This window comes from Lepisma saccharinum, chromosome 12, assembly GCF_977018435.1.
Source record: "Lepisma saccharinum chromosome 12, izLepSacc3.1, whole genome shotgun sequence".
Taxonomy (NCBI): Eukaryota; Metazoa; Arthropoda; class Insecta; order Zygentoma; family Lepismatidae; genus Lepisma; species Lepisma saccharinum.
The window spans coordinates 60281052-60353140 of NC_139240.1; the positions used below are offsets into that span (position 1 = coordinate 60281052).

Sequence of the window (72089 nt, forward strand, 5' to 3'; positions counted from 1 at the left end):
TATCTATGTGTTTAATCACGTCATACCCCTTTTATCAAGCTTAAATCACAGTATTTCACTGATCCTTAAGATGTCCGGTTTACTGTCTGAACCTAACTTTATGTACAAGAAGGATTAATCTTAAAACTTCATTGCCACAACAATTATCGATATTATTATCAAAATAGTGATCTTGTCGCACAATTGCCTTATATTTTTCCTGGTTACATTCCTGTTCCTATCGGACTGCTCTGGTGTAGACTGACAATGGAGGTTATCTAAGTGTCCCCCTCCGATTTCCATGAAACTTGGCGGCTGTATAGAGGGGCCCAAAGGAAGAAATATGTGTTTTTTGTTTCGGCTAAAAAAACTGTTTTAGTGGGCAAAACCCCCTCAAATGTCAAGATGAGGACAAATTGACGTCGGGATCTGACCCCTGTGTCCCTCCTCGATTTCCATGAAATTTGGCAGGTGTATAGAGGGGCCCTATGCCCCCTGTTTCTTCCTATGCCATATTTACGTGGTTTCGGGTCAGATACCCCCCTAAAACAGTTTTTTAGCTGAAACAAAAAAGTACGTATTTCTTCCTTTGGGCCCATTTATACACCCGCCAAGTTTAATGGAAATCGGAGGGGGACACTTAGATAACCTCCCTTGTGAGTGAATCCATTTGTCCGTTCACGTCAACAATCGAAGAATTCGATGTCTGTTGATTGCTTGAAAACGACTGCAGATACGAGATATAATTTCGCGAACTGAAATAATACTACGCGTTTCATCTCGACTCGAACTATCGTTCGTTCGTCCGTTTGTCAATGGGACTCAGAAATTAAAAGCAATCAGTATTATAACGACGTATATTTTATTGGTAAAATACCGATCAGATAAAAACAAAATATATAACACATTAATGATATCGATTTTGCTATTTCGTGAACTATAAATGTTATGGAGGTCATATTTTGTGTAATGATTTTTGATTCCAATGCTAATTAATTTTGATACGTGGGTCGTTCAATATGTAAGTTTCCGTATGCTGTAAAAAATTTTATTTTTAAGATACATTAGAAAACTATACATACATGTGTAGGAGGATCCTTCCTCACTTCTCCACAAATTTCCCATAGAGATTCAGGCATTTGTCCCACCGTTGCACCAATTTGTCCATACCCTTCGCAAGAAAATCAGGGCTCTGGCTATTGAGCACTATTCTCACATTCCGCTTCGCTTCTTCATCTGATTCGAAACGGTAACCTTGCAAGATGGAAATAACTCGGCCCCAAATCGGGCCTGTTTGGAGGGTGGGGCAGCCGTTCCCACCCCAATTCTTCAATTTTGTGTTGTGTTTGCACTGCTGAGTGGGGGCGAGCGTTATCGTCAAGAAGAATGACACCAGCTGACAGGAGATCTGGTTGTTCATGTCGAATTGCGTTTTTCAGTTTATCCAATGTTTAACAATAACGGTCAGCATTAATTGTTCTTCCTCGTTCCAAAAAGTCCATAAGCAGAACGCCCTTAGCATCCATGCTTCTGAACCCCTTATGGCGCGAGCCCGCGTTTTCCGAACAAGCATTTACTTTTCGCCCTTGAGCGCATGCGCCTTCACGTCTGAGAACGAATCGATTGTTGTTCCTTGTAGACGAAGGATGGCGCTTGTCAACCATGTGCTTCTTTTTAATGGTATTGGTTTATACAATATTTTATAGCACAGGGAAACTTATATATTGAACGTCCCTAGTATATATAGCTCATTAGTAGAGGCACATATTTTTGGTAAATAAAAAAGCAAAATTTCGGTACAAAAATGAGTCAATTTCGGGTTCAAAAGCGGTAAATAAAATGAAATATCGGTGTTATAGCGGTGAAAAATTGGATAAAAAGTGGTATATAAAAAGACATTTTGGTTTTAAAATTGTGAATATAATCTTAAATTTGATTTAAAAACTACCCTTATTCGACAGAATTAACATTTCACTTCTAATAGCACATTTATGTAGTTATAAGAGTATTAAGTTTATTTCTGTGTAAAGGAGTCAATTTTTGCTTCTCCAATATTAACAGCAGAATTAATCAATTTTCCGGGAATTGCATAACTCACAGGATACTTCAGACTTCAGAAAGTGTCGCGTCGGTATATAAATGGTAAATTTCGTGTTTAAGAGTTAATTTCGCTTTTTAAAGTTCATTTCGCATTATTTCGTGACAAAACAAGTTCACAAAATGCATCTCACACCTTTCAAAAACATGGAAAATTAACACTACAATGTGTTTTTTCAAATTTCGTTTTTTCGTCAAAAACGAAATATGCATGCCCCTACTCATTAGTAATTCGTTAGAAATTTAAAATCCCATAAATGGGGCTATTACACAAGAAAGGTCGAACCGTTATGCTCCAAATTTGGATGGAGTAAGGAACGCACTCCTCCCTCTCGAAAGACTTTTCTCTTACGGCAGTCGAAAATTATTCCAAAATTATTTTCCGCAAAGTGACTTTCTTGATATTGAATCAAAAATGTAGAATAAAAAAAAATAGCAAAGTCAATTTACCGAATTTTATCTTTGCTGTCAGCTGTAGCACGAATATACATTAGTTGTTTTTTTTTTTATTTTGGGAAGACGAGAGCTGTTGTTAAGTGGGCTTTCGCCCCAGTCGCAGTCAAAAGGGGCGCCGAGGATAAAAAGTTCGAAAAGAGCAAACGTCGTGGCTCCCCGTAAAAGTGTCGACTCCTTAGTAAATTATTAATATTGTCACTTTGTAAAGTATCAAATCTAAAAATGGACCAGGGAAGTAAAATTGGAGGGGCACTGCAGGGCTGCTGCCTTTTCCCTACATTAATCAATATCTATTTAGAAGAAATAGTCAAGAACTGTTTCCAGAGCAAGGGAGGGATAACAGTAGGAGGAAGGAACATATCTTGTGTGCGATTTGCAGATGACATAAGCCTGTTGGCAGAAAATGAAAGAACCATAAATGACATGCAAGCAGAAACGAATACCCACTGAAAAGTTCGAGATGAAAATAAATGTGAATAAGACATAAGCAATGGTGATCGGAAGAAAGCAGAGGAAGAGAATCGATCAAGTAGACAGCTTGAAATATCTTGGATGCATCATCAGCAGTGATATGACATGCTGTCAAGAAATAAAAGTAAGGATAGCAATGACGAAGGAAGCCTTCAATAGAAAGAGAAATATTTTCTGTGGATCTGTCAACAATGAACTGAGGGAAAGACTAATGCAATACTTTGTGTGGAGTGTAGTTCTGAATGGTACGGAAACATGGACACTGAGAGCAAGTGAGAAAAAGCGACTGGAGGCTCTGGAACTGTGGTTATGGAGATGAACGGAACGAGTGAAATGGACAGAAAAGAAATGAAACAGTGCTGGAAAGAGTTGGGGGAAAGAGATCAATGCTGGAGATACTCATGAAGAGAAAAAGAAAATGGTTGTGTCACTGGATGAGAAGAAACTGTATCCTAAGGGATCATAGGCGTAGCTACGGGGTGTGCCGGGTGTGCCTAGGCACACCCTAATGGACTGCTTTATCAAAGAGAATTAAAGACAGATATTTCAATAAGAGAGAAAATAAGCGGCAGTTTGTAAGAAGTTGAAAATTTCATTACTTGGTACAAACGTGTGCATTATCGCTGATGAAACTGGTGTCTATAGATTTTCGATTTTTTGATGTCATTGAAGAAAAAAGATATTTACTGCATTCTACTCTGTACTACAGCGCCTTTCTTCTATACCTGTCACAAGCTGCACGTGTGAGAGAGCTTTCTCCAAGATTACCCAAGTTAAAACTAAATTAAGAGCAGCTCAGAAGCAGGATAGATTGGAAGCCCTGCTCTTGCTATTTGTGGAACAGGAAAAGCTTAGTCTATTGATGTAAATGAAGTTATTGATGAGTTTAAGAACATTGTACATTTTGACAGACGCCTCTTGTTAATAGATGACGTGTATTTTGATGTATTTGTTTGCATTTATGAACATTTTGTGTGTGTGTAATTTCTATGCAATTTGATTTTTTCTACTACATATATTCAGAAATTTTCAACACTGTCATTTGGTGAATTTATATTCCTTTACAAACATCAGTGCAGTTAAAGAGCAAAGTGATTGTGTTGCAAATTATGCTATTAAAGAGCTACAAGACCTCATTTTTTCTTTGTGCACACCCAAATATAAAGTTCTAGCTACGCCTATGTAAGGGATGCTATTGGAAGGAATGGCCAAGGGAAAGAAAATTCGGGGAGGAAGAAGATTCCAAATGATTGACGACATCAAAGCGAAGGGCTGGAGATCGAACAGCATGGAGGTTGCAGGGAATGGCGTGCCCCTTGGCAGAAAACAATGAATGAATGAATGCACATGCTCATAGATGTTTGTCTGGTTCTCAGACTCTATTGTAAGACGATGGCCTAGTTCTCTGCAAGGTATAAGTCCTGATTCGAACGCCAGTTTTTTCTGAGAAGGGCTGTTGCCACTTTTACCTGCATCGTTCAAGACATCCAACACGCACTGCGACGACGTTACACTCGCAAGGTCTGCACATCGTATATATAAAAAAAATGGCGCAACACAATAACACAACCAAGCAAAGATAATCGCAATCTCACGTTTTAAAATGTCTAAGGAAACTGAGTTGGCAACATCTCATTTACTCCACGTGGACTTGACACGTACTGTCAGTTCATAAAACGGACGCTATAGGTGGGAAAAGTTTGAGGGGAGGATATGCTGGGGCTCCACATGTACTTGACACATGGTTGTCAAAGGGAAACTGATCTTTCGGAACTTTCTTTGAAGTAAAGAGGCGTTCGAATCAGGACTTGAACTTTACCATCCCCATTTAGCCGTGCCGTGCACAGGATTTTTGAAAGGGGGGGAATTACATGTACTTTTTTATAGTAGTCAGTCCTGATTTGTCATCCATTTCTGCAGTTGACGATTTTCTTTAGGAATAATTAAACAAAGGGGGGTTGTACCCCCACCTCCCCTCGGGCACGCCACTGGTAGAGACGACGCTAGAGGGGGAAAGGGGGCAGACACTCCCAGTCTTCCCATGCAAACAAGAAAATGTACATAAACCAATAGTCCAAAAATGCATTTTTATATGTTGTTGTAGGGGTGTATTAAATGTGACCGGACCCCTAGAAAATATTCACGATCCCCTTTTGTCTTTCTATTTATTTTCTTCTGCACCATAATAAACTTTCTAACTCGAGAGCTCGAAAACTTTGAATGTATTCCTCCCTGCTTAACGTGCCATTTGAGCCTTAAATTTATCTAATTCCTCGTTAGAAACGAGCTTGTGCTCTGCAGATATTTAGATTGAAAATTATAGTCATATCTAAAGGATTTATATCAAATAACATTTGGTACATGCCAAGTAAAATGAACTGAAAGTGGGAGCAGTTTTAGCGAGTAACACGTAGTTCGAAAATATCTCGTTGGGCGGCAATCGTCAGTGAGACCGTCCTGGCATCTGACGGCCGAATCAGGAACTATCAACCCTTTTCTTTACATTATAGGCAGATTCTTGGGAAACATCTCTCTACTGTAATACATGGAAATGGGATAAATATTATGCTTTTTAACGTTTGTAATAGTTATTACCTTCATAATTACGTCTAAGGAAAGGGGGGGGGGGCGAAGTAAGCCCGCCTCCGCCCGCATGCATCCGAGGGTATTCGCTTTTTATCCTGGTGCCTTTAAATAAACCAGGACATTACTTACAACGCCCAAAATTCAACGGAAAAGTCGGTCACATTGGTCTTTTATTACTATACTAATAGTGCAATACATTCAAGCTAAATATCAGTTTTTGGGGATTGAACTGGATCTTTAGATTGTCGGGGTTTGTCCCACATAACAAAAATATTCTACGAAGTGTAGTGGCTGGTCCCAGTCTTAAGAGATAGGCATAATGTAGATAAGCATCCCACTGCATTGTTCTCATCTTGATCCATACGAGGACAGGGCCGGATGCGTATTTCACATATGCACATTGAAATAGAGATTGGGGGCGTGGTTTGTGCATGAATGCACCCTATTGGCTAGCAGACTGTCTCAATCATAATCTATTATATGATAAGAAACTGGCATTTTTTCATTGACAAGGGCGAACACTTTTTGTAAACCACAGACTATACTATACCCCAGCACAAGCAGAACCATCTGGTCGGGGAAGACAACGTACTCGAATAGTAATCTATACTCGGAAAGCGAATAGACTTTCTTTTTGGAAATAATTTTAAAAATGTTGCGTTTGATGAAAATTCTTATACAATTACTAAATATATTGGGTCATTTTCCGGTTTTCGTCAGATGCAAGCAAGAAACATTATGAATTCTTACTTAAAAAATCTATCAAACCCTTGTTTAGCGCCAAAACCTTAATTTTGACTATATAACCGCGCGCCTATTTGTTTTAAAAAGAGTTGTTACAAACCAGATATACAACACAAAATGAAAAGAAAGGAGTTTCAATAAAGAAATGTAGATGGCAGCACAAGGTGATAGAATGTAAATAGATAGTTGGAGGATAAGTATCGATTTAGTGAAAGTCAAGCTGTAATAGAAACATGTAGAAAAGATGAAAGCAATATATTAAAAGTAGATGATAGATGGGAAAGGAAAATATAAGTGGTTTTCAGCTTTCAACAAGTTCAAGACTATAGTCAAATTGTAAGGCACGCCATAGAAATACTGAACAAAATATAAAAAAGTCACTCCAGCCAACCAGAAACTTCTCCATTACAAACCACGTCCCCAATCTCTATTTCAATGTGCACATGTGAAATACGCGGGCCGGATGCTTGAAATCTTCGGTGAACAATAATAGTAACTGTATAATAAGTAACGCTGTGTGTAGGCGTCCGAAATTGGGGCTCCAAATTTCATTCTAAGATTTATTTTCAGGTTAATATAGCAAGAAAAAACTGTTCAGATTTTGAAAAATTCTCGTCTTGTTTTCATCTGGGCCTATTTCAGGAACGGGCCTAATGCTGCAGCATCAATAGCAGCCACCTTAATCCGGCCAGCGAACTCTCTGCTAGGAATTTCCATTTCGAGTACTCTAGATCACAAAATCATAAAACACTGGGGAATAACTGGTTCGACAGAAATGTCGGCAAATTTTCAATGCGGAAAAAAACTAAACTTCACAAAGCTCCCCAAAATAATGCCGACATATACACTGTGCGACAGAAGAAGGGACATTGGCTAAAGGCGATGGGGCGATTTCCCCTGAGACTCACCTCCTAACGAGTTTTTGGGCCCCTCTGAATTTGCTTTTAGCAATTAAAAGAAAATAGAACTACCTTGTCACGCTTGAGCTAAAAATCGAAAATAATCTCTAACACGTAACCGGTATGGACTATGTGTTAAATTTGTCTGTTCTTATTTGAATATGAAAAGGCTTGGACCCCCATTGAAAATATTTGTTGGGAAGTTACATTTTAAATACACACATAAAACAAATTAAATACACACATATTAGTGGTAAAAGTTCATGAATTACCAAGTTTTATTGTTTGTATTGCAATAAAAACAGACTGGCCGGGCAACTGAATTTTCCTACTGGATTCATAACTGGATATCGTCTAACAGGCCAGTCAACAAGGGATGCTTTTGGGGTCCAATAAGTAAAAATATCAGGGAAAGCTGAAAAATATTTTATTATATTCATAAAAGGGTTCTTAACAACATACTAATTTTGCACCCCTCTACCACCTCGGATTTGGCCGCCATCTTGGAAAAATGGCGCCCAAAATCAGTTTTTTGCAAATATCTAGCTTGGAAAGCATTTTAGAGAAAAAGAGAGTATGACAAAAATTAATCTACATAAAATTCCCTACAAAAAATATTCTGTGCATTTTTCTTCTAGGAAGCACCATTATGGCGCTAGAGAATCGAGAATTTTCACCTTTTTTCTGGCTCCATTGTGAAAGGACGAAACTCAAGAAAACGCTTTTGCATGGTAGCTTAAGGCCTTATTTCTTATTAAAATGCCTATTATAAATGTTCTAAGGGCTTTTCTTGAAAATGTATTCTCAAGTGGTAATATACGTTAGTATATTAATTAAAATATAATTTTGTAATATTTAACATAAAACAACTTAATGGGTGTATTTCTGCAAGAATTCTTGTAAGCCAATGTGATAGATCATCAGAATTGACGATAGCTTGCAGATCGATCTTAAAGTAGAGGGGATCAATGCTTAGGCTATGTGAGAGCCTGGTGTTACAAGTACTGACTGCGAGAGGTGCATTTGTAAGTACAGCAACGTCAACACTCAAACAAGCAAAGGGGGCTTGCCACTGTGAAATAAGAGCACCACTAACCATTTGGTTTAAATACTTCCATTGACTGGACAGGCGGGGTGAGGAGATGACATAGGAATCTTCGTACCTGTAGAGCAGTTGAAATTCTCGTCTCCGCTGGTCCTCGCTTCGACGTGGTCCTACCCTGGCCCGGAATAAAACGTACGGAGAAGTGCAACTTCGGGCTCCTATACTCGCGTAGTTCGGTATGCTAAACTATACACACAGAGAACTAAATGCATCATATCGATTGATGCACCATAATGCATCGATTGATGCACTAAAGTGTGTTTTGTAGCTTGTTCGAAGAATCCGATTCGCATTTTGGTGCATTTTTGTATGTCGTGAAAGAAACACCAAAGTGCATTATTTGATTCAAGTGAGGATTTCTCTCAGTCGATATGCACTTTAATGCATCAGCTGATGCGTTTTGATGCACCTTGATACGTTTTGATGCACCAGCATGCATCATCTAAAAAGATGCAGGAAGGTGCATGAACTGATGCATTAAAGTGCATCTCGACTGAAATAAATCCTCACTTGAAATGCACGAAAATGCATCAAATGTGAATCTGATTCTTCGAACAAGCTACAAAACACACTTCAGTGCATCAATCGATATGATGCATTTAGTTCTCTGTGTGTACTTTCCGCTCGTTATTCTCTCCTTATCCTTCTCTAAGGACAAATGGAGCTCACTCGCAATAACTGAATCTCATGTAGAACTTAAAGGAACTAAGAAATATTTAACTGGAATTCGAAATTACGATCGTTAAAACCGTTGACGAGACCGCGTCTCTCGCCAACGGTGATTTTTGTGGATAACGCTGATTTACTCTATTTCATATTCTTCCGGCCTAATGCAGTGTCAGCGGAGTTCTACAACTCCATTGAAGGTCGCTGGTGTGAATTGCTTTTAAGAAGCTCTTTTCCAGCGCTTCAGCGGGACTCCTTTTATGACGCGAATTAGCTTATTGATTTATGACGCCCGGGGTCCTAGGTTCGAGTCACGCCTTCGGCGTTATACGATATAATATATACTCTAAAAGATTCCGACAAACGGGAGCTATATCTACAGTACAGAGGTGGAAGATGAGGGAGTTTTTCCTATTTTAGCCGATCTGCGAGAAGTGAATTAATACTGCATTTCTGAGGGTCCACAGGTTAAATAGCCAGGACTACTATGCCCCTGCTTATTATCGCAGACATCGTCTTATGAGAGGCTATGTTACTGAGAACCCACTCGATCACTTCCAAAATAATAATAGTGGCCTCCCCGATGGCGTAGTGGTAACGTGGTCGCCTTGTAATCAAGTGGTCCCGGGTTCGATACCCCGTGGAGGCACATGGTTCGGATCCCACTTTAAAACTGTAGGTCCAGTCCCGATTAGCCTTCCTGTGCATAAAGTGGACTTAAAACAACAAATAAATCAAATCAATCAACCAAAATAATAATAATAAAACAGTCGTGAAGTTATTTCTGGTGTCCGTTGACTCGTAAATTACTAACTCTCTTGATACTTATTCTAAGTTCACCGACAAGAAAAGAATAGATCGAGCGTTTCTATTTAGTGCTCACTTCAGTGAATTTCGAGTTCAAATTTTGCCATTGTTGACCTACATTTTGTAGAATTTATGAAATTATATAACATTTCAGGAGCGCAAAAGATGTATAAATTTTAAGGGGGGAAGTAGTATCATGACCAGCGAAATCACTAGTTAAACTCTTCGTCAACAGATGGCATTGTACTGCAATTATTTAGATTTCAAGTTTGCTTTAAATTTCTACAATTTGTAAGAGCCTAGTTTGCAAATTTCATGGAGATATCATTAACAGAATATATAAATATTTATTTCCTCTGTTAATGTGTTAGTATAAAGCCAAATATTATTTAAAATAATGAGTTTCTTCAAACTTAATCAACAAATATATCTTTAAAGAATAATAGGATATAACTGCATTAATAAATAAAAGTACATGTACTAAAATAAGTTGAATTTTTGTGACGTGGTAATAGTACCTCGTTCATATAGTGCTTTCCAATTTGTAGGATAAGTTTTGTAGGATTTCGTACCATTTTCATTTCAGAAGTTCTTGCATTAGTGGGACAAATATGTCAAGAAGTTTCTTTGTGGGGTACATCTATCGTTGGTATTTGATACTTTTCCGTAGTTGAAAGAGAAAGAACACATTTTCCTCAAACTATTTTTCATTATTTTGGAGCAAATATGTGCTGAAATTTTTCAAAGTTTCGAATTTACTCTTTTGGACACGATTTCCACATATTCGGAATGTGTTTTTAGAACGTTTGAAAGTACTGATTCACAACTATCTTCGTGCCTCCGCCTAGTAACAGTGGCGCTAGTATCGATTATTTAAATCAAGTGAAGTGAAGTATGTAGTTAGGAGGGCTCTAGTAGTTTCTGGCAAGTATTCCAAAGCATTTCTAATGCAGTTCAGTTTGAGGACAGTTTTATATAGGCGTGCTGCTTTCGTCATAGTTATAATAGTGCGATAGCAATAGCTCGAAATTACAGATTTTTTTTTTTCAAACTTTATCACTAGGGAGAGGAAGTTGATGAAATGTCATCTTTTTTCTGACAACTCGGACACGATGCCCATTAAATATACACAATATTACACTTCGTCTAGAACCCAAAAAAGGTAATTCTAAAGTGCATTTTTTTGCCAATTTTCAGGTTTTAGGTCATTTCCCCCGATTTTCGGCTATTTCCCGTCATTTTTCGCAATATTCGGTGTATTGTTTTGTCATATTTTGTCACTTCTTTCATTTGGTAATATTCATGAGTCTTTTCACCAAGGTGAACATAATATATATATATATCTCGCAGGATTTATTTTTCTTTGCAGTGCCACAGAATCACACCACACTACATCACCAGGCAAAGATGTGGCAAATTAACGCATTTTACACCAATTCATTCATTCATCTATGACTTTTCAAAAATTGTTTTGAAATTATTCGGTTGTTTCCATTGGAAATCCTCGTTGCATATTTTAATTGAATGTGCATGTGGTATCATTTGGTGCTTTAATTTCCTTTTCATTTCAATTTATAACCTGAAACTAACAAATTTAATGGTCATTTTTTGCATTTTTTACGTAATTTTTTCACATTTTTTTAGGACATTCTATAGGTCATGTACCTATTAAGTCATCAACTTCCGCTCCCTATTAATCACAAATTTACCAAAAAAATTAATGTACTTTATCCACTATGAAAAAGTAAAATTACTTACTCAGCTCGCTTCACCACCGCATCACATATTATAAAATTTTCACAGTGTAAATCTGGTTAGCTGTGTAGATGTTTGGCCGTGTCATAGGAGTTAGCTGCGGGGATGTTTTGCGAAAAGTTATTATGCTGACCGCGGGGCCAACTCACGGCTGACCTCCTTTTTGCTACATCGTTCCATCTGTCCACCAATCGTTTTCGAGGATGTGTGCCTCGATGAGTGTCAGCAACCTCAGTTGCGAAGTAAAAGGTGTAGGGGTAACATCGCTCTCCCGTTACAACGTTGCCAAGCGTACGTCTGTTTGTGTCAGTCGCTTTTATTGGCGCTGATCAACTCTCTCTCCCCCCCGTTTTACAGTACGTTTGGCAACATGCCGTGTATCCGTCACTAATTTGTTTCGTCCCGTCATTTGATAGCATGGGATTAGCGAAAAGTGGTAGAAATGCGAAGCAAAATATACCAATACATCAATGCATTCTACATGCAGAAAACAAAATGCATCATATCGATTGATGCACCAGAATGCATCGATTGATGTACTAAAGTGTGTTTTATGGCTTCTTCAAAGGATCAGATTCACATTTGGGTGAATTTTTGTATGTCGTGAAAGAAACACCAAAGTGCATCATTTGATTCAAGTGAGGATTTATTTCAGTCGAGATGCACTTCAATGCATCAAAACGCATCAAGGTGCATCAAAACGAATTTCCATTCCATTCTATTTCCCTACTTCTATGCCCCTATGAGCGACCTAAGACCAAGGATTGTACAGATTTTAAAAGTTATAATTGAATTGTTACTATTTATTTTTTCGGGTTCGATTCCGGAGTGAGTGATCGAAGGTCGCAATTTTTCCGTCCTTGTCCCAAAATAAAGCGGCTCTGGGGCTCATCCAGCCTTAAATCAATGGGTACACACAGAGAACTAAATGCATCATATCGATTGATGCACTAAAGTGTGTTTTGTAGCTTCTTCAAAGAATCAGATTCACATGTGGGTGCATTTTTGTAAGTCGTGAAAGAAACACCAAAGTGCATCATTTGATTCAAGTGAGGATATCTTTCAGTCGAGATGCACTTTAATGCATCACTTGTTGCACATTCCTGCATCTTTTTGGATGATGCACTTAAACATTTTGTCTGAGCTACAGGCTTTATGTGCATCCAAAAATGCACTTTGGTGTTTCTTTCACGACTTACAAAAATGCATCCACATGTGAATCTGATTCTTTGAAGAAGCCACCAAACACACTTGAGTACAGCAATCGATGCATTCTTTTGCATCAATCGATATGCTGCATTTAGTTCTCTGAGTGTACCTCTAAATGTCGCAGCGCCATGGGCGGGTGAACGACATTATGTCTTGTTGACACTCATCCAGGCATACACAACCCCGAAGACCACATTGGTGGACAGATGAAGCTAAATAGGTCACCCGCCAGTTGGACTTGCGATCAGTATAAAATGATAAAAAAAAGTTTAGTGCGGAGACTATAAAGTAAGAGACAGATTTTCTTGCTGCTATTAATACTTCGAAAGGTGTGAGACTTTTCGGCAGGTGATAACTGAATATTGTATGTCTATGTGGGGCGATAATCTATTTCGACGTCTTCGCAGGCGATCCGTATCTCCTCTTAATTAATTAACAATTTATTGTCAATGTTGGGGGTCTCGAGGAAGAAACCACGTTAATCTGACCATGGTACTATGGAATTTACTATCTAACTCTCTAGCCTTCTTAAACCCGAAGGCTTATGGCTGCAGCAACACAAGCCTACCATCTGTCCCTATCCTGGGCAAGATCAACCCAACCTTTTCCATGCTTACCAATTTCCTTTAGGTCTGTCCCTCCATCTTCGTCTTGGCCTTCCTACTGGTCTCTTACCATCAGGTCTCCCAACAAGAATCCTGTAAACTCTTCTTTCCTCTCCCATTCGTACCACATGACTTGAACAAATGTCTTCTAGACTTATTCGAATAATATCTGGACATGAATACAAATTATGTAGTTCTAAATTATGTAACCTTCTCCACTCACCTGTCTCCTCGTCGCTTTTAGGTTAAAATATTTTTCTAGGGATGTTATTTTCAAATACATTTAATTTACGTGTATTTATGTGCTACGGAACACCTGTTGAAATTATTATTTTTTAAAAATCTGCATTCTCCGGAACGACTGAAGCTAGAGAGCTCCCTCTAGGATCATTAGATATGAATTGTTTGCTTCCAGGTTGCACCAAAGTCTTATAAATGTAACGTGTTTGGTAATTTCTGCAGAGTATACAAGATAGCAATTTAATACTTTCGCTGTCATGAATAAGTTTCATTATTATTATTATTTTTTATTATAACCAACTGTATAAACTTATCGAAGGACGAAATGTGGCGAGGTGGCACCCTGGCCCAGCTCGTTAAGTGGTGGACTTTTAATTTCGCCCTCAAAATTCGCGGGCCCCGAATTCCAGCCCGGGTGTTCTGTGTGTGTCCCCCTTCAACAGTTTAATCTAATCATCACTGATCACTAACCCTCATTGTTAGAATTTAGCCAAAAATTGCAGAAAAGTGACGTGAAATACGTGTATGAAAAGTGGCAATAAGAATATGTCGTCGCAATATACAATGTTACAATTTCAATTAGCACACGTTAGATTGCAGGTTGGATAAATTTAACGAAATACGATCCTGACCTGAGTTTTAGTAATGAGTTTCGCCTACGGTTTACATTTTTATATAATGTTTCCTTAGTAATGTAGTACATACTGTGAAAAAGTTAATTAAATTTGTAATAATAATAAAGAAATAATCCATTGCTGATTCTCATATATAGTTATCTACGTTTGCACAATAAATAAATCTAGTCGGAAGATTCCGTTTGCGCCGGCTTGGGAGCCGATAGCCTTTAGTGGGGACTTTCGAAATCACCACTAAAGTTCACGGGTCCAAGTCCCGCCCCGGGTGTGGGTCTTTGTTGCGAGTGTCCCTTCACCAAACTCATCTAATCATCACTCATCCCCATCGTCGCGTTAGCCAAACGTACAAGGCATGCGACGCAAAATAACAAAAATACAAAGCATTCTCTTTGGATAGTTATTCCTTCATTACTATTACTATATCTCTATTACCTCGATACAATCCCGTAATCCATAATTAACTGAAAGGTCTGTAACCTTTTACGGAACCAAGTGCAATGTTTTAATACACGAAATCAAACTCTAAATTCAGTATAAAACATTTTTACTTTACAAACATAACTATATTATCTCCATTTTCCTAACACTGACATATTTTCAAAGTACATAGGCTTAATCTTAATAAACCATGTATCAACAAGGTATCTTCTGTCATAGTTCATATGGTTATTATTAGTACGAGTTCGTATTTCTTTGTATTTATCACTATTGAATTAATCATATACTTGTTCAAAGTAAGCTCAGTATGATTATCCCTGACATATTTTGAAGAAGTCTACATACTTGATAATGTACTGGCGAGAAAGTTCTTTTGAAATACCTTTGTGCTTTAGTTTACAAAGTACAATATATTGATGTTCATTAAATTTTCCCATAGATATAACAGTTTCAAACAATTACAAACACACAATGCAACATCCATCCATGTTATTTTCACGACATACATATTCGTTTCTTCAACACTTTTATGAAATCATATGTTACATACATAGTAAATATGTGTAGTATTAGGAAAGAAACATCAGTCTTTGAGTAACAATGATTTTTTCACACTTTGATCTTTGACCATATTGTCTTAATTAGTATTAAAATAATTCTGCACAAAAAGAATACTGTTCTTTGCGTGATACTAGAGCCAAATAAATATTAACAAGTTGTGTGTCAGACAGTATATGTTTATGTAAATTTTCTATTGCACATGTTTCATCAAAATACAGGAAACACACAAGGGCACATGCATCTGGGGAAGTTATGAAATAGCTATTTATAAAATAACATCAGTTTAAGTACATTAAAATATTTCATTATTATCTACACAGTGGGTATTAGTAGAACTCTCTAGCACCATATTATTAATTCTCACATGTCGAAAAAGAATATTTTTGTATATAGAACATGATTACAACAAGCTTTAACTCTGTTTTGTGTTAGCATTTTATTTTCAACTAGTGTAAATGAAAGTGCATTATCATGAGCAAATCAGAAGGGTCAATATCGAATAAGGTAAAAGTATTGTGTGAGTCAGTATTGAATGTGCTGTAGCGTTTTCCAATCTGTCACTTCTTGTTTTGTTGATACCCTACTCCCATTCCATAAAGAACCTCACGATGGATTCCATTTAGTTTTAGAAGTAGAGAGACAGGGCATGAAAATGCTTACAATTGTAATATTAGTGACTTGGCGTCTATTGTCAGTGGAATTGGGCAGGAATGATACAGTCTAGCTTAGCCTGGAAATGGGCAGGAGGCAATTCTGAATTTCACAGTGGTTATTTGTGTAGTCACCGTTAAGAAGAAAGGACCCCGGGGAAAACAGGCGAGTTGAAACCATGATTGACAGTATCAAATAGCAAGTTTGCAAATATGTAGGGCATCAAAAGAATTTATGCGGACTTAACAGTCTGATTAGTCAACTATTTAAGCAGTGGAAAACAATTCAGTAATGAAAATTAGAGAAATATCGAGCACCACTACAAGATGGCAGCACTGGTAGAGTATAAGAAATACAATTTTATTTTATTTTACAAGGGCACTCGCGTGGGGAGAGAGCAATTGTTAATACAGATTTTTTAAACTCAGACTGCTCATGAGTGGTTTTATTCTATGGCCAAACCGTAAAGCAAAAGCTAGTAATGCGTTTACGTAACTCATAGCCCTACAAGCAATTTTGTTTGACTTATTCTGTACCTAGACGCCACCCTCTTAGGAGCCCCTAATACTTTCAATCAACCTCTCTATCCTATTCATCCTTGTTTCCACTAGAGCTTTTAAGGCCTCTAGTTCGTTCCTGATTTCCTGGCCTTCTGTTCTCTCTCCTTTCTTAGCTAGGATGTTCTGTGCCGAGCGAACTATATCCGCGTGCATCAAGCATCGTCCACATCCCTTGCAAGTCTTGCAACAGGACGGGGCTATTCTGCCGTTCTGATTAACGTAGACGCCGATTTGGTCATTGGGTATTGTATCCGGGAAGAGAAGCGTGCTCTTACTGAACGTAATTCTTTGGACCCAGGTCTTTATCCAGCCCCACTGCACGACTGACTTGCATAGAGAGCAGAAGGAGCAATCTCGTCTCTGGCAAGAGTGACAGTTGTCAAGAGGCTTAAAGGGATCCCCAAGCAACATGCATTCAATATAGGAGACCAGTTCTACTCTCGATATGTAACTGACAAGTTCAGCCTTGTCCTGGATCGCCTGAGTGTCGCTGACAGCTAAGCCATTCAGAAGGTTCATCAGAACAATAGCGATGAGGAACAGGAATAGGATGAAGATTAGATGACTCGTGATGCAGTAGGAGTCGAATGGGATGGTCCCAAGGTCGAATTCACCGGTCAACATGACCGACGTTTTGAACAGAGCCGTGAAAGGAGTCAAGAACAAGTTCTCATCGCACTCGTCTCCTTCGCATTGGTGGAACAGAATGTAGAAGCTCAAGGCAAAGGCAATTATGAGGATGGAGTACCAAAGCAAGAATATGGCGAAGTTCAGGCTCACTGTTGTGAGCATTGTTATGTATGTTGAGAGTTGGGGGTGACGACCTATAAGGAGAACAAGCTCTGTCCACACCAAAAGAACTGCCACGGCTGCAAAGTGCTGCTTCGTGTACTGGCCTGTGCAACTAAACAGGATGACACACGTGGAGACAATAAGGACAACCTCCATTAGGTTTTCGAAATTCAAAAGATACAGCCTTGGTGAAACAGCAAATTGGAAAATTTCTTTGGCTGTGAACAATGCTAGGAAGACCGTTGCAAGAATCCAGCAGCAATTAATTTTTGCCATTCCCTGCTCTGTTTCCTCTGTGGGAGCAGCTTCAATATCCAGCTTATCGGTTAGCGTTGAGTTGCTATTGTTGCTGCCAAATTCGGACAAAATGTATCCCGTAAGGAATAAGGTGAAGAAGCAGTAGAAAAGGAGATTTCCGTAGAAGAAGAGCCTGATTTTGTGCCACTTAAGGAAGAGGAAGCTTGAAAAGATTGGATGTTTGAGTAAGTGCTTGTGCTCTTTCGACCTACCTATGTAAAGGAGCGGTTTGGTTTCCGGTGCAAGCACGAATGTCGGCTTCTTCTGATCTTTGAGGAAGGCTTCTGTGTTTTCAGAGTTCGAAATGTTGGTAGCGTCGTTTGGAGGTCGGAGAAAGTCGTACTTGAATGTTACCTGGTAATTCTGCTCATGGGCCGATTCCTTGTTCGTGTTAAAGCAGTCGTCTAAGAAGGTCTCCAATATCTTAGGATCGATGTTTGTCACTGCTGGGTCGTTAAATATGTTTTTGACTCCTATGTAAGCTCCGTTCTTTAGCAGAGTCATTATCATCTCCTCGTCCCTATTCTTCGCGGCGTAATGAAGCGGGGTGTTGCCAATTGCGTCCATGGCGTTGATGTCGAGCTTGCTTCTGTAATTTTCATTGTCCAAGAGAAGATGTAGGCATTTCCTGTAATCTACCTTTTCCTTGTTGATTATTGTCTTGGATTCCATCTTTGTCACCTTGTGCAATACTGTTTCTTTTCTGTCGTCGCTATCAACGACTGATAGGTCTGTCTTCTCCTCTTTCAGGAAAAGCGTAAGGATTTCAAAGTATCCATGGTAAGCTGCAAGCAGCATGGGGCTCCAGCTGTTGGAGCTGCAGATAGCATTGGGGCTGGCGTCCATGTTCAGTAGCGTCGACACGAAGTTTGCTTTTCCATTGTCGCAAGCGTATTGTAGCAGTGTGTATTTCCCGTCGCTACCATTTAGGCTTAGGCGATCATCCACTGCCCTCCTGACGAGCGGAACGAACTTGACGTAATCTCCCTTGTACAAACAGTGGAACAGCGAGGTCTTGAGGTCGGTTTCGGGAGCACCAGAGTCCGTTGCCGTCAGCTCTAGGTTCAGTTCCTTGAGCAGCTCGGGAAACTTCTGCTCAATGTAATCCCTGGCCGATTTCTCGTTGACCTTGTAGTCGATGTTTGCGTTGTGTTCGAGTAAGATCTTCACTGCGCTTTTACCTCCTCGAAGTGCCGCTAGGTGCGCCGCGGTAGTTCCCCCTCTGTCCATCTTGTTGACTTCAACTTGCCCGTGGTTCAAGAGGATCCGCAGACACTGGTCGAACCTGTCGACGGGATCTTCCTTCTCGGTTTCGTCCGCTGAGGCCTTCTTCACCCAAGCTGCAGCGGACCGCTCAGCCAGCACGTGCAGAGCGGTGCGTCCGAAGTCGTTCACGGCGTTGGCATCGGCCTTGTACTCCAGAAGCAGCTCCAGGACTTTCGGGTGACCACCCTCCGCGGCGAAGTGAATCGGAGCTCGCTTCCGGAAGGCGTTGAACTTGTTCGGGTCGGCGTCGTGTTGAAGGAGCACAGAGACGAATTCGTCCAGCCCGTCCGCGCATGCTAGATCGAGGCAGGTCCTGTAGTGCGGGTTGTCGTAGTACTTGTTGACGTCAACAGAGGCGTCCGAGTCGCCCTCGCTGATGATGCTGACGAATCCTTTGAGGTTCCGCTGCTGGAGGGCGTCCATCAGGTCCTCATACGGATCGTTGGAGCAGAGACTTGCAGAGTGGCACAGATGTGCATCCGCCATGCTTCAGTCTGGCCTGAAATGACAAGAACATCTCAGTGTTAACTATACATTCTCTATATCAATTTCGTAATAAGTGAGGCATACGTTCTAAATGAGATAATTTCAAGACGGAGAACTCTTTCGAGAGGAAAGTGTGGACTTCTACAGCACGGCATCGCTGCAGTTGTGAATCGGAATGTCGAAAATGGATGACTTTGCAGGATGACATCAGCATCTGCAACTGAGTACATGCCCAATGACATCACGTCCGTGCACACCTGCTACTTGACACCTTCTTTAAGGGTTTTTGAAGTCCACACGTCCTCAACAGCTCCCCAAATGTCCACAAAATCACCTAAAATTTTTCACAAGGGATTCATTTACGGTCTCTAAATTTACTTTTACACCCCCTAAGTATATACTTACCCTCAGATGGGAAAGTTATGGAAAAATTATAAACCACTGCTGGGAATATACAGGGTAAGTAAAAAAGAATGAAAGAACTTTACACAGTTTTTACGACGTAACTACGAGATCGGTACAATCAACTGTTCTTGTTTGGTCATGACAAATCTTTAAGTTTTAAACTTTCAAACTGTGCACCTTATACATTTCTTTCTATCTAATTGTTTTGTATCAAATTTGTCAAATAAAGCAAGGGCCTACCAGTATGATAGAGCTTTCCGGTGGCGTAGTGCCAATGTAATGAATGAGTCCCGGGTTCGATTTTGAGTTGGCACGTTCCCAGTGATTCCGACTTCACTTTAAACTGTAGTTCCAGTCCCTAGTAGCATGGCTCTATATATGTGAAGGGTTTAGCGATTCGAAACAGAAGTTCACTGACGTTTGTGATAGTGTACGTACGTCAGAACTGTTGCTGAGAAAACCATTCATAATAGTTCCTTGATTTTTCATTCTTGATATTTTCCTCCGATAGAAACATGAATGAACTGCTGAGGTTCATCTCAGCCGTTGTATATCACGCTCAACTTCAGGTTACAATTGCTTGAGAACGACTTCACGTATTACAATTTAACAAACGCATTTGCAATGATTTTTTACCCACTTTCAATTGCACTAAAATAATATGGGGTTTCCATTAAAAACAAACAAACGTAAGTTTGTGTTCAAAATCGTACTTCCTTACGTAGATGAACGTATTGTGTCCACTACTTTCATGAACCCCTCTCATACCTTTATATCTGCGAAAGCAGTTTTTCAATATTTATTGTTGTTCACGAAATATTTCCGTTGGTAATTTTAGGTCACTCACCCTGTATATTCCGCAGCCGAGTCTTTAAGCATGATGCTGCGAGTCCCCCCCAGCTAACGCGGAGAGAACTGCCTTTTCATTTCCCCACTTCAGATTCTTAAACCTCATTTATGGAGAGCGGGGGCGAGTGGTAGCCCCAATCTCTTCGCGAGAGCTCCGTGATATCAAATTGGACAGAGATATATCGCAGTGCGGGCTCTTCGCCCAACCCCCTCAACGCATGATTACCCTTTGGTCGTTCGCCCGGTCGATAAATTCTTTCGCTGTCGCGGAAGAGAGGAGATCTCACTGTTGCCAGGTTTAGCAGTGTTTTTTTTTAAACGAAAAAACACCGAAACCGTGCCAGCGCGGTATTCTCAGATTTCTTTCACAAGAAAATTTCCTCACCTTGTAGTTAAAGGCAGGATCAGCACCACGCTTCTGACCGCCTTTACCCCCAGACTTTGCTCCAGGTGCCCATTTTATACGACGCTGGGTGGGCGCTGGAGCCGCTTGAACAGGCGGAAAAAATTCCGATTCTCCCCCGCAGGGGATGGAACCCGGGTCTCTCGCATGGAGGCAGAGTCCATACTTAATATAGAATGTCTAAATTCAGACAGTGGGGGCGACAAGTCATACTTTCGTTCGCCAAATTTCCCAGACAAAATGGAAGTGTATGTGATAATATCATAATACTGTGCATGTATACAATTCTCATCATATCCTCAATACCTATACATAGGTAAGTAGGTGACAAACATTTATTAAAAAATACGTTAAAAATGTCATATCCCGGAAATGGATTTCTTCAAATTTACAGGAGAAAGTACTTACGGAATTGAGTTTCTGTGTAATTTCGGAAGGTCGTGGAAGTGTCGCATTTTTCAATGTATTTGGCCGCTAAATCATGTATTTTTCTATAATAATGTCCGATGCACGAAAGCTGTTGCTTGCATTTTCATCCATGTACTTGAACCGGATGTTGCGAGCATATGATGACGTAATCCCCGGCAAGTGTTTCCAAACGCACAGTTTTTTCACTATATTGCCCAACCTAAAGCAACCTAACCTAACCTTTCCGTGATGGTGCGTGGGGCTATCGTGAATGGTTCTTGGGGCTATGCGGGAATGGTTTTCGGGGCTATGCGGGACTGCTTTGCCGTTTGAAACACAACGCTAGTCAAGATTTGCCCGCCATTTTGCGTGTTCGTTAAAAAACAAAGCGAAATCCCTTGTTAAACAATGTTTCGCAATGCAGAATGGGTAAGTACGAATGTAAAAAAGTAGAGAATGAACGAGTTAGAGCGACTTCCCGCATATGATAGTTTTACCGCTATACAATTCTCATCATATCCTCAATACCGTAGGTCACAAACGTTTATTAAAAAATATACTAAGTGAGATACTGACTTGAAAACCGTTTTTAATTTTCAACATAATCACCACCAACATTGATACACTTAATCCCATCGCTTTATCTGTCCCCAAAAAGTGCTGCATAAAAGTCTTTGAGCTGCTGTCCCAACCACAGTCGCACCTCACGTTCAACATCTTCATCATCCGCGAAATGTTTGCCACCACCGTGCGCACACTTTTCAAATATTCAAACGATCATATATTATGCTGTAGGCTAAATTATCCTATTGTAGTTTCTATGCTATCGTCACTCGCCTGTCAGCTCAAATCATCTTCTCCACCCGTATCATCTCCACGTACACTCATAGAAGCACGGTCGTCATTTCTAAACTGAGCTGTCCATGCGTGCGTCTGCTATCTAACCACTGCTAACAGAATATCATCAGGCTGCATTGTGCTGCCACCTACTGACACCTTTAGAAACTACTCACTACTATTTTCAGCTATCCCACATCAGTTTGTGACCTATTTACTGACTTCCCCTCCTATATAAAGTGGAGTCTTTACCTTCCAGGGTTGCCCCCAAGTACTCATTCATTTGAGGTTGGGTGCCCCACAGAGCCACTTTCCGACCTTTGATGACCCATTCCGGGAATCGAACCTGGGTCTCCCGCGTGCCAGTCAGATGCCCTAACGACCATAGGCGCCGACTCCATGGGGCTTAGGGGGGCTCGAGCCCCCCCCCCCAAATGTTAATGATGTGGGGGCAGAGCCCCCCCAATAATTTTGCTTAAGAGGATCTAATGTATTATTTTTCTTCTCTTTTAAAGTTTACTTTGAATTGTGCCACATGAACTTAACTTTAAATACACATTTGAAATGTTCTAGACCATCAACTTTGGGGGGCTATGACCGGAAACAGCAAAACACATAACTTATAACTATATACTAAGTACGTATATAATTATTATTTACTATTATACATATATTAATCAGAGACATAATGAATTTAGCCAACGACTTGTTAAAGACTGTTTTCCCCTAAAAGAATGCAAATATTTAGGAATATTATTGATGTGAATGAGAAGGCTGGCCATACTGGACTGCGACCACTTTGCCCTCGTCGGTGGACTTTGAGAGCCTCCAGTATGCAACAGATCTTAAGGAACTATGAGAACCTTCTCAATTTTCTTGAGAATTATTCTGAAGAGGATTCTACTGACGCAACATTAAAATGTGCTGGATACCTGGAGACAATGCTTCACCTCAAGACATTTTTCTTTCTCTCCCTCTACTGCCATGTGATGGGTCAAATAGAAGAGGTAAACTGTAAGATTCAGTCTCAACGCATTGGTTCTACAGAAGTAGAATCAAAACTAAAATACTTGACTGACATCTTTCAAGAAAAGCGAATTTGTTTTGAGCAGTTCTGGCTGAAATGCACAGAGGGCAAACCGAGCCTCGTTGAGCCAGAATTGCCCCGGCAACGTCAGGTCCCTAAGAGACTTGAAAATCCTGATGCTGCCAAACATCACAAGTTCTACACTCCAAAATAGTATTATAAATCAATATACACTGACGTGTGTGACACAGCAAAATCATGTGTTAAACAAGGACATGAATCTACAGGACTACAAAAAGTAACAGCCGTAGAGAAAGAATGCATCTCGGTTGTGAACAGTTGCACAACAAAGTTTCAGCAAACGCGAGAATTCTTTCGCCAATATTTGGATGTCGATAGGCTCTCCTTACACATGTCCATGCTTGGTGATATTGCCAAACAGAAGAAAGTGGTTCTAACTACCATGCGTGACATAAGGAAGTTTCTTTTGGAAGATTCATGATGGTCCTCCGCACTGTGCCAGTGACGACAGCCACAGCCGAAAGGTCATTCAGTGTTATTAGCCGACTAAAGACATATTTGAGATCTACAATGAGGTAGAAGAGACTAAGCAGCTTAGCGGTACTTCACATACATCAAACTGTGCTTGATAATTTGGACCTGAGACCGCTCGTTAATAAGTTCATAAAAAATAACCCACTGCGTAGAGCAACTTTTGCTTTATTTTTAGATCATGTTCATATGTTTTTGTTGTGTATGTGAATTTATATCTTAGTGTATATGCTATTTGTTTTTATTATTGCAAAATTAAATTTAAGAAGTAAAATATTGTAGCAAGAACAAAAAAGTAAAACCATTTTCCTGCGATTTGTGTTAGCATTTATGTAAATAATTAAATAAAACTGTTAAATATTGTTTATTTTATGGGTTATTTGCAACCCATCACGTGTCTGTTGCGGACATTAAAACACGCCCATGCCCTCGCCGGGACTCGAACCCGAGACCTCTGGATCAAAGCGGGTTGAGTCTACCACCCAACACGCTCGGCCACCGAGGTCGGCATAAAACTTTTAGGTTGGTCTCTTAATGTAAATACATACTTTTCAATAAAAATGTTAATTGTTATCTAAAAAACAAATGAGCAGACACAAAAGACATAAAGAGACTTTGAAACATTTTCTAAACGTTTTTCATGTTACATTTCATTTGCATGAGGAATATAATAGCTGCTTAAAAACTGCTATACGAAGACGTATTTTTTATTTTTTAAAAAAGAGAGGGAGTGAGTCATCATTCATTTATTTCAGTGATGAGAGCCCCCCCCAATAATTTTGACAAGTCGGCGCCCCTGCTAACGACTAGGCCACCGCGCCAACAACAAATGCAAACCACACGACGATTCACGTGAATGCTCTAGAAGGAACTCTTTAGCTGATGTATTTTTTTAGATTTTGGAACATGGCAGCAGTTTTTCGAAAGAGAGGAGACTTCCAAAATAGCTGGCCAAGCTTAAGAGCGTGGCTCCACCCGGATTCGAACCCTCCATCCATCGATTACAAAACGACAGCTTTAGCCACTACGGTCACTTAGAGAACTAAATGCATCATATCGATTGATGCACCAGAATGCATCGATTGATGCACTAAAGTGTCTTTTTATGGCTTCTTCAAACATTCATATTCTTCACCTTTGATGCATTTGGGTGCATTTTTGTATGTTGTGAAAGAAACAGTTGATGCGTTTTGATGCACCAGAATGCATCTCTTTTGATGAGGCACTCGAATGTTTCGTCTGCACGTTTAAGTTCATCATCCAAAAAGATGCATCAAGGAACATCAACTGATGCATTGAAATGCATCTCGACTGAAATAAATCCTCACTTGAATCAAATGATGAAGTTTGGTGTTTCTTACATACAAAAATTTTATTTTATTTTATTTTATTTATACATACTCCCCATAACAGAGCTATTGCTCCACTTACAACGGGGGCTTACAAGTAAATAAACTATAGTACATAATATCCATATACATAAACATATATTAACATATACATAAACATAAATATTAACATATACAAACACATAAACCAATTGCATATACACAAATAATTAAATGATATTAATGCCTATTTTCAGTTTGTGTTATATTATATTGTATTATAAAATTATATTTAGCATTGATAAAATAACTTGAAATATAGAATTACAATTTTCTAAACAAAATACTAATTAAGAATAAAATTGTTTAATGACAGATAAATATTTCTTGTAGGACATAGCAAAATCAATATTAACATTATTTTGTATTAGTACATTATGAGCTTTACATATTTGAACCATTACTGAATTCTGATGTACAATATTTTTAGAATTAACGAAAGAAAATGGCAAATAAGAACGAAGCGTTCTAGGTTTAATTGTGAATCCTATCAACTGAAGACAATCTTGAGCATCAATTAAGTTATTTATAAATTTATAAAGTAAAATATGTTTGGCTAGTTCTCTTCTTGATTGTAATGAAGAGAACCCAAATTCAGATAAAATAGTATTATAGGATATTCTTTCTAAATATGAAGATCTTTTAAATTTTTTGTAATATAAATATCTTACGAACTTATTCTGAACATTTTCAATTAAATCACTGTAGCATTGAAAATAAGGATCCCAGATGACACTAACATACTCTAACTTACTTCTTAATATCGAATTGTATATTGAAGCAATAGCTTGAATATTATTAATTTCTCTGGTAGTTCTAAATATAAAGCCTAAAATTCTAAATGCATCCGATACTAATGTTTGTACGTGCTCTCTGTGAGTAAGCCTTGAGTCGAGTAAAAGTCCCAAATCCTTTATAAGTTTAACTCTATTTAAAACTATTCCATTCATAGTATAGTTATGAGTATAAGATAAGTTATGTCTGCTAAACGTAATAGTTCTGCATTTACTTATATTAAAATCTAACTTATTGGTGACACTCCACTGAAAGCAGTTGTTTATATCTTTCTGTAATTGCGCTAAATCACTTATATTTGTAATGGATTTAAATATTTTTAGGTCATCAGCATAAAGCAGATAATTAGAATTTTTTATAACAGAGGATAAATCATTAATAAATATTATAAAAAGTAAGGGACCCAAATTTGAGCCTTGCGGAACACCAGATGTAACACAATATAAAGGGGATGATTCAAAATTGTAGGTGACATAAAATTTCCTATTTTTTAAATACGATGCTATTAATTTTAACAGTGGAAACGAAAAACCGAAATTTGCTAACTTATATATTAATATATCATGATCTAACTTATCAAAAGCTTTAGCAAAATCTGTATAAATAGTATCAACAGAGTAACCATTGTTAAATGAGTCTGCCAAAAATTGGGTAAATGAGATAAGATTAGTTAAGGTTGATCTTTTGGATATAAAACCATGCTGATGGTGAGTTATATACGGTTTAACATGATAACAAATTCTATTATATAAAATGTGTTCAAAAATTTTTGCTGGTGTTGAAATTAAAGATATAGGCCTATAATTGATGATTTCATTGGCGTTACCAGATTTTGGTATAGGAGTTACTTTACTTATTTTCCACCTATCGGGGAAAATTTGGGTGGTTATAATCAAATTAAATATGGTGCATAGAGGAAACAATAAGCAATCAGTACATCCTTTAAATATGTAAACTGGTATACTATCTGGACCACTAGCTTTCTTCGATTTCAGTTTTCTAATAGAAGTTTCACATTCAGATTCAGTAATACTATCTAATACTAATGGTTGATTTACTATCATAGGTACTTCACTGGGAATTGAGTAAGTTGGAATAGAATCATTAAAAACGCTCTTAAAGAATTGCGCAAAACCATTAGCTATATCTTTGTTATTGTCAAGTAATACTCCATTATAGGTTAAACTACACTGATTATTAGTTGATTTCTTTTTACCCTTAATATAACTCCAAAAAGACCTAGGATTATTTTTTATGGATTCTTCAGAATTCTTTATGTAAATCTTGTAAGCTTTAGTTATCATAGATTTTGATTTTCTGCGTAATTCAACAAATTTCTTCTGGTTATATTCTGACAATTTACGTCTATGTCTATAATATTCTTTATATTTAAGTAATCTTATAATATCCAGTGTAAACCAAGGCGGGTAAGATTTTCTCTTATTACGCTTCCTTATGGGTACATTATTACGAATAATTTTATCTAAAATTTCATAAAAGTAGTCCAATGCTACGTTGGGATTCTTAAATAATGTTAAAGGATTCCAATCAGTTTGATTAAGATTTCTATATATATTGAAAAAATCGGCATTACGGTAATCATATGTATAAATAGAACGTGACTTAACATTATGAATAGTTTTGTCATAAAAGCGGTGGACTTGAAGTAATAAGGGAGGATGATGAGCATCAGGGCTTAGAAGAGGGAAGGAGTTATGATTAACCACGACATTGTTAGACAAGTTGGTCAGTACCAAATCCAACGTTTTTCCGTTGTTATTTTTTACATTATTTATGCTTTGTAATTCCAGTAAACTTAAAAATCTAAATAATGTTAAGGAAAGAGGACAACCATTTTCTAAGTCGTAATTAGAATCTACAATTTCTGGAATATTAAAATCTCCTACAATAATCAGACCACAAGAATGTATATTACATAGCTCTTCCATTCTGGCAAAAAACATATTGTAAATTTGTAATTTAGTATTAGGTGGGAAATAAACTGTAACCATTATAATGGAAGAAACACTAGTTATTATCTTAACACAAACAATCTGAATATTTTCTATAGTTATTTCAATGTTCTTGGTCCTCAAAGTACTCTTTACTGCAATTAATGCGCCACCACCTCTTCTATGTAACCGATCTTGCCTAAATACAGCATAGCGAGTATCAATAAATTCACAGTTGTTAATAACATTGGAAAGCCAAGTTTCTGTAAAAACAATTACATCATAGTTTTCATTTAGAATACTTAGATATACATCATTAAGCTTAGTATTAATACCTCTTACATTTTGATAGTATAAATTCAATTCATTATGTGATTCATTATAATCCGTGACTCAACTCACCATGATTACATAATATTCTGTATATCTGTTTCAGTTTTTATTACAAAAACTTGCCTGTCATTTGGGGTCTTTCTTAAACGAATAGAGCCAGAACTGTCAATCCAAAGATAGGCATAGTTTTTTTCTCTTTGTAATTTCCTAGCTTGTCCGAAAATGGTTTTCCTATATGGAGTAAGGCAATGGTTAATATATATTGGCTGATTATTCGTAAACCCCAGATGATTTGTATTTAAATTTCTTTTTACCTTGCGTTTTTCAATCATTTTATCCTTATCCACTCTTCTTACAAACTTTACAATTATACCCGGAGAATTATGATTGCTAGAATTCTTAAGCCTATGACATACATCTATCATTTCCTCTTTAATTTCCAAATCAAGGGCCCTACCAACATCCATAACAGTTTGATAAACATTTTCGTTAGATTTTCCTGGAATACCAATAATTTCCAATGCATTCCTTCTGCTATATTGCTCCAATTCATCAAGTTGAACTTTAGTGTTTTTTAATTCTTGTTTCAACTCGGTATTCTCCTTTTTCAGTTCTTCGATGTGGGCGAGGCAGGCATTGATTTTGTCCGACTGGGATTTTATTAGATTAGAATTATCATCCATTTTTACATGTAACAGTTCTAATGATTTACCAAGTTCAATTTCCGTCTCCTTAGTTGTTTTTTTAACATTAATAAGTTCTTCCTTTAACTCTTTCACAGAATCAAAAATGTTTTGCAAAGAGGGAACACCTTCTACTAAAGGTTCTTCAGAATGCATAGATCGTCTTTTTTTAGAGTTGCATGATTTACACCTCCATGGTCGATTTTCAGATTTATAAAACTCCAGATCGGTTTCATTAATGTTCACACATTTAATATGCCATAGCTTGGAACAGTCAGTACATACTATTTTGGCGTTAACATCATTCCGAGAAACTGGTTTATTACACTCACCACAATTGCTCATTCTTTACGTTAGAACAAACACACAAACACACAGCACAGTAAATGTCTATATGGACAGCAACTGAGCACCCACTAAAGCACAAGAAGGTGATAGTCTGTGAACTCCGATGCAGATGAATTGGCAACACTGATAACAAGTGAATGTTTGTTTATCAAGACAGTTTAACGAAAAGATCAAGTTTTACGTTCATAACTCATTGAATATGCACTTATATTGACTTTTAAGTAAATGTCAATAAACTTAGTATACTTACATAACAAGTCTCAGCAATATATAGTCTTCAGTTGCCTGTTGTAGTATTAAAATAGAATTTCATCGGAGCACACACCTGACTCACTTATCACATACTCGCCATGTTGTGTAGAAAATGCACCCAAATGCATCAAATGTGAATCTGATTCTTTCAAGAAATCCATAAAACACGCTTTAGTGCATCAATCGATATGCTGCATTTAGTTTTCTGTGTGTACCAGATCGGAGAGGCCCCATTTCCAGGAGAAACTACACACAGAATCGAAAACGTGTCAATTGACAGACATGTTGATTCTAATAACACATTAACTTCCATAGACTGCAAATGATGCAATTTTTTGGTGGTCAAAATACACACAGAAATGCATAAGAGAGTACTTCTACCAGCGGGTGTTTCCTGTGATGCACTAAGAATGCATCAGTTGGCAGACAAGATCATTTCAAAGATAACAAAATTACACGTTTAGTTGTGTCGATTGATGCATTAAAAGTAGGGCTGAGGCGATACTGATCCCGTTGGTATCGGAAAATATCGGTTGGAATTTATTTACCGATATCAGCCGATACTTTCCGGCATTTTTGTCTTTTACGGGGTCCGTAAAAAATTCTGCAGGACACTTTCGCGGAGTCTATTTATCCTGGAAATTATGCAAATTTTGAACTTACTTTTTATTTTACACCAATTTTCAGTTAAAAAAAAACTAAAGTTTGTGATTGCATAACATGTATTTTAATATTTTAATTCTTGAATATTTTAAATCAAAGTTCTTGGTAAATGTATGCATAACATTGGAAAAACTCAATATGCTGACCAAGGCAGAAATTTACTTGGTACACTTCGCAACATCTTATTTGACCGACCCGAAAGAATTCTAAGTCCCGAAATCGTAAACTTAGCAACACTGCACTTCAGCTCCAGGTGAGAGTAGCCAACTTTGAGTAGGTCCTTCCACTAGACGAAAAACGCTGCGGTGATAGGTTTTCAATTTAACACTTTCCATGAACTTAGAAACTATAAACCGCTATTATAATACGCAATCAAACAGAAATAATAAATTGGAAAAAGAACCTTGAAGGATATTTACGATTCTGCTTGCTCGTCTTGAAATTTGGGGGGTTTGAAACACTGAATAGAGTTTTTCTCCACCTGGAGGAAATTGCCATCACGTTTGTGCAGAAAGAAGCAAATTTGTAACGAGTTTATGCGACATTTTATTTACAATACCTTGTATAATATCGAACAGTTCTCAAAAACACATATTTTGCACGACTTTTCGAGAAAATGTGCTTGAAACAAAGGAAGGTGGGAGTCTACATAAACGTCAACATGTATTTAAGGGTATAACGTCATTAAGTTAACGTAGAGCAGTTGGTTAGGCGCTGCTATCCTTATTTTTCATCAAGCGTGAAAGGTAGCAGGTTCAAATCCCACCCTCTCCTCTTTCTTTTTTTCTTTTTTTTGTTTGCTGAACAGAAACCGTTGATATTAGAATATTTAAAAAATGAATCCGATGCACAGTTGAGGGACGTCCCTTCTGCGCATATTTCCCTTAGAAGTTGGAGATTTCCAGGATTTAAAGTTAAAACTTTTCTTATTTAGTTATTGTTCATATGTTGTGTTAACACACACATCATGATTAATTCACATCTCACATATATGTATTCAGGATGCAAAATGTAATGTTATTTAAGTTATGTATTGTTTGTTCTTCACTGACACCTAAAATATTGATTATTTGATTTCGATATACTAACAAAAGATATATATAGTTATGTTAAGTAGTGATGTAGTGCAGTACTGTAACGATGGAGAGCGTTTAATGAGTTCAAATTGCTAAGATTGGTAATTTTATGTCCGTTTCTTCGTAATGACTGTTGTCAGTACTAATTAACATAAATAAATTGTTATTGCGACGAAGGCCGATTCGATAAGAAACTACTAATAAGTATTTATATAGTGAGTGACAAACAAAAAATTCAAAACCTCATAATGATCGTTAATTCCTCACTGCTTTGTATCTAACATGTTTGTCTTCTTTGAACAGAAAGTATGAGTATCGGATATAACAAACTTTCCCCACTAACTTTGCGATATTCGAAACCACCATTACAGACTTAGCTTTATGTAACTTGATTCTGCGCATTCCACGTGGCATGTGACTTCCTCCTATCATAGAAATAACTTTCTCTTGCTATTTCCTTTCACCTCGTGAAATACAGAGACAAATGTTAACTTCTTAGCACGGTGGATAAACTTTACACCCAACGATATACTCCTGAAAAAAATCCTGCCTAGGTGGAGAATCGAACCTACGACCTCCCTCGTAAGAATCAAGCACGTTACCTCTTCTCCAGGTAGCTCATGTTAAAGTTTGCTACCAGTTTGAAGAAAACAATTCACATATAATGTCATATCTATAATTTCCTCATGGCAATTTTCATGAGGGAACGAATTCAGATAAAATCGAGAAATGCTGAAAGGGAAAATGATGAACATATCTATTGTCTTTTGTCAAATTTTGTAAATTGTGTTAAAATTCCGTCTTTTGAGAAGTATTTTGTTGTTTGTTTAAAGTAGGAACAGGAGAGCGAGAAGGAGTCATTTGAACCAGACCCCGTTTGACAAGAAAATTCAGCTTTTTTAAAGAGAGAGGAAGGTATGAAATATAAAATATGTGTGAAATTAAAACAATGGAAACCTTGAAAGATAATACTAACGAACTTCAAACTATGAAAAACATATTTTCGTGGTGGAAAACTCCAAGTCATTTTCGAAATATGAACTTGATGTTTTTCTATATTATGAAGTGGAGATATGGGACGATACGATCCCTCAGCAAGAAAATTTTAAGTAAGCTACCTCCAACATTTTCAATGGTCATAATTACTTAGGGTCCGGAAGTTGATGAAAAATCAACTTTTTTTCTGACCCTTAAAAACAATGCTAAACCTGATATCATGTCCGTTTCCCTTCAGTTAGAGTCGGAAAACACTTTCTATTTTACATTTTTTTTTCATTTTTCGGCCTTTTTTGGCTTTTAGTTTATTTGTCAGTATTTTTAACAGTTTTTGTTGCATTTTTACTTATTTTTTAGGTTTATTTTTCTCCTCCCCTGTTGTTTCGTGCATTTTAAATGCATTTACTAGTAAAACTTACATATTTAAATTTCTTGACATGGTCCATTTAGCAAATTCACCATGAATCGAAAATACGGTCAATGGAAAAGCATAATATTATTCTTAACTGAAATGTTTGGCAATGGATTAAAATACTTTATGTGAAGATCTACTTTGACGTTCTTTTTCTGGACACTATTATCGCTTTAATCTGTAGTTTTAAAGTAAAAGTAGTCACAATATTAAATGCAATTACACTCTGCTATACACGAAGCAGAACTGTATTTTCGGATGCTGGCCGACTACAGTATCATAGAAGGAAGAAGCAGATGAATTGGTTGATTTGGTGTTTTAAGTCAAATTTATGCATAGTAAGGCTAATCGGGACTGGACCTACAGTTTAAAGTGGGATCCGAACCGAGTGCATAAAATAACGTGAACCGTGTGGTGTAGGGGGATCGTTTGCTTATGGAATGGAAGGTCATGGGTTCAAACCTACTTCTTTACTTCTTTGCAAAATCTTTTTCGGGAAGTAAACGGCTTTGGACGAGAATGCTTATCTACGTTTCTTGGACATTTTCGTTGATATTTATGCGATTTATGTCCAGCATTTCCGGATGGAGAAAGTTGACATGTAAGTTCTTAATATGTGTTAACTTATAACAGCTGAATGAAAGGAAAAGTATTTCCTAAAATCCTGCCAATCACTGAAAGATTAAAAACATTAGTAGAAGCATTACTTGAGGCATGCACAGTGGCGACGATTATGGAGTGTGGAGGGACAGATGACCCAGCACTATGCTAAACATTATATACCAAGGGAAAGAAACTGTCCTTGCCCTCCCCCTCCCCTACCTTGCCCCATCAGTTTTGATACCCAATCGCCGCCACTGAGCATGTATCGCATAAATATTTACAGTAATATCATATAATATTATATTACGTTATTAGAACACTTCGTACTCGGTAAATAAAAAGGAAAAAATAATAAGGAAAGGGTGGGATTTGAACCTACGATGTTTTGATCTTGACAAAGACAGTAAAAAAACGAAAGTGCTGTCATCTAACCAACTACTCCAGGAGATTGCTAATAGAAAGCTTAGTAAAACACGTTAATCTCAGTTGAAGCAACATTGTGCCGGAGTTTCGAACCATTTTTCGCCGAGAACCAAGGAAAAGACACACTTTGCAGAATCGTTTGGTGTTGTGCAAGGTATCTTTACTAAACATTTCGCATAAAATCATCATAAATTTGCCTTCTTGCATTCAAATGTGACCGCAATTCTTTCCAGGTGGATGAGAACCTGTTCAGTGTTTCACAATGCACATACATTTTCCTATTTTCAAATTCAGAACGAAGAATCTTGAAATATTTTCAACATTCGTATTTCTCCTTAACATTTTTTTGTCTACTCATATATTTTATTACTGCTTTAGGGTATCTTTACTTTATGGAATGTGAAAGAATGAAAAAAAAAATCACGAGCGTTTTCATTCAGAAAGAAAAAAATGTTGCAAAGTTGGCAACTCTTAGTTGGCTCTGAAGCGCTATGCTGCCAAATTTACGAATTCCGGACTTTGAAATTTTTCAGGGCGGTCAAATAAGATGTTGCGAAGTGTACATAGTCTGATGAAGACCTTGCTAGAAGGTTGAAACGTTACGTTTAGTTTATGTTTTATAATAAAATAAATTTCTGCCTTGGTCAGCATATAGAGTTTGTCATATCATGGAAACAAGGCTTAATGGTGTTATAACATTGGAGTGGAATAGTTACACACCAATATTGATTAATATTTTGAACAGTTTTATATTACAGTAAAACTTCGTTAATCCGGACCCCCGATAAGCCGGACTCGCTTAATCCGGACAGTCAAGAGGCAAAAAAAAAAGGAAGCAGAATGCAAGGTTTTAAATGTTGCTAGAAGTCAACAATCGCATTCATCATATTGCTCCGCAACGGCTAAAAAAGAATACGTACATCCAACGTCACATGGGAGAACTTCCCAAAGGAAAGGTAAAATTCTGTTTCAGGCAGACTTTCGGGAAGAAGCCACATTGACACAGGAATAGCCTCGGCACATTCTCGTAAAACTCTGGTCACTGTAATACGTGGCCGTACAAACGCGACACTTTTCCATAACAAGACGCCCATTCAAATAGGCTTACAATTTGCCTTCCGCCTGCCACACTCTCAGAACGGACTCCCCTTGCTTTAAGCGTATCTACAGTATTGCTTTACATTTTACTGTTCTGTATAGTGTATTTAGGCCTATGCCCTTTAAATACACCATAATAAACGTGTTTTGTTGCTATAAACGGAGTATTAATGCACTTTCTACTGTTCTTTTAGGTTATTTCAGTTAATCCGGACTAACGAGGTTTTACTGTATTACAATTTTCAAGTATCGGTATTGGTGAGAGTATCGGCATCGGTTGAAAGTGGTATCGCCCCGCCCTAATTAAAAGTGAAATTTTGTTACCTTTGAAGTGATCTTGTCTGATCTTCCCAACTGATGCAATTTTAGTGCATCACATGGAACATCACCTGATAAAAATGCTCTTTTATGCATTTATATGTGCATTTTGACCACCAAAAAAGTGCATCATTTGCAGTCTATGGACGTTAATGAGTTTTATTAGTATCAACATTGACACGTTTTGGGGTCTGTGTGCACAACCAGATACCCAGTCCTGAATTTCTGTCGGATGTTATATACCTCTTTATAACGTTGCTTTGTGTCAAATAACATCTTTGTAGATTCTCAGGTCATTGTGCAAATAGACATTTAGTATTTAATCGTTGCTACAAAGACTGCAAGCGCAGTGCTTATTCGAAACGTTTGCCGGAAACATGGCAGAGGGCGTGGTTTCGCGCAATGAACTGTGGGGGAAGTTGCAAATTGAATATCATCCATTGAATACTTAATAGCTCAATCGATCTGTCCGTGTGTCTGTACCAGTGAAAGCCACACAATTGATAGCAACATAACAATAGATTTTATGGTGACTTATCGCTAAGAAATATATATAGTAGTGTTGTTATTTTGTGAAGTGCCGAAAAAAATAATAATTTCATGAGGCATTATCTCCAATGAGCTATTTAGGAAATACGAGAAGCACAAATTTAAAACATGTCAAGTCATTACGATATGCTACATCCAATTTCAAGATGGGTAAAAGTAGAGGAAAAGGTCTAAATATGGGCTCCCTTTTTATGTTGTCATTTTCGGAGGAAATAAATTAATATATCAAGCACCTGCCTTTAAAATGCATATCTATGAAATATATACTTAAATGTAATAGCATGCTAAAGTATAGAAGGTCTCCATTTTTCTAAAAAAAAGCAATTTCCAAAAAATGGTAAAAAATTGTATTTGAAAATTGTGGTCTAAATATGGGCTACTAGTGGCAATTACAAAAAGCAATTAAAATTTTAACAAACAGTCATTTATCGCTAAAACATTATTAAATTCATATTTATGAATTATCTGTTGTTTTGAAAATCAAGCGGAATGGGAAAAATTGAAGTTAAGAAAAACATCAAAATATTTGTTGAAAATGTGATCTCAGCATTAGACCTGATGTCATAGCCCATATTTAGATCATCACGCTATTTTTCTTCTTCAATTTATTTTCTCTCTCTGTGCTACATATTTCACAAACAAATCATGGCATTATAAAAGCCCACATTTATTTTATGTACCGCTAATATCATAACCTATACAAAGCAGATGAGAATTCAGAAAACTCTATGAGTTAAAACATCCCTGCAAAAAGTTTTCGTAGGTCGCAATTCTATAACAGCGTCCAAGGCCGAAATTAACCACCACTTTCTCTTGTGAATTGGCGCCGCAACGTTTGTCCTTGGCAGATAACCAGTTCCCATAGCCTCTGCCAGGCTGCAGCACCTGGGAGCGCTGATAACTCCAAAACCCATATTTAAACCTTCGCCCATATTTAGACATTCTCCTCTACTTTCTATATATTTCCAAACTAACTTATTACATGTTAAAATAATATTACTTCAATACGTACTAAAACAATCTATTTTGTACATACAGAGAACAAGTAGCGGCGATTGGGGGCCAAAACTGGGGGAACGGGGGGGGGGGGGGAGGACAGTTTACTCCCGTTGGTAGACAACGGTTTTTCATAGACAAGATTGGCTATCTTCTGAGCTGTTAGAGAGAATAAACTTCCATGTGACACCTTTTACAGTGTGGAACAGGACACCTTTCTAAACATACACAAAAACTCTCCACTAGTAAGAGTTGAAGAATCGTTTAATGAATTACTCTTAGTGCATGATTTGGACATACTTTTCAATTAATGTAATGCCGGCCCCCGTGTCGGGGTGGTTAGCACATTGCGCTACGACGCCAGTGGTCCCGGGTTCAAATCCTGGCCTGGGCATGGATATTTCTGAGTGTCCATTCATCAATTTCATCATATCATCACTCATTCCCATCTTCGCAAATTAGCCAATAGCGGCACAAGAAGCGAAGTTAAAATAAAGCAATTCAAATCAAAATTAATTCTTGTAATGCTATTAGGCACAAAATTCTGTACAATTTATCGGATTTGTATGTAAAGGAGTTTTAACTGTATTTATATGTTGTCACACTATCATAAATGTTAACACTATTTTATGTATTAACATTATTGTTAACATTTGTGTTTATTATTAATATTATCCTTGTGTACATTATGTTCAGCATAAACGGGACTTCTGTCCTGTGATGGACAAAAAGAGAAATTAAATGAAAAGGCCATAGTGCGATGGCCAAAATGGGGAGGGGCGGGAACTGCTCCCCCACGCACCCCGTAATCGCCGCCACTCCAGAAAATTAAATGCATGATTTGCTTTATTTTACTTCGCTTTTTGTGCCACTTTTGACTAATTTGCGAAGATGGGGATGAGTGAGGATATGATGAAATTGATGAACGGACACTCACAAACATCCATGATTCCAACCCGGAGATGTTGTGTTATTTGGTCTTTGCCAATAATCAAGTTTACACTTTACAGTTTGACCCATTTTCGTATGTCATCTTTAAAGGTAAGGCGATCGGTGAAAGATGAAGAGGGAAATAATAGAAAAGAGAGGGAAATATGGAAGTGAGTGAGTGAGGGAGGGGTGGAGAAAATAAAGGAAATGGAACAGGAAATGGGAATGACAACAAAAGTCAGTTAGGAGAGAGGAAATTGTCCAGATGTTATTAGAAAAATTAAATCAAGAATACAGATGGGCAGATACATGGCACGAAAGGAAGAGGAAAGAAGAGTTTACAGGATTCTTGTTGGGAAACCTGATGGTAAGATATTTGTAAGAATGCCAAGACGAAGATGGAGGGATAACGTTGAGATGGACGTAAAGGAAATGGGTAAGGATGGAAAAGATTGATTTTGCCCAGGAAAGGGACAGATGGAAAGGCTTGTGTTGCTGCAGCCATGAACCTTCGGGTTTAAGAAGGCTAGAGAGTTAGTTAGTTAATAATAATAATATGGCAATAGTAGGAAGATATGAAATCTTAGTCTGCCCCCCTTTGAGAGAAAATCCTGCGGACGACGTTGGAGTGGGCATCCCCCCCAACAAGAAGTTTAATTCGCACATTTGGACGGAGAGAGAGAGAGAGAGAGAGAGAGAGAGAGAGAGAGAGAGAGAGAGAAAGCAAAATATAAAAGTAAGAAGAAGAAAGAAAAATATCGAGACGAGAGAAAATGGAGAATGATAGAAGCGAGGATGAAATGGAAAACAAGAGAGAAAGGGAATAAGATGAGAAATATAGAAACGAGAGAGAAAAAGAGAAGTATAGAAAGGAGAGAACGGATGAACATAAATGAGAGAGAGAGAGAGAGAGAGAGAGAGAGAGAGAGAGAGAGAGAGAGAACAATGAAGATGGAGCAAGCAACGGGAATCAAAACTAGGAAGTCAGAAAGAAGAAAGGAAGTATACACGTGAAAGCAGATATAATATCAAAAAATATCAAAATCTTCAAAATTGATACAATAAGAAAGCAGAAACGTCACATAAAATGTGAGAAGGAAATAATAAACAGGCAAATCTTATTCTAGGAATCTTATTTCCTTGACCCTTCTTGTAGTCAGTCTCGCATGTCGATGCACATTTTCCTCTCACTGCCTACCCAAATAAGGATGACTCACCCACAAAGAAGCAACAATCCTGTACAATGCTTGCAATTTGCAGCTAATCGAGTACTCACCGGCCTCGGCGGAAACGTTAAGACGACACCGACGCACCTCTTCCCTCAACTTTCCCGAATAATCACAAATATTTGGCATAGGGTCTCGCCCTCCTCGTGGGTGACGTCACAATTTATATTCGAATTTGTCACTTGTGGGCTTGGCGACGCCTACCCACTCACTCCTTCCTCTGGGTCTGCTAGAATCTCGCATCGCCACTTCCTTAAACTGCTGACTCGGTTGCTTATCGCCTGCCCCTAACTTCCTGGGAGGGGGGTTTCTGTTTCTGCTGCGTTATCGGACAAGACAGCAATGTGACACATCTAACTTCATTAAATGACGACGTTGCTTTAGTACAGCGTGTTCCAAAAGTCGCGCAACCCCATATCTTTAAAATGTATATCATGAAAACCGTAAGAGATATTTACACTGGTTTTTTGCATTATAAAACCTCATCCGTTGAGATATTTTTCAATGCTTAACATTATCACTTTACTCCATACAGAAAATTAGTTAACTTAAAAACTGGTGGAGGGCAGCGTTAACATTTGAAAAGAAATGAACTTTAGAGTGAGAAAAAGATACAAGGAATTATGAAAGGGATATAATTAGACGTCTGATGACTGATGCCATGTCAATCTATGATTTACAACCAATATTGATCATGTGCATCGTTTGATGGATTAATGACTGGCGATTTTATGGGTTGAGTGAAAGAGTGACATTTTTGGGACATATCTCCGTAGCTGGAAACACTAGCAGGTTGAAATTTTGTCAACAAACGCACGCAACAGGTACTTAAATATTCGCCGTACATTTGCTGAAAAATCAAAATCTGGCGGCGGAAAATGGAAAGGCAAATTCGAGCTGCACTCACGGCATTTATACCTCGGCCAGGATAACAACCGGCGCTGGCACTGGCTACAACGGAACTTGCGGTCCAACAGCCAATTTGGCCTACAGCTGCCACCTGTTTCGGCAACATGCGGCAATCTTAGAATCCCTCCTTCCCGAAGCGGTCAGCAGGAATACAGGATTTTGCCATAATAACCGTTTTGCGCTGTGAACGGGGGCCGGAAGATGGCATGGCCGGACTCTAGTAGTGGCAAAGCTCCAAGAGCCGGGTGTAAACTTGAGGTTTACTGAGGTAAGGGTAAAATTGATTGATTTCACTTCCATTTCTGCCATTTTGCATAATCGTGAAGACGAGGATGACACACACACACACACAAAGAATACAATACCCATGTCTACGCTGGGATTCAAACCCGGGACCTCAGAGTCATAACGCGCTGTGCTAACCACTCAGCCACGGAGGTGGGTAGCGGAAAATTGAAAAACAGGAGGTAAAACTTTGGAACTGTATGAAATGGTTGAGTGAATAACAAATTAAAAAGATATCTTCCGAAACAGGTTTTAGGCTTCTGTCTGTATTTATATATATAGATCAGTGGTGTAACAGCCCATTGAGGGCCCGGGCCTACATACAGATCGCCGGGGCCTCACTCCCATCTGATCCTACTTACTCACTCACCAGAGTGGGAGGTCATCCAAATACTTACGAGGTGCGAATTTTCTTTTTCCAGTCAACTTGTGAATGCTGTTTCATTTCTTGCTCTCTGATTGGCTGTTGTAAAATTACGGTGCTGTGAATGTGAGAATGTCTTCATTTCCTATTTTCAGCGCAAATTTGCTGCTTTCTAATCTAATCTAACCTTACCTAACCTAACCTAACGTACAGCGCAAACAAGACATTCTCACAACTTCCCAACAGTGAATCAGAGAGCAAGAAATGAAACCGCATTCACAAGTTGACTGGAAAAAGAAAATGCTCTTACGCGTGGTCAGCACGACGAATCGTTGTTGTAGGTTTTCATGACTTGATGTCTGTATTTGTATTTATGTTATTTAGCGCCGCTTTTCCTACACTTTTGGCTAATCGCCACGATGATGAGTGATAACTGGATGAAGATGATGAATGTTCACCCAATAAGAACACACATGCTTAGGTCGGACTGACTCTAAACCTGGCTTCATTCATCATCATCAGGCCAGCGAGATCCATTCGGGAGCCCATGAATGTTGCGTGAAGTTCTCAAGCTTATTTAAGAAGAAACCCGGCCTCCGAGATGGCGCAGTGGTAGCGTTGTTGCCTTGTAATCAAGGGGTCCCGGGTTCGATACCCGGTGGAGGCACAAGTGGTTCGGATCCCACTTTAAACTGTAGGTCCAGTCCCGATTAGCCTTACTGTGCATAAAGTGGACTTAAAACAACAAATCAATCAATCAATCAAGAAGAAACCCTTTTCCTATGCTACAAAGGAATGGCAAACAAGCTTCCAAAAAATTCATTCTGTAATCCAGGGTTGTTAAAGGTCCAGGATTTTTAAATAAATTCAATTCCGGTCCAGGAGAGAAAATCAGCAAGCGTAAATGGATTCTGGACCGTAAAGAACCTGTTTTATCTGCAAAGTGTTTCAATTCGGTCCAGGAACCTTTTTTCCGGTTCAATTTGACACGTCCTTTCCCATTGCACTAATATTTATTGTTATTAATTACCTTTTCTCTTGTACAAATTTTTATTGTTCTTAAATCTTAATTTCTGTAATTTACCTATCACTGATAATGTCAGGATAGTGACTAACCTGTATATACTTATCTTGTAAAGGCTGTTACCATGGCAATTACGAGTGTCTTTTGTCTTGACTGAAAAGTTCGGGCACGGTTTTTGGAATAGAGTGATCAAGTTGAATGATAAGAAGTTTAATTTCTTTGAGTGACATGGATTATATGTTAGGCATATAAGTATTTAGTTTGCAAAGAAGTAAAATAGACTTCCTTTCTCTTAGTGCAAACTTAACTTTGATTTTTATTTGACGAACTAACAGAGAGATATTACCCCATACCCTGAGAGGCATCACGCGAATGCTTTCCAGTCTTTCATGTGAACTTATTATTTGTTATTTTAGTTAAATCATGTTCTTTTGACTAAATAACGTGTCAAATTTAAATACGGTCCATTAACATTTTTTTCCGGATGAATTTAAATACTGTCGAGGAACCTCTTTTGAATTAAACAATACCCAAGTTGGACCGAACTTAAATTGTGAGAGAAAAAATATTCCGGTCCTGTTGCGGAACCCAATATAACCATTAAAATTTATGGGTTCCTGACACTCAACAACCCTGCTGTATTCTGCTCAGTTCTTTTGTTGCGACGATGAGGATTAGTCATGATTAGCTGAAATTAGTGAAGGGACACACACAAGATGGACATCTATCCCAAAACTTCTGACGTGCTGAAGTAAGGAATGATAATTTCATGCCTACACGAAATACATTGTTGACTGGCAACACTGATATTCGGTTTAAGATGAGGCTCTCTGCTTCCTAATGACTTCCAACGCTCCCGTCTCTATCTAGGACTAGCAAAAAAAAAGACAGCTTAAAGCTTTGGCGGGAAAGGAAATTGAAAATCCTCACACAAATTACGAAGATGGCAGGGAGAACTTGCTTTATCCATTGTTTCTTCTTTTTCTCTTTCAGCCCGTTTCTTTTCACGTCTGCGTTTATTATTTATAGCATTTTTAACACTTCTTCAGGCTCTTTCCGTTGATTGGAGCTTTAGTACTAATGTTTCATGTACTCGATCCCGGGAATATGTGAAGCAATGCCGCGGATAACGGTAGTGAAGGAGAGAAAGCGAGTAGGCGGATTAAAGCAGCACGAGCCGCAGCTAATAGCTGGAAGCTGCAGTAGTTTCACCCCTCCATGGAATCCCGTTCCCTCTCACGCGTTCATTGGTCGAGCATTCCTGAGTCAGTTACTTGCGCAGATGTCTTGTTTTCGTTCGCTTGCGCCACAGACTCCTGGAACAGAGTGTATCAAAAGTGAAATCTAAAAATTTCTACATTTGAAGACTTAGCAAATGTTTTTTTTTGCTTCACCCGTCCATGAGAAGCAAAACAATTGAAAGTCTAAACTCAGTACACTTTTAATGCTAAAATATCTCTGAAACCACTTGAGCTCTAGATATTAAATTATGCAAATTGATGATTTAGCTGATCTTGCATCAAGTAGACTGTAAAGAAGCTTGTTTTTGCAAATACCTTGTGAACGAAGCTCAAATTGGTTTATATCTTTATTAGTATAATTGGCGTCGATTAGGGGGGCGTTGTCCCCCACTTTTGTAATTTTTTGCCCCCGCACTATGGCCTCTTAATGCTAAGCCTTGTCTACCAAGAGAAAGTAAACTGTCCTTGCCCCCCCCCCCCCCCCAGTTTTGGCACCCAAACGCCGCCATTGTTCGGTATAGTCAATTGTCTCTAATCTCCCTATTGACAATACTTACTCTTTATTATGGAACTCGAAAATCACTGTCAAAATAACAACTAAAATTGGTCACAGTCGGATCTGATATTTTTAGCGCTAGATAGCGCTGCGGTTTGAAAACTAGCTGCAGGAGAATTTCCAAGTACCAAGAAGATGATGCATCAACTCCCTCGCAACACATAGCTGGCAGATTTCCCATCCGTATCTTGATAACTTGGTTATAAATTGCACGAGACGAATTTTCATATTGGTTTCTTCCTTTAAGTTCTTCTACATGTCTAAAAATCAGAATCTTTCTTACTTCCTGAACAATAGTTCCTGCATTGCTCATGAATCCTAGTTTGCTTTTACAAGTTTGCAGGCACGTATCCAGGAATTTCTTTCGGAGGGGGCTGAACACCATCTTTTTAAGGGCCTATAGATAGAATGTTTGTATGTTTAAGACCAGGTAAAGGTAAAGTGCTCCCCTGTGCATAGCACCATGCCATATAGGCATATAGGGGGTGTTGGGGGTAACGCCCCACACTTTCTTGATCCGGTCGTGAGTGGGGGTGATGTGACCGCCTTTACCCCCCAGGGTTTCCCCCAGATACCCATGTTATTCGACGCTGGGTGGACGCCGGGCCGCTTCCATCGTTAGAAAAGTTCCCGGATTTGAACCGGCCGGGGATCGAACCCGGGACCTTTAGCATGGTAGTCAGACGCGTTACCGACTGAGCCACCGCTGGTGGTGGCAATTGCTTTCCAAAACGAAGAGGGGGGGGGGGGTGCAAGGAAAATTTACTTTCTCTTGGTAGACAAGCTTAGCATTAACCTTTAAACAGCCGAGCCGGTTTTCGAAAGTAACCCCTCTCTCGCCGCTGCCTTTGTGCTCGATTTTTAAATTTTTACACTTATTTCAGAAAAAAACGTTATATCTCTGAGGCTATTTGAGCAATCTACTTCGGATAACTTTTGTTTGAAAGCAAAAACATCGGAGCACGCGACCGTGTACAATTCAGAAAGCCCAAGTGAGAAAAACGGGGTTGGGAGGGGCCAAGTCCCCAATTTTCAATGAAAAAAAATAACCTGGAGTTCGCCCCCTCTTCTCCCGTTATTTTGCAAAAAGTGCTCAAACTTTTGCATTGTTTTCAAAGAGTAGACCTTTTGCAACAAAGTGAAACTTGTTTCAAGTCCCTATTTCTCATACAGGCTGAAATATGACGCAATATGTACAATCCTGCATTTTGGCTAAAAATAGCTAATTTGCATATTAGAGAAAGGGGGAGGGTGAAGGGTTTTTTTTCTTCCACATGACATTTCGAAGTCTTATCTCAATATCTGTCAGCGTTTACAACCTCACATATAGGTCACATGAAGGTCCTAAAAGCACGTGAATGTTGTAATCGGCACCAAGGGTCATATATGACCCATTGGCTGTTTTCGCCAATACTTTCTATGGGTCATATATGACCCATTGGCTGTTTAAAGGCTAAGATGCCATAGTGTGGAGGCAAAAAAATGGGGAGCAACTATTCTCTAAATCGTCGCCACTGTTTAAGGCTGCCATTTTAATCAGAACGTGAAATCGGAACGTTTTTTACCACTCGGCTACCGTATTCCCATGCATTAACATTGTGTGCAGGAACCATCTGAGTTTGTCAATTTCTTCTCGTCAGGCATCAAAACATCTACGATGTCTTTGAGTGTTTTTACGAAGCTGTTACACACGCACGGGATGGACAATCCACTCGACAATGCGAGATTCAAACAGTTGGCTGCGAACTGGACGCAGACAGTTCTCTATTTCTCTCTGATTTGAGCCTGAACACCACTAATGTGCCTTGTCCTCCCATGTTTGCAGTTCTTATAAAAGCTGAAACCTACCAAGTTGTTCATATTCAGGCCTAAGCACTCGCAAGTGTTCAAATTTGTGTCACAGTAGTCTTGTCATGTATCGGCACGAAACAAAGGAAATCTTCTCGAATACAGCTGGATCGTGAAACAATTCATGCACAGTGAAAACCCTTCCGTTCCCAACACATCTAATGTTTCGTCTCCCAATATGGTCAAATGCTTATCTCCAGTGACATGCCCAAGGGAGGGTTGGTGGGGTGTCATAACCCCATTTGACCAAGTATTCCTTATAAAAAAAAAAGTCAAAGACAGGAAAAGATGGCAAAATGAAGACTGACCACCAAAAATAGTATGCGTAGCCCCTCCCCCTTCCGAAAATCCTGGGCACGCCACTCTTTATCTATAGGACACATTTTTTTTTTAAAGCAACTCATCAGAAGTTTTTCTAATTTTGTATTGGAGACTTAAGTAAGGTGCGTTCTTCCTGCAGATTTGGATATTATTCTTCAGTGTGCTATCGCCTGCCTTCGCACCTAACTTTAACAAAGCCCTAATTTTCCATCCTTGTGATTGGATCTTCATAGGAAGGTTTCAGAGCGATGGGACACGCGATACATATCGTTTGGAATGAGCCAATCAACAGCAACGTTTCACACCGTAGCGACACAAAAGGCCGCACAAACCTACGTCCGACTTGTGAAATCCTCAGGCGACACGATGTGAAATCTCCCTTAGTAGACCACTGTCATCGTCACTTCGAAGCGGCAGCTCACGTTGACAACAGAATTAAATTGTCTTCTCATCTGGTGGGAATACCCATCAGTTTTATTATTTCTCCTTTATTTTCTGTGCTTGTTCATTATACGTACAGGCAACATCTTACGATTTAACATACACAGGACATGTACTATGTGTACATTTTAGCGAAGTCAAGGGTGGCTCAGTTGGTAGAGCAATGACACTGATTCGGGTCCTGGTAGAGGCTGCAATTTCCTCCAGAATGTCTACATATGCAACATCTTCTTGCTTTCTCTTCTCGACATTCATAAAATTTTCAGCTGTCTCTTTATGGTAGTTAAGTGTTTGAATGTGCGTGGAAGTCAGTAGGCTTAAACAAAAGTATTTTTATGCCATGGAATTCTCGGACTGCATACATGGAATTTGGTCCGGGCACAACTAAATCAGTTCAGTTGATCTGTGCAGCTTATTTCTTTTTTAATAAACAGCTCCAATACCCGGTACTGCTGAAATATTCACTATATAGAGAGAGACTTTCGATCTCTTCTGCCCTCGACCTGAACTAGCACAACACTGAGGACCCGGAAGTTCTGCTGTTGTCAATGTCTTCAGCTTTGAACCCGAACTGGAACTTGTAGTAGACTTCGTTACTTTACGGTATTTAGTCCTTTTCATTTTCGAATCACTAGATCTTATAAAGCAACCAATGGACAACTGATCACGAATCGACTGTATGAACTGTCACACTGAAGTCTAATTAACCGATTATTTGTACAGATCAACTGGGAAATTGAATCCTCGTAGTTATATCCTTATTATATTCTGGAACGTTCCGCAGATAAAACGATTCGTAAATATTGCCAGTAGTTCGACTCCTTGTATTATTCAAGAACGTTCCCTCTCGCTCTTTCCAGAGACTAAAAATTTACAACGAATCGCCCTACGTGTGACGCTACCTTCGTTGTGCAGCTTCCAAATACTGACAAGTCTCTACGCAGTGCTCAAGTTAGCTGCTACAACACCGAAAGCGCAAGAAAAGTTTACCTGCAATGTTATCAACAACAGGGTAATTCTCCGTCTTGCTTCATAAGTATTTCTCTCCTTAAATTATAGTCTCATTATTCACGAAGAAAAGAAACTAATTTTGTGTAGTGTGAACTGAAAATTTTCCGAGGGCGCTCCAGCACCCTGATCTCCAGCTTGGATACGTTCTATTAACAATAACAGGGTTATGGAACATACTTTGTCTTGTATCAATAATTATTTCTCTCAAATTATCATCACATCATTCAAGAAGACAAAACCTAATTTTATCTAGCGTAAACAGAAAAATTTCGTGAGGGGGTTCGAGCTCCCTGATTACCATCTTGGATACGTGCTATTAACATAAACAAGGTTATAGAACATTCTCCGTCTTGCCTGGATAATTATTTCTCTCTTTAAAATATTGTCACATTATTCAAGAAGCCAGAACTCTAATTATGTCTAGTGTAAAATGAAAAGTTTCTGGGGGGGGGGGAGATCGAACCTCTGTACCCCACCTTAGATACGTGCTATTATCAATAACAGGGTTACAGAACATTCTACGTCTTGCCTCGATAATTATTTATCTCCTTAAATTATTGTAGCTATTTCACACCACATGAAACAAAAAATCTAATTTTATTTAGTGTAAACCGAAAACGTTTTTTTTGGGGGGGCTCGAGCCCCCTAAGCGCCCCCCTCCCTTGGATACGTGCCTGCACGTTTGTGATGCGAAAATTCTGATTCTGTTATTGTGGACGACAGTGAGAAATTCCTACGAACTTCTAAACTTATCAGTAGAGTCGAATTACTATCGGAACATCTCCAACGGACTGCGCGAGTCTGTCTAGCGAGCCTAGTGGGTGTGTAGAGCCTGAGCAGGGGGCTTAGCGATAGGTTTTGGGTTGAGATGACGTCAGCGGCTTGCTTGGTTAATTGGCAGCTTCGAGAGTTGTGACTCGTTCCGAAGCTTCAAATGCATAACCCAAAGATGTTATGGAAATAATCTCCCTCTAACACAAAAAGTTATGTATACTAGGTATCGAACGCATTGTTTTGTCTCTCTTAGAGTGAGGGGACCATATTTCTACATAACTTTCGAAATTGTTTCCAACCCACAATCAACAACGTCACCTTTTCTGCATTTGTTGCACTCATTTTGATCCCATTTCAAGACTCATTCATTAATTTTTCAATAAAAGTTTGAGTTTTCCCTCATTTTGATCACATTTCGTGATCGTGAACAATGCCACCTTTTGCTATATATGTACACACGCACACACGCGCACTTGTGCACAGGAATCCCTAAAAATGCAAGGGTACAGCAATCTCGGAGACAAAAATATCGTCCATTTTATAGGCATGTAGGGTTTTTTCTCCTTCAGAGGTTGGCAACGATGCTCGTGATTGTTTTCGTGACACGTGACTTTATCATGGTACTTCTACGTAGTTTTTTTTTGTTTTCTTTTTGACACCAACTCCAAATATTTGCAAGGAAGGGAAAGGTGGGGACATGCAGTGGCATGCAAAGAGATTAATGGCATTACTGTGAATTCAATTGAATTGTTGTTTTAAGTCCACTTTATGCACAGAAAGGCTGATCGGGACTGGACCTACAGTTTAAAGTGGGTTTCGAAGCACTCTGCCATGTACCTCCACCGGGACCCCTTGATTACAAGCCGATACGGTGTGATTCAAAAATAGTCACAAAACAGTACAGATGTAAGTGCATCGATGACATTTGGTTTGTTGTTGATTTAGTTCATTTCAAGTCGCATTTATTCCGATTTGGAATGATCACGACGGTGAGGATGAATGGAGGTCCACACCACATTTTGTTCAACTCTTAACCTTAGTAGTGCTAAAATACCAGAGATAAATGTTTGTGACCAACACGAGTTTAAGGCCCGCATTAGACGAAAGCATTTCCATGACCAAAACGCTACCGTATAAAGTGAAAAATCTGGTGGCATAACCAATCAGATGCGAGCTCTAGGTCACGAGTGCAGTTGTAATGGCGGCTGAGTGAGATGTAAACAATGTACCACTTCACAGTTTTAAAAGCCGATAACTATTCAACCGAGAGGAATAACGGTTCATATAAAAAAGATATTAGGTACAAATCAATGGCACTACTTAAATACGTACTCTATAGCGTGTTCAGTACACGTATGGAAGAATAAATTAGTTGTTACATTTGAGAACACAGAGTACTGGCTCATTTCGTATGCCTTTCGTGCTGTATATATTACCAAACGCTCTCATCGAAATCGTAAATGCCAACCGGAATGTTACAGGAAATGATTCCGTGTATTATCTGCTATAAAAATTGCTACAATATTCTTGGTAGCGTTTATGGTAGCAAAATTGCTAAGGGAAATGCTTCCGTCTAATGCAGGAGTAGCTGCACTGAGGACCTCTGGTTTTGCCGCTTTAACACAATGTTTTTCTTTGTTTTTTTCCCAGTGTATGCACTCTGCCGTCTGCAACTTACATAGACGATTCAGCTCCTATTACAATGGCTTTAAAATGCACTTGAGGCACCGCATGGGCACGAAGTCCCCGTTAAGTGCCGGGGAAATGTTTGAACGACGATGTTTTCCTCCTAATTGAGCGCTCCTGAATAGCAGAGGCCGTAAGATTGGCGTAATGGATAGGAAAGGGGCGGTGGTGTCACCCTCAGCTACTAAGTGACTTATTGCCGCTATCAAACTCCAACCGTAGGACCTGAACGGCCGTCATTTGTCTCGTTCGAACCCTGGATGGGAGTTAGCAGAAAGGGGCCCGGAAACAATTCATCTGGGCGGGACGGCCACTTAATTCCTCCAAACGAGAAAACTTCCCTTCTGGTCTTATTCCACTGATGAGAATGGGATCTCAACTTTGGATACTTCATTTGGAGATATAGGTCTTAAATAGTAGCTGCATTTCCAATCTGAGTCCATGAGATTATCATCTCCCAATTGCTTGCCCGTGCACTGAGTATACTTGCATTGAGGTTTATTTATCTAAAATACGTATCACTTAAAAAGAGTGTGTTCACATATCGACTCTCAGTTAAGTTTGCTGAGATTCTAACTACAAAATAAAGATCACGTTTACTTTGTAGCTCCACCATATCACAATGCTTAGGTGCGAGCAATCTCAACTTTCATTAGAGGTGTTCACTATCCGGAGGACGACTCTTATGAGGGCAGACCTCGCCTTCCGGAAGACTTGTGAGGGTGAGGGAGGGCGAGTCGTGACGGTGAGGGCGTGTGAGGGTAACGTCCAGGGCGGAACGTGAGGGTGAAGGAAAGTCAAGAAGGTGAGCGCAACGTCGGACTGTGAGGGAGGTTGATTTAAAATGAACACATCTGGTCGGGAGTTCCAAAACCGTAAGTATTGAGAACAATTCCTCGAGCGTCGCTTTTCTATCACTTTTGGCTTGCAAGCAATGTTAATTGAACATATCCATCGTCTAGGGGCTTTAAACTATACTTATTCCAACACTATGCTATGTTCCGAGAAAGAACCTCCGTGGCGGAGTGGTTAGCACAGAGCGCTACCACACCAAGGGTACCGGGTTCGAATCCCGGCATGGCTGTTCTAGTGCATCCTCGATAGCGTAGTGAGAGCGTCGTCGCCTTGTAATCAATGGGTCCCGGGTTCGATACCAGGTGGATGCATGTAGTGGTTCAGATCCCACTTTAAACTGTAGGTCCAGTTCCGATTAGCCTTAATGTGCATAAAGTGGACTTAAAACACCAACTCAATCAATGCGTGGGTGTTCCTTGTGAGTGCCCATTCAACAATTTCATCCTCATATTCGTGATTAGCCAAATTTGGCAGAAAAGCCATGTAAAATAAACAAACCTATTCAAAGTACATCGTAAGAGCACCATCTCTCGATTTCAGATGAACAAAATTTCCCCTCCCCTCAGAAGATAGAAACAATGGCATTAGTGGAGCAAAATAGTAGGATTGAATTCCGGGGAACGCCGTGGAGTAATGGTTAGCGCACGGGTTCGCAGTAAAATCCCACCACCGGTAAAGAAAAGTAATGTTAGAATAAGTACATTTAGAAACACGAGACAATGGATGCAAATGTAGAACGAATATCATTAACATTTAGAGAATCACTTTTGATTGATATCGACCATCAAGATTAGTGATGATATGATGAAATTGACGAGGGAACACTCACAAAGAACACCCACGCCAAGGTCGGGACTCTAACACGGAAACTTTCGGTGCTAAGATCGAAAGTCGACCACTTAACGCACTCGATCAACGAATCCACGATTGATTAAGGTATCGTATTACTTGCAAAGAAGTTATGAGTTCCAGCAGGCCCGTAGCCAGAATTTCATTTGTAGAAGGGGTCAGGCCATAGATAAAACTTGATTAGTACAAATAATAATGACAATAATAATTAAGGTTATTCTATAATAATTATTATAAGTTATTAAACATATACCAATTTCAATCCAAATTTATTGTTATTATTACATAAATAAACTTTGCTACTCAATCCACCGTATCAGTGAATACCTATATCACAATTGTTGTCCATTATTTTTCTTATATTTTGTACAGTTAGTGTACTGAAAATCATAGTTATTGTATTTTGTTCTTAACTTTTACACAATCGTTCCAAGAAAGGCTTTATCAGTTAGTGTTAAATTTTACTCATAAAGTTCATATTCTGTGTGACCTCTTACAAAGAAAACTATAAGTTTTGGAAGCTGTAGATCCATTAATTCTTTGGATTAAATAGAATATAAAAATATGACTTGGTTCCTCTATTATACACTAAACTTTTTCGATGTAACGCAGTTTTTACTGTGGTTATAACTTATTTTCTGTTATTAACAATAATAATAACATATAAATTAGATATTTGTAGGATTTCGAGGGGTGGGTTTAGCCCCCTTTGCCCTCCCCCTGGCTACGTGCCTGAGTTCCAGTATAGAGAGTCTACAAACCAAACCAGACCCTGCATTTCCATTGGCATAAACGTTAAGGTTTCCCTAAATTTGACGCGTCGCCAGATATGTAACGATATTATGCATTGTATGATATTTTGCTACTGGGATAAGGGATTCAATTTCCTCTTTGTTTCTTATTCAAGATCCATGTTAATACATTGCTTTAACAGTATAGCCAGTAACGTTTCCGGAAAAGTGGAACAGGGAGGATGGGTTTATATCCTGGCATTGTCCCAGATTAACAAAAAATGAAAATATTCAAAAATGGAAAACCATGCCCTTCCTAAGGGGAAAAGGAAACTGCATTTTTGGACACGATCCTGATTGCTATGAGATACAAGGCTCTTCAGCAAAATTTCGTATTCATCAATTCGTTTCGAGTGGGCGCTGGACCAAGTTGTTTTTCTTTCCATCTTTCGTTTTGTTAGACATTGGCATTAGCATTTCTTTCTTAATCTTAAACCCTATAAAATTGTCTTGGTTACCCTTGAGAATATCTTGACAAACGCTCCCCCCCCACCACTCCACTCCCTCTCTTTAAGCAACATTTTCTTTAACAAAACCAAATCAATTTTGCCTGGCAATATAGTAGATACGAAAATCAAATTTTTGAGCTTAAAAAGTAGTTTTATCCTGATAAAACTTTAATAAATAATAGTCAGAACTATAATATCATAGCTATAACAACTTCTGTATTACATACAGTAGATTTCAACAAGTTTAGTTTGATAATTATAGCTATATGATATATTCGCATCCTGTATTATTTCAAGAGTCAGTCACTTCTTTTTTTGGTTTTGTTATAATTGAGATCGGGGATTTTTTTTCCCTATTTAAACCCGAATTTTTCAAATTTTAGCACGTGAGATTCCTCTTTGTACTGGTACATATAATCGTTTTGGAGGCTGAAGACAATTTTGGGAGTGGGTACTCAAGCCGCGTATGCAGCAGCACTCCCATTAGTAATTGTTTTTAAAGCACCTGTAATGACCTAAGTTGACCAAGCGTCGTAAGGACAGCTGGGGAGCTAATTTGAAAATAAGTAGTAGCGAGCTCGGGTCACGAAAGCCAAGAAATAGCGGGGATGGGACTCGATATGCTGACCACGCGTCAACTAATGAAAGAGCTACTTTGTTAGGCCTTGGTCTTCAAAGGACTGTTCCGTTATGAAGTTCAGTTAGTTTATGATAAGCTAAACAGAATGTTACATTGTGCTCTTGTTCAGTTAGTTCTTATTACAAAGGATTGTTACTATTTTCCATCACTTTTTCTTCTCACAGGTAGCCGCTGTGGTTCGGTGGTTGACATAATCGTGGTTACCTATGTTGCAAGTTGAGAAAATGTATGTTGAAATGTAAAGTTAGTATGCTGTGAGTTGAGAAAATGTGTATTGAAATTGAACTAAAGTTAACAAAATAATCGTGGTTAGTATGATAGTAGAGTCTATGAAATGACACATTTCTTTACATGAGCAATAAATGCATTGTTCAGTTACTTGAACTGCAAAATAACCTATTATGTTTCCAGTCATAACAGTGTCTTGATTATTTTATTACTGAATTTAATATTTCGTCCAGTGATATTCTTGAATTATTTTTTTAGCTACTTTTATTAGTGTTACTTATCTAAATCCCAAATTTCAACATTGCATTTCCACCATAGAAATCGAATTGAGTATAGCGTCTCTCCATTAAGCCACCCTTTGTTCTATTTATGGACCTTTAATGGGATGACGATTGCTTGCTGTGTATTTGACTACCGTGGAATGAACATATGTAACCCTTCTACTCGAAGGATAAGTAAAGCCCCCTCGCAACCATATGGTACTTGTCGATTCTTAGAAGTGTTGTAACAATACGAGGAATATTTTTAGCTTTAGCTAAGATGGCTCAAACAAAGACATTCCTGAAGAGCTGGGGATCCAACAGATCAAAGAGTGCAGTTCCAATGTTTCGAACCTATTTTTGCTTTAAGCATTTTATCGGCATGTTTCTAAATTGAGTTGAATCTGCTCAATTCTACTGTCCTCAACAATAGAGTTGACAATAGAATTATAAAAAATTGTTCAAATTAGCAATGTTGAATAATTAGTTTAGAAACCTCAGCAACTACAGCAAACGCAAGGTCAAAATTTAATGGGGTGTAAAGAAGAAATTTTTGAATAAATGGTTTGATTGGTGTCGAAATGAATTTGTAACACTTGGAGAATCATACAGATCATTTGCTGAATTGAAGCCACACAAACCATGGTTTCATCATGTCGGTGGTACAAGAAATGTAATTGTATTAATTAACATACTGAGATGGGCTCATCATTTATGTACTAGGCAATATTTATTCAGAATTGGAATAACGAACAATAAGAGATGTGAATGTGACTGGAAAAGCGCAGAAGCGCAACATATAATACTGGAATATCCAAAATATAATAGAGAAATATCTTATACAAAACTTTATGTAATTTAAAGGTTCAGTTTCCAATAAATTTGTCAAGTTTGGTTGTCAATTCAGATGTTCGGATGGATTATAGTTTGTTAACATTTTAAAGAAAGTGTAACATACAATTTGTATGTATATTATAATGGACAAAAGACGGCTTAAAAGCTGTTAGGTCCAAAATGAAAGAATGAATGAATTAATAAAACTTTGTCTCCAAATTTATCTCAACAATGCCATTCTCTCCTTGCCAACTATAGTAATCACAGTCCAGTTCTTATAAACTAAACTAATCAACAATTCAACCTTTTCTGTTGACTTTACACACTCTCCTATACATAACAACACATTCAGCCTCATGAGGTGTATGGTGCGGGGCACACCTAGGGTTGCCAGATTTCAAAAATAAAAAAAAGGGACACACAGATTATATAGGCATGGATATAGTTAAATTTATTTTTTATAACATTTTTAAACATTACAAAATCAATTGCTGTTTAAAGCATTGTTAATCCCTAATTTTTAACATTTTGACAAAATATATTAATATTTGACTGAACTCTTGGCGTCCTTTAAGAGGACATTTTTTTTCCCAATGCATTACTATAAAATGTAGAACATGACTTATTGTCATTCACTTATTATTTCTTTAGCTAATACGGGACAAATGGGCGTCCCGAGAACATTTTCCGGGATACCGGGACATTTCTTTAAAAAAAGGGGACAATGCCGTACAACCCTAGGCACACCCAGCTTGCAACAAGCGCCAAGCTCTAAACCTGGTCATCCTAACCTACAATTCCGCTTAGGTGTAATAATGCACACGTAGTTAGGTTAGGAGGACCAGGTTTAGAGCTGTAAGCGTTTAGTTTTGGCGTTTGGTGGAGGCTGGGTGTGCCCAGACCAGACCCATCCTTTCATATTCATTCCCTCTATCGCTTTCCTTTCTCACCGTGTCGCTTATTGTTATGCTCATATTTATCATAATTCCTCCTCTCCCTTATTGGCTAATATTCTGCACGTAAAAATCTTGAAAAACTGTCCCTTTATACAACCATTATTATTTGAAGTAAGGTTCAATTAAGCTTACATTAATAAGTGTGCATTTGAGTACTAAAACTTAAACGATTCTTTGCTCTAGAAAGAATGCCAATTTTGAAAACATGAAATAATGCTATAACCTATATTGGCTATGTAATCTTAGCTAGGCAATTCGCATATATTTATGTATCTACAAGGAGAATGCACAATAAAGATGCTATGAGAATTCAACAAAAAAAAAAATGAAGGGAATTTGATAAAGGTCTTTTTCTTTGAGGTACAAGGTAAATAGGTATGATGAGTATGATTTCGTACATTATTCTAGCTAAGCTTTGGAATTGTTTCAATTTCTTACTTTGTGCCAAACATCAAAGACATTTCATATTATATCGTGTCGGATTTAGCTCTACCATTCACTTTATGCAATGTTATTATGTTATTGTCATTCACAATTAAACTATTTTCGAGCTTTGTAAACTGAGAAAATTTTCATATCACATCAGACAAATTCCTGTTATGAGTGAGTGTCATTTCCAAGAATATACAATTACTTTTTATGAACCTCGGGTAGCCTATCTAAAGTTATGATTATTAGAAAACTAAATAAATACATAAACAGAACCTCACTGCAAATTAGGAATAGAAAATAGAACCTAAATTGGTCAAATTGCTAGTTATTAATTACAGTAAGGACTATATACCTATATCTATTATTGTTGCTTATGCCTCAACATGCTTTACTGGTTCCAAATAGTCATTCTGATTTTTCTGTTTCTTAATTCCACTGTACGCCACATTAGTTAAATCCCTGTAATTTTTAATTTGGTAACATAAGTTCTCTAGCTAACGTTATAGTTTAAAACACCAAATAAATATCGAGACAATAATATTTAATATTTCAACTTAAACTATGTTAAAAAGACAAGTTGTCCTTGTAATGAGGATATGAAATTGAGGAAATCCCTCCCAGGACTATTCTAGACATTGCCTCAAAATGATTGTATGCCAACGTGGACCAAGAAGCATTCGATCATGTTGAAATTAAGAACCGATCATAATCCCAACACCAACGAATGAACTTTCAATTGCAATCAACCTATATCCTTTGAGTCTGGCAGCATACAACACGCAACGTTGAATAACATGCAACGGTGTATGTTAAGATCGATGAGAAAATAGTTTATTTCTTTCACATATTATTGTATGCGTTTCTATGGAGTTCGCGTATAATATCGGCGAAGGAAAACATTATGTAGGAATGGTAAAATGAAAAAACACAATTTCAGATGTAGCGTTAACGAAAGTATGCTTGTAATAGTTTCAATTAGGGCTATATTCCTATATTATATAAATTGTTGTCCCTGATACCTCAACATGCCTTACTTGTTTCAGAAAGTCATTCTAACGTTTCTGTTACAGTATTTTATTTATTAATTCCACTGTACATCACAATAGTTAAATTTATTTAACTTTTAAGTTGGAAGTTCTAGCTAATAGCATAATTATTAGCGCATCAAATACATACTGAAACCATCGATTTTTTTATAAAAGTTATATGATTCTTTAGACAATTTAATTGGTGTTTAGATATTTCAATACCCCTATCTCGAATTCTTGATTCCTGATTATAACAGATAAACTATTAAATGTTTCTTCTAGAAGCATATACAAGAAGATTTATGCAAAGTAACAGCCGAACATAAAAAAAAATCACATGCTATGGTAAATTGTCATGCGATAATATGAAATTACAAATTCTTTCAATAAATGTATTTTCTTGATTTGTGTTCACGAATTACACATTAATTAAAATTTTCACAACAATTAAGTGCTTTGAATAGGTCAAAGTAATGCAACAGAGTTCATAAAATTATTTTTCACTATTAATGTAATGAGATGCTTCTGTGTGCTTTATGTCTTTTGTTAGATTTAAACTTCAGTGAAACATCTAACAATTGCAACAAAAAATGCATTTTGTTATTGAAAAGCATGCATTAAAAAGTCAGTACCCACGAATGTAATAAATTATGTTAGAGATTAGCTTTATTCATATTTGACAAAACATTATTTAATGTTTGCTCACAATATATTCTTGATAATATTTTTTTCGTTAACTAATCGAGATAGATAGATGAAATTACACTGTCACATAGTGTAAAGAACTTTGACGGTTAAATTGCAGATATTTTAACTAATGATTGCATAGCATTGTTATTGCACAAATGTTTCCCACCTTTACTAGGAATTATATAAGCTATAAAATGAACTGAAATATTTAGCTACTTGAATCCAAGAGCATTTAATGGAACATGGAACTCTTTTTGTTTTCTTCTTGGATTTCTTTAGTACATTTTACATAAGGATATTATTATGAAATACAAATATTTTAAAATCCTAGTATTAATGTTTTATAATCTGATTTATATATTATATTATTAATGCCATTTATTTAGTTTTGTGAGGAATACATGCCACTTCAATTTCTTTCATCTATATATTTTTATTAATTGTTTTCATACTCTTGCTATCTCGCTTATAAATCTTCGACCAGTGCAAAACTACTTTGCTTGTTTCGATCTGACAATCTTGACATTGTGTTTGTGTTATTACGTCCTATCAACATTGTTTTCCTACCTTCGAAATAATCAACAAATAACCAATGCTACCTACCTACATCTTCTCTACATGATCAAACAAGTGCTTTTCCCACACATATAGAATTAATCTAAAGTTCTTTTTCGACATTTCTTAATTTTTACATTCTAAATGCAATAAATACTTTCATATTTTATTGTTTACTAATTTGTGTATATGATAAATGAAATTGTACTAATGCATGTAAAGTTTTAAAATACATTGTTTGAAAATAATAATTCTATTGTACACTTCTATTCAGATAAAGGGGCACAGTTTTTTGCTCTATCGAGTGTTCTACTTTATCTGAACTGAATGTGAAGAACGAAAAAAATTATAACTTCTAGAATTTGCTAGCATATTCCTACATTAATACTTTCTCTTGAACTATAATGTCACGTATACCAGGAAATCTAAAAATATGTTCTGAAAGTTACTGATATTGCAGATGTAGAAAATTGTACAGCAAGAAAGAAAACTGTGTAATCTATAAATTTTCGTTAGCAGTAGTAGTGTTACAATTTTGTATTTTGGCACAATATGTGTTAATAATATAATATGTATGTAGTTAATGTATGAAGTAGCAGAAAGGTGTAGTCGCGGTATATTGCACATGGAGTATATTTTCAATATAATTGGGTTTTTCATGAAATTTCACGTGACAACTAAATTTGCAGAACTAGACATTGCTATTAAGATTTATATATCTAGTGTTGACCCATTTAATTTGTAATTAATACATGAGATTTCAACTTATAGTTTATCGTTATACTGTTACGTAGAAACATTGATAATGGTGACATGAATATGCGACTCGAGAATCGATCACCAAGCTCTCAATAAGGATGACACGTTTGTGACTATTGATTATTAGAAGAATTTATTCAATAATCTTGTTAGAGTAGTTATTGTGTAATTTCTTTGGCTGCATGCACTTAGAATTGATATAGTGTGACCTATAGCGAAACTAAAGCAGGATTTGAACCGTACAATATGCTTACCTTGTTTGTTGCTGTTTTGCGTGTATGGGTAGCCATTTTGTTTAAAGGTAACATGCTTTCATATTTACATACCTACGCAATGTTGTGTAAACTTTAAAGTCGTACTTGTTATTTGATAGAAGTATTTATGAATCCATAAAATGTCGACGAAGAAAACGTAGCACTGTGTGTTAACCTTTAAGACACCTGCACTGCGGTTGTTTCCGATTGGCTGGGACTGAACTGGTTTGATTCATGTCGACGATACATTGCACTAACGCTTTAAATTCTAAGTTGGCAGTATTTACTGCAGTTGAATGACGTAGCTTCACTTTCAATGCGAGGAAATCACTAAACATATTGTAATAAAGAAACAAACTAGCTTGGAACGAACGTTCAAGGGCAAACCCACGCTTTGCGAACCTCACTTACAGAATCCTTACTTAACACTTTCTCGTTACTTTCAATGCAAGAAATCACTAAATATATTGTAATGTAGAAACAAGCTTGCTTGGAACGAACGTGCAAAGGGCAAAACCACGTTTCGCTTTGCTAATCTCACTTCCAACACATTAAAGAATCATTACCTAACACTTTCTCGCTGTAACTTGACACTTTCGTGATCCGTTGAACAGTAGCTGTGACACTCTGCGGGAAAAGGAAAAAAAAAAGGAATCATGACACTGTCCTTGCCTTTACGTCTCGCAAAATAGCCAATTGACATCACAATAGGCCTTTAAAACCCTTACTTACAGACAATCTATCCGGGAGTAGGAGGTTCCGCACACCGATCCAGAGCCACACTAAACCTTGATTAAATTTGGAACGTGTTGACACGGAGCAGAGGCGAGCACATACTTGTTGCTATGGCGACCGTGCACACAGTATTAAATATGCAGTGATGACCATTAAGAGTGGTGTCTCTATTGATCATGTTGTGCCTCTAGGACCCATGCGCTGACACTCGAGAGAAACGAAAAAGAAAGCACTTGCTTCTCTTCTCCCTCCCACCATCAAAAGTCCTGCGCTGTTGGGTGTGGCCTAAACACAATTTCATTAGGAGAAAATCGCGGATAAATACGCGTTAGTAGCTCGAAACAAAAGCAGCAGGATGGGTCAGAGCGAAGGAATGATTGTTTTTGTCCCGTCGAAGTTCTGAGTGATTCATTGCTCTGGGGTTAATCCGTGTCTGTCTCTGTTTGCCCCCTCTTTTGTGTGTGAACGTATTGTCGTGGCTCGGGGTTAATGGGGCGGAGGTCCCTTGTGGCTTTAAACGATCGTGCGTGTGTGTGTGTGTGAGTACCTCGCTTGTGGTGGCGTGATTAATAACCCAGGATACGTTTCAATCGAGACAAATGGGATTATCAGAGTGGAGAAAAGAATGAGGATTTCGAGGGTCGGAAAAAAATAGCCAACTGGCCGAACGCGTCAAACCTCTCCCCCCTGACGGTTTCGGGTTGAAGTCCCAGCATGGCCACGGGTGCTTTTTGTGTATATCCCTTCATCAGTATCATCCCATCACCAGCTTTGGTTTGATTTGAATTTTTTTTTTTTTTAGCATAGTTTTTCTGCCAGTTTTGGCAAATCTCGACGATGAGCCCAGGCTGGGATTCGAACCCGAGACCCCTGGCGTCGTATCACGCTGTGCCAACCAGTCTGCCACGGAGGTCGTGGGCCTCCCCGATGGCGCAGTGGTAGCGTCGTCACCTTGTAAGCAAGGGGTCCCGGGTTCGATACCCGGTGGAGGCACAAGTGGTTCGGATCCCACTTTAAACTGTAGGTCCAGTCCCAATTAGCCTTACTGTGCATAAAGTGGACTTAAAACAACAAATCAACCAAATCAACCAAATCAGCCACGGAGGTCGTCTAAATAGGTCTGATATAGTAACGGGCGCAACAACTACGACACCATTGACCTTTAATCAGACACTGGGCGAATATCAATATTGACCCTATTATTTCAATATCTCCCTCAGCCCCCTGACAGGGTCGCCAGCCTCCCCTGGCACTGTGGAGGCACATAGTGGTTCGGATCCCACTTTAAACTGTAGGTCCAGTTCCGATTAGCCTTACTGTGCATAAAGTGGACTTAAAACACCAAATCGATCCATCAATCCATCCCCTGGCACTGCCGCCAGCTCCATTGATATTAGGTAAAACTATTTTGTATTCTAATTTGTTTGGTTGAAGAGTGAAAATGTAGAGACAGAATATATTATTTTCTTCACAACTTCGTTAGTTCCTCTTGTTTATGAGCAGAAGTCTAAGCAGCGGCAAGTGTTTAGAAGATTCTCTAGACTTTAGAAAGTTCTTTCATAGGGAGCATTTTTATCTGTACCTTTCGTGCCCCTGTTGCAGCCACTCGTTTGACAGAAATCTGTGACATTGATGTCATTATCCACATTCCTTCCGCATCTGCGTCAAATGTCAACAGATCCCAAGTTTTATTGCTTTGGCTGGGGATGGAATGTGGAGGCACTATGATTCAAGTGAATATTGTACATTTTAACATGTATGATATAAATATGTATCATCAAAAATAGTATGGAGTGTGTATTAAGGGATGGTGTCAGTAGCAATCATTAGCACTTCAAGAGATGTTTCAGAAGATCTGGAAAAAACTGTAATTTGTATGATATTCCTAAATTTTATATTTTAAATTAATTTAATAACCCCCGACACACATAATTTACCTTCATTTAATACTAATAAACTTTTAAAAAATGGACTTGGTTTACAAAGGCCCCTCTAATAACCAGTGAGCCCCCCCTGGAGGTCAGTTCTAGCTACGGGCCTGCTAACTTCCTAAAATGCATATTTATGTGTGTCTTAAATCTCGCATGTTAGTTGTTCGAGAACTCCACAGCAGTGTTGCCAATCTCCGAATGCAGAATTTCCCTTTTACCAGTGTAAAATTTCCCTTTTTCGACCTAAATTTCCCTCGATTTTCAAAACACATCTGAAGCTGTATCTTTGTATTACTATAACTGTTAATCAGGACCGTATATAAGGGGGTTTAGTGGGTTCAAACCCCCCATTGAATAAAATACTAGAAACTGATCATAGTTTCATAATATAATTATCCTAAAATAAACATTTGAATTTTAAGATAAAACACTAATGTATTGAAAAAATCCCTAAACCAAAAAAAAAAATTCGTCTACGGCGCAATGATTGTCGGACTTTGAAACCCAGCCATTGTCAAAGCTTAGCTAGGGGCCTGCTGTTAATATTTTTCTTTTGACGCCTGTTTTGCCTGCGGAACAAACTTTTTTATTATTATTATTATTAAATATTTATGAAAATCATAAAAGTGTGAAGTAATGGGCAGCCACTCAATACGATTTTTTTTCACATGTTTCCCAGATATCTTTTCATCCGCAGATAAATCCCCACGACGTTTTCTAACCTTTTTGGGAGTTGCATGTAGCTTCCTATCAGTACATCTTCCATTCTCCTTGCAACAACACAGGACACACAAAGTCACACAAACAGCCACTAAGACACGTTCTGAAATGATGGACGGAACAAGAAAAGAAAATGAAAATCCCGTCCCAAATTCTTTCCAGGTGCAGCGCGGCTCGTGCCTTGAGGCCTTTCTAGGAAACGCGACAAATATAAGACTGACCGGTCAAGGTCATCTATAACAGGGAGAAAGAAAGCTTACTGAAAAGTGTCACTGTTGCTAACTATTCATTTGGAAAAAGTACACGCTGAAAAAAAAAATTCGAACTTTTTAAAAGAATGAAACGAAGATGTGAGTTTAAATTTCCCTGTTTTTTAGCTATTTTTCATTAAATTTCCCTTTTCCCTCTTCACCCTCAAATTTCCCTGTGCCGAGGGAAATTTCCCTGCTTTTGGCATCACTGCTCCACAGTTGCCAGGCCCAACTCAGACCACGCGGTAGCTACTCTGTTTTTTTTTTTTTAATATATTTTATCGTGAATGCAACTAACTATTGAAATTAACAAGTGTGCAATATGTTAAGTGAGGAACAAAACTGTTTCATCCACATAGTATTCAATTTTAAAAATGTTTTAAACACTTAAAAGAAAAAAAAACAACATAGCCAGGTGTTTTAAACGTGCCCACGGGTATATTTCTTTGTTAATCGATGTACATTTTCAGTCACTGAACAGATTTATATGCACAATAAACAAAATGACACGCATTGAATGAAAAGGCAAAGCTAATAACCACAAACAAACAAACATCAAGTGTCAAAATTTGTTTTAATCAAGTCTGCAAAAAACATGTTTAAAACGCTTTGTTTTAAACGTTTTAAACATTTGTGAAAAACAAAGCCTTGTGTTTTAAACGTTTTATTCACCCTGACTGTACATTTTTTCTTTTTGTCTCTCATTTTCTTTCTCGCCTCTTCTTCTAAACAAATTCAGCTTCTTTTTGTCTGCGTGTCATTGTCTCCGTCCATTTCCTTCAACTGTTCCTTTTTCTTTTATATATCTATTTTATGCAATATAAGCATTCTCGTTTTATAAGGTAATACTTGAATGTAAAGTGACTCTGTGCATTACTGCCGCACAATTAACGTCATTATCGCCAAATTAAAATTCTCCGTCGTACGTAAATCTTTATACAACTTAGTAAACTTCAAGAATGAGAAGAACTGAAATAAATATAAAACAGATCTTTTCCCCTCAGGGGTGTAAGGGGTGACCTTCCACGTAGTACACCAAATTGTCAACCTCACTTCCACTTAGTACACCCAATTATCTACCTCACTTCCACATAGTACACCCCATTGTCAACCTCACTTCCATTTGGAACACCCAATTGTCAACCTCACTTTCACGTAGGACACCCAATTGTCAACCTCATTTCTACGTAGTACACCCAATTGTCAACCTCACTTCCACGTAGTACACCCAATTGTCAATCTCACTTCCACCTAGTACACCAAATTGTCTACCTCACTTCCACGTAGTACACCCAATTATCTACCTCACTTCCACATAGTACACCCCATTGTCAACCTCACTTCCATTTGGAACACCCAATTGTCAACCTCACTTTCACGTAGGACACCCAATTGTCAACCTCATTTCTACGTAGTACACCCAATTGTCAACCTCACTTCCACGTAGTACACCCAATTGTCAATCTCACTTCCACCTAGTACACCAAATTGTCTACCTCACTTCCACGTAGTACACCCAATTGTCAACCTCACTTCCACGTAGTACACCCAATTGTCTACCTCACTTCCACGTAGTACACCCAATTGTCAACCTCACTTCCACGTAGTACACCCAATTGTCTACCTCACTTCCACGCCGTACACCCAATTGTCAACCTCACTTCCACGTAGTACACCCAATTGTCAACCTCACTTCCACGTAGTACACCAAATTGTCAACCTCACTTCCACGTAGTACACCCAATTGTCAACCTCACTTCCACGTAGTACACCCAATTGTCAACCTCACTTTCACGTAGGACACCCAATTGTCTACCTCACTTCCACGTAGTACACCCAATTGTCAACCTCACTTCCACGTAGTACACCCAATTGTCTACCTCACTTCCACGTAGTACACCCAATTGTCTACCTCACTTCCACGTAGTACAATCAACAGCAAATGAATTAGGAGAAAAAAGATCTTCTCGACGAAAAATGAGTTGGCAATGCTGCGAACACCGAGGCATTCGTGATAAGACGCTTGAGGAGCCTCAAGCAAAGTTTTCTCAACGCACAACTTCAGTACCGAAGGTCATGTCGATTGGCAACTTTCGGGAGCATGTTGTCTGTCTACCTCTACACAGTTCTCCCCAAATGCCTGTTTGAAAATGATCTGGTGTTCACTTTTTTTTGCCAACGTAGTTCTGACATTGCATTAATGTTACAATATTTATTTTGTTATTTTGCTTTGTTTTTACCATGACACATTTATAATTTGTCGCAACTATGAGGATGGATGATAATTACATTAAATTGATAAGGAAACACTGCAGAGATAGAACTCCATGCTGAGACCAGGCTTCGAACTCGGAAGCAAGAGCGGGGAAGTTTACTCACATCGTTCTAACTCTTGGCCACGAGTTAGCTTATAATTATTTGTAATTGCTAAGGAGTATTTTATCGCATCTGTTTCTGGCACTTAATTTATGAGTGGTATTAGATCCAAAATGTGTTCGTCGGGGACCGCTTTTTGTTTGACGGGGCGTTTGGGGAGGCACATCTCGTTCATATCCGAGAAACAATTAAAAATTGACATGTGTGAAAGTTTAAGAAATGTGTGAATGACGGGGGATACTACCGAATAGGTGTATTCCTTTTTTTAAAAAAAATACCGGCCTGGGCATTGTTTTTTGTGTGTTTTTATCATATCATGACTTATCCTCATCGTCGCGATTCTTTAACCAGATTTGTTCACCCTCGTGAGGGCAGACCTCACCCTCACCCTCCGGAAGACTTGTGAGGGTGAGAGCGGTGGAGAGTGAGGGATACTGCGATCTCGGAAGGTGAGGGAGTTTGATTCCAAATGAACACCTCTGCTTTCAACGCGTCTAGTATCCGCATATTCTGCAACAATGCAACTTGGGATCAGTAACTAACTGTCACAACTTTTGACTAAGTAATTTTTTCAATCCACGTTTTGCATAGAAAAGCTAATCAGGACTTGACATACGTTGTAAAGTGAGATCAGTACCACTATGTGCTTCCACCGTGTATGGAATCCCGGACCGAAAGAAGTAAATAAAAAAAAAACGTGGCTATACATCCCTGGAAGGGCCTTGGTCTATCTCCCGGGTGCCAGTCTCTCTCCCACAATGAAAGAAGTAAATAGATGAATAAATAGTTCAAAATTGAAATTATATACACAAGTATATATTGCTTTCAGTTATCTTCACATGCTCTGGAGCAAATTATGGATCTGCATTACAGGGAAGATTCACGAAGACCCACACTCATTTGATATGCAATGATCGAGATGGAAATTTCTGTAAGGTGGATGCTGGATCGATCCTTGAAAACAGGTCGGGGGGAGGGGATGCTTAGTGTATTGTTTCGCATAATTTGCAGGAAATTACAAGAGATCTGAGATACAAAAGTAAGTAAGTAATCTCCATAGGTATAAAATACAAATCTATCATATCCAAATTTTACGATATCACGTGTATCATCAGAAAACCAAACATACCAAATTTTGGAAAGTAGGAGCTAGTAAGTGAAATATATTTCAAGTTGATGATTTATATTTGATAGAAATTCTATTAAGATGTCAAACCTGAAGCCCATAGTCAAGTTGTATGATGAAAGGATAGAGGATAAGCTTCAATCAAACTTAGTATATGCTCACAAACAAAAATGGCGACTGAGTGACCTAGAGCAACGCAAAGCAAAGAAAGCACTCGATAATTGGAAGAAACAATGAGTAACAAACTAGTAAATGTTAACATACCTGAAACTTTTGGGGCCAAGTGTCCCTCTTTCAGATGCCAGAATTTGAACCCTAAAATAATAATTCTGAATTTACGAATAGTAGCGTGTTGAATGCCAGTGGGTAATTAGAGGTGCTGTGCGTATTATTGCTTTACAAATTCATTTTCGTTCTGAAGAAAGTTGCCATTCCGATACAGACAGAATATTTCGAAAAGTCCTTAATCATTCTGAGTCTGAGTTTTATGCACAAATAGGCAAACCGGGACGATATCTACAGTTTAAACTAGAATACGAATCACTATGTGCCTCCACCGGGCATCGAACCGAGAACTCCTTGATTACAATGCGGTGACGATTTCCTTGCGCCATCGTGGAGGCTCTCTTAATCAGTTGCATATGCATAAATTAGTATAAATTAATTTAAAGTATATTTCTCATGCTACATAGAATTCATTATCACGACAATCGGGGAAAATTGAAAACAGGAATATCTATCGCTCTTCTCGTTTTACTATTTCCTATAAAATCAGAAGCATTTCACATCACTGTCACAATCTAGAGCCGCTATTGAATGCAGAAACAGCAATACTTCAAACTTTGAAATCGACACCGAGGGTGATATTTTTGTTATTTCACGTCGCTGTTCTACCAGTCTCGGATATTCGCAATGATGAAGGTTGAAGATGTGATAGATGGAAGTGGGATGCAGACAATGACACATCCTCACCTTACTTCGAAGCGCGTGCGCTAACCAATTAGCCACGGGGTTGGCTTTTTTGTGTTTATCAGTTCACCAAATTAATTTATTCGTCATTCAAGATCCAGAGGTAGAAAAGCAACGTAAAATAACGAAAACAGAAAAAATACCATTCACTTATCATCACCCAACAATTTCATGCTGACCAAATCCACACACGAACCTCTTTTGGCATTCGTTTTGCAGAATGGCCTTGAGGATTAAACATCGCCCATTTACTGGTTCGGCTCGAGACAATCCAGGTGACCATGTTATCGAAGCTTATCTTCAATCCTTCACACAACTTCGCTATTTGCTTCTTACAGGTTTGACATCTTAACAGAACTTCTATGGAACATCGCTCATGGAGTATATTTTACCTATCAGCTCTTAATTAACCTTCTAATTTTCACATATATTTTTAATTTTTATTTAGCGTCGCTTTTCTTCCACTTTCGGGCAATCGCGACGACGAAGATGAGTGAAGATAAAATAAATTGAACATTCAGAAACAACACCAATGCCCAGACCGGTATTCGAACCTAGGATCCCTGACGTAAAATCGTCTAGTGCTACCACTCAGTCAATTTTCACATAGAAAATTATACTTACACACCTCTTCCTTACATATGTGTTTTGTTTTACCTGCCACACTTCTCTTATGGTGAATTCTAACCCCTCATTTCAGGTTTATCTCATGTTTATAGCTTTGTAGTGAATGATAATCCTATTACTCCATGTGAATCTTACTCCAACAAAAACCCTGTTAGAAGATGGAAACGTTACGTGTGTAATGTTGTTAAAAGTCTGCTTTGGTTAGCTTTCTTAGTGTATTGAATGAATATTGCATTTTCATTTCGTGTTGAGGCATATTTTCGTCACCTAGATTTTGCATTTAAAATATGTAGGTCCAGTATATATTAGTCATTGTGAATTCGAGTCAATTAAAATATTTTGCGTTGTTGCGAGATTATCTATGAGACTTAATGAATAAGTAGAGAAAATGCAACTTGTATATCAAAATTGCTATGTCCAAGTGATATCCGAAAGTATTGTTTAGCACGTCACATTTCAAGTATAGTCCATGATTGTATCTAGTATATGAACGAGATGTGTCCCTCCTCTCAAACAATACGTGGCTTGTCCCCACCGAACGAAGTGTGTCACTTATAAATTAAGTGTCCGAAAGCAGGTATTAGTCATGAACAGAACAAAAGATACTCCTGAGAAATTACAAATTTTATACTCCAGTTCATGGCCGGGAGTTATTGACGGTCACCCAACCTTATCCGCTTTAGGTTCCGGGTTCAAGTCCTGGTCTGGCAATCTCTTTTTTAAGTGTCTCTTCATCAATTTAATCTCATTATCATCCATCTTCATAGTTTCGATTAATTGTAAAGGTGACATAAAAGCAAAGCAAAATAAGAACAAATACAAATAATTGTAAAATGACTACAACGTCAGAACTACATTTGAAAAATAAAATGCGAGCAGAAGGTTCATCTTCAAACAGGCATTTGTGTAGAATTGTGTAGACAGACAGCATGCTCCCGAAAGTTGCCAATCCACGTGTAGCATGACCTTCGATACTGGAGTTGTACTTTTCAGGAAAGTTTGCTCGACGCTCCTCAAGCGTCTTATCAAGATTGCCTCGGTGTTCGCAGCATTGCCAACTCATTTTTCGTCGAGAAAATCTTTTTTCTCCTAATTCATTTGCTGTTGATTGTACACCCAATTGTCAACCTCACTTCCACGTAGTACACCCAATTGTCAACCTCACTTCCATGTAGTACACCCAATTGTCAACCTCACTTCCACCTAGTACACCAAATTGTCAACCTCACTTCCACGTAGTACACCCAATTGTCTACCTCACTTTCACGTAGTACACCCAATTATCTACCTCACTTCCACGTAGTACACCCAATTGTCAACTTCACTTCCACGTAGTACACCCAATTATCAATCTCACTTCCACGTAGTGCACGAAATTGTCTACCTCACTTCCACGTAGTACACCCAATTGTCAACCTCACTTCCACGTAGTACACCCAATTGTCAACCTCACTTCCACGTAGTACACCCAATTGTCTACCTCACTTCCACGTAGTACACCCAACTGTCAATCTCACTTCCACGTAGTACACCCTGGACTGCATTTTGCAGACGAACGAGGCACTGGCGACTGGCCCTGGCCAGTATATTTCTGTGTGTTGTTCTGTGTCTTGTCCTTATGTGTGCTGAGTGCCTCTTTACAGCCTAAGCTTTTAACCGAAGTCAGAATATTTTAATATTTTAGTTTCGGCACGACATTACAGTTATGTTTATTTTAGTTCTGTTAACCTAAGTCAGAATATTTTAGCCTTCCAACGTTACAGTTATGTTTTTAGTTACATTTTAGTTCAGGTAAGGGGCTGGACCCCGTATAAAAGTGACGGGTGCAAAATAGCCTAAGTGCTGACGCACCCAAAATTTCAAATTCAAAATTCAAATTTTCCCCTCACTTCAGGGAAATGCCATAATGACACTGTCGATTAACATTACGGTTACTACATGTTAATTCCACCCTTCATCCTCGCCTCCATGTGACGTCAAAAGGAAAGAAAATCGAAAATAATGTGTCCCATGAGTGCCACTGTACCCACAGAGAGCCGTTTACCTGTGGAAAATATTTGCACAGGAGAACGACATCGATAATTAGGTCTGCTCTCTGCGTGCGTGAGTCATTTTTGTTTCATCATCTGGCCTGGCATGTTTCCTACCAACAGATATAAATATTTCATGTGGGAAGAATCGATACATCTTGTGTTTGACGACAGAGTGCGTCGTGTGTGCAGGTCTTGTTCTAACTAACTGAACGGGCACAACCAAATTTCAGTGGCAAAAAGAAGCTGTCACAAGGGCTGTATATAAGGGGAGGGTTTTAAAGTTCAAATTCATCCCATAGGTTCAGTAAACATGTTACGCTAATTGTGTTGTGTCAACATCTCAAAATTTGTCGAAGCACTACATTTCATTTGTTGAAAATATATTTAAAGTTATCACACACACACACACAGACAAGTTGTTTTTTAAAAATAAAAACGTAACTCTAATAATGTTAAATATGAAACAATATTGCTATGGTCAATATCAAGCTAATATTTATATTCAAATTGTTTAGAGAGAAATTTTATTATTATAATTTAAAGTTGTTTATTAATAATAAATGAATAGTAAAAGTAAAGTTCACTGTGTATATAGCACCGTGCCATGAAGACACATATAGGGGATGTGGGGGTAGGGCCACACACATTCTCGATCTCGGCCATTTTGGGGGTGATGTGTCAGCTCCACGCTCCGGCTGCCTTTACCTCCCAGTGTTGCTCCTAGGTACACACAGAGAACTAAATGCATCATATCGATTGATGCACCATAATGCATCGATTGATGCACTAAAGTGTAGCTTCTTCAAAGAATCAGATTCACATTTGATGCATTTTGGTGCATTTCTGTATGTCGTGAAAGAAACACCAAAGTGCATCATTTGATTCAAGTGAGGATTTCTTTCAGTCGAGATGCACTTTATTGCATCAGTTGATGCACCTTCCTGCATCTTTTTGGATGATGCACTTAAACGTTTGGTCTGAGCTACAGACTTGAATCAAATGATGCACTTTGGTGCTTCTTTCACGACATACAAAAATGCACCAAAATACATCAAATGATTCTTTGAAGAAGCTACAAAACACACTTTAGTGCATCAATCGATGCATTATGGTGCATCAATCGATATGATGCATTTAGTTCTCTGTGTGTACCCACTGATTTGAGGCTGGGTGAGCCCCAGAGCCGCTTTATTTTGGGACAAGGCCGGAAAAATTCCGACCTTCGATCACTCACTCCGGAATCGAACCCGAATAAATAAATAGTAACAATTCAATTATAACTTTTAAAATCTGTACAATCCTTGGTCTTAGGTCGCTCATAGGGGCATAGAAGTAGGGAAATCGAATTGGCAGAGCGAAGCAGTACACGCAGATGCGAAGGCTGGTAACTGGAGATTTTTTTCCCCTCCACGCAATCCCGTTCCTCTTAAGTGTTCGTTGGTGGAGCCGTGTCACATCACTACTTGCGCAAGATACTTGTTTCGTTCACTTACTCCAGAGATAACAGAGACAGAGCATAGAATGATTGTAGTCGAAAATATACTTTAAAGAGAAAAGAAAAACCCTGATGAAATGTTTCGTACTGATGCCACGTACACATTGTGAAACTTTCTCAATGTTTTATAGCGTTATGATGTGTGTTTGAAATTAACCTAATTCCAAAGAGGAAGCGTGAAACATCTGTTTAATGTTCCGTGACAACCTTTCATATACAATTAAAGAGAAACAAATATTCAACAGCAGTTCCTGCGCGAGCCATTCTGTCTTCGTGGCAAAAACGAGTACTGACGCGGGAAGTCAGCTCCTGTTCTTTCGTTTCGCAGCGGCTATGTCTGTTTCAACAACAATTTATCGATCGCTAACTCGTGCGGCATTAATTTCGGAGCGCTTAACCGGTTGGCTTGGATTCTCTTGTTTCTCATTGGTTTCTTCAAAATTTAGGTCCCAGGAGATCAGGTTTCCCCTCCGTGATTTTAAAGCAGAACATCTCATTGTCTTTCGTCCAAAAGCTTAACATTTCTCGGGGAAAAATACTCTTTTCTCAAGTCGCTGCAATTGATTGTACCGTAAACTTTCCCATTTTATAAAGTACAAATTCCAATCATTAAAATACATACATGTAAATAAACATACAAACATATTACATGGAGGTCTAATGTATATCCTACTACTATAAAATTTGCAAAGGTTGTAAATTGGCAAGTCCTGACTAACATGGAACGGCTGCTACCTCCATTTGGTGCAAGGAGCATAAATCTTAATCTTAAACCTCAGCTAGCTTATCTACAGGGTGGAGTTCTTTGTAGACAACGAAACCAGACAGGATGCTTTCCAATAGAGACGTTTAAACGAATATATTATTTAAACACAGGATACATGGAGTAAAAATATTTACATGATAAGCTATTTTCTTCTATAATTCTCGTTTACAGTCAATTTTCATCTCAATATGCT

General features: G+C 38.2%; 1 protein-coding gene across 3 annotated transcripts; it reads right to left on the bottom strand.

Annotated features, from left to right (window-relative positions):
- Positions 1-14787: 14787 nt before the first annotated feature.
- LOC145996138 (transient receptor potential cation channel protein painless-like) lies at positions 14788-59777 on the bottom strand. 3 transcript variants are annotated; one of them, XM_083132469.1, is made up of 2 exons: positions 59600-59777; positions 14788-19318 (listed from the first exon to the last, which is right to left on the bottom strand). In XM_083132469.1, the coding sequence occupies exon 2, from the start codon at positions 19303-19305 to the stop codon at positions 16456-16458; it is 2850 nt and encodes a 949-aa protein (XP_082988595.1). In that variant the 5' UTR covers positions 19306-19318; positions 59600-59777; the 3' UTR covers positions 14788-16455. The 3 variants fall into 3 exon arrangements, with proteins under 3 accessions (XP_082988595.1, XP_082988593.1, XP_082988596.1); XM_083132467.1 differs by lacking the exon at positions 59600-59777 and adding an exon at positions 38878-39034; XM_083132470.1 differs by lacking the exon at positions 59600-59777 and adding an exon at positions 38819-38840.
- Positions 59778-72089: the final 12312 nt, after the last annotated feature.

Coding starts and splice junctions, on each gene's coding strand:
- LOC145996138 (XM_083132469.1), bottom strand. CDS start 19,305: ATGGCGGATGCACATCTGTGCCACTCTGCAAGTCTCTGCTCCAACGAT.